Here is a 67,173-nt window from a genome sequence, read left to right as displayed (position 1 = left end):
CCCTAGAAAAACTATACAACAAATCCCTTAATACAACGTAAAATAAATAATCTAATCAACTATTTCACTTTGCACACGGTGCAGATGACTGCCTAGTCTAAAAATTGTAAATAAAGCAAACCGAAATCTGAATGTATATATGAATATATTGAAATATGTATTATACTCTTGAAATTTTATTTATATTTAGTTTTAAAATAATTAAATATCTAAAATGTTACTGATAAACCAAATATTTATATCAACATGAATTTAAGTTTTTGTATAAATTATTCTAAATAAATTTTTATAAGAAATTCGACAAAAAAAATTATAAGCCATTTAATACTTAACCTTTTTGACAAAAAAAATTACTTAACCTTTCTGTTATTTAATTTCATAATTTATGTTAACTGTTTGGTCAATTTAGTACATCAATTTATGAATGTTATCAATTAACTACAGCTCATACCGAAAATAAAGTTAATTTTCAATAATATATTAATATTTTAATAAAATAATAATAATTTTTGATGAGATATAAAATTTTAGAAAATCATAAAAATCTAGAAAAATTTAAACAAACTAATGTTTTATGCCTCTCCCCAGCATAAGTATTTTTAATTTTTTATGGTTCTCGACGATGGCCTGCAAAATGGATGTAAAAAAAAATGGTAAACCATTCTCCGGAGAGAGAATGTAAAAGTCCCGATGACCACGCACTGTGAAAATCTGGTGTGGTGCGGATTCGAACTCGGGTCCCTTGAGGATCCAAGGAATGCCTTAACCACCCGACCACAGACGCGTGGTTCAAAACTAATCATCATTTTTCAAACCTTATTTAAGAATTTTTCTTCAACAACGACATGCCGACATTCTGCTTCTCCTCTATATTTTCTTCAACAAAGACAAAGTCTTCTAAACTGACTTGTGAATGAGTTTCTTTTTGCTGTTCTTCATGTTGATCAGAGTATGATATTTCACACAATGGTCTCTCTTCAACACAAGACTCTTCTTCATCTTCCTCTCCACTAGATTCAGAACCAACGTTTACTAGATGTGATACTTATCCTTCAAAATTACCATAAACTTCTCATGCTTCACTTATCTGGCCGTTTTCTTCTTCATACCATCCTTGATGGTTGGTAGCTTTATTTGGGTGATCTTGTGGTTCTTCCTTAGGACCTTCTTAATTTTTTTTTTACATCTTTTATGTCTTTTTCGATTTGTAGTGTTTGGGTGGTTTTTAGATGTAAATTGTTTTTATTAATTTCAGACTAGACCTTATGAAAAACTGCCTAAATACCCCTTTTGAGGATCAAAACAAACATATTTTGTTTATATAGAATTGTGCACAAGAGATAAAACTGCTTACACAAAGTTCGTCTAATAATCAGATACGAGCAATAGAACAACAAATAACGTCTAACTTAGGTTCACTAGACTAAATCTACCCAAAACTAAGTTCCTTAAGGCTAAATCCAGATGCAAAGCATGTGGAGTCTAGGAAATCATGAATGAATGTGTCCCTTCTCTTCTGTCTTGACCTTTGTTTATATAGTGCTCTCTAGGTCGGCTGACTTCCCATTTTCCCATAGATTCAAACTTATCCTCTTTCGTTTTTCCTAGTTATTTCCTTATCTCTAAGATTTGTATTTGTCCTCTTCAGAAATTTTCCTTTTCTCATTATTATTTCATATTCTTCTCCAACTAAATAGTTTGTCACTTTTTTTTGGTAAACATGTTAAGATTGCATTACCAATTTTCAAGTTTGTGACAGAAATTACATAGAGATACTAGTAGCAGAAAACAAACACCAAAAAGAAACTACTACCACAACAACAAAATAAAATAAGAAAAACACGATTAAGAACTGATACCGGAAGCAAAGGAGAGAACACTAGAGATGAACTTAACAAGTTGCGGAGAGCGCACCATGCGCAAGATCAAGGACTCCATAGTAATGCACCAGCTATAATATGAGTCACGAGCCGGTATATATGGCTTTCCCAGGCACTCGCCTCCAAAATATAGCCTTACCACAAAGCCCCACCACCTGCAGAAAGCACAGACACCATCCAGAACTCGAAACTTGCAGTAGACGACAATGGGGCTGCATCGAGACGGCGAAACCGACGAACCAGAGCCTGTCGAACCACCAGCCACCAATCACTGCAAACAGCCACCTCTACTCCTCCTTCCTGAAGTTCAGAAGCACCAGGATACTCCAACAACCCAAAGTCTCCCACCGGAACCACCAACACCCCAACAACGAGCCCAATAACCACTCTTATTTGGAGAGACGAGTTGATGATAGACCCGCTACATCCACCAGACCCTGCACTATAAAAGGAAGCTAGCACCACAGGGCCAGGACCGAAGAACCATACCCTTACTGCAGAGATGCTGGCGACACACGCTATCACCGGGAATGAAGTCATAGGTAGACTACAACAACCAGAGACCAACATTGACCCGCACGAGCGACTGACTCTGAGAACCAGAGACTGACCAATTACCGAACAGGGAAGCTCAATCTAACCACTTCACCAGACTGCCACCTCTGGCTTAGATGAGAAGAAGAATTCAGCCCTCCTCATAAGCATGACAACGACACCTTCTAGTCACAAGGAGCCCCGCACCAACCTACAAGGAGAAACCACAAGCAGAGAGTCACCACCACCGCCAGGGAGCTCGCCATAGACCCAAAGTCGACTTTTGATTCAACAAATTCTCATTGGTGGTGAGAAACAGAAAAGAATCTGAAGCAGAGATCTCAAAGATGAGAGCCCTCCAACCGAGAACGAGGGAACCAATCATCAACACAAGCTATCTGACGCAGGAGGAAGCGACGGTGACCAGAGCACCACCACCGGAGCACAATCGTCCTCCACTGAAATCAGATCTGGCCGGATCTGAGCCATGCCTCAAAGTTAACCCTCGGAGAAACTACCAAGCCCCACTCTCACAGACGCACCTCACCACCGCTCCAAAACCCTAAACCACCGAGCAGCGACGCCGGAGGAGAGAAGGAGACCACAACAGAAAGTATGTCGGCGAGTCAAAGAGAGAGGAAAGGAGTTATGATAGAGAAGTGAAAGGAGAAGAGGAAGAGAGAGACAGCCGGTGACGACAGCGATGGACTCGCCGGAGGCTGTCACCGGCTGAACGGCGTCAATTAAGTTTGTCACTTGTTTGGGCTTATTTACAATTTAGATCACCGTGTGCCGTTTTGTGTTTTAGGTTTGAACCTGCCTATTTGTGTTTGAGTTGCTATTTCGTGCCATTAGTTTACGAAAAGATGAAATAATTTTTTACAACAATCTATTCAATGTTAACGATTAAACGTTTCGAGTCAACCTTTTTCCATTTTGACAGAAATGATAGATTTCCAAATACTATCTGCAAAATATTTCAAGTTACGACGACGAAATGACACATCAGCTATCACAGAGGAGAGAAGGGCGATGAGCTAAGGGGGGGGGAGCATGAGGGTGAGGAGGTAGGAGCAAGGAGTAAATCATATGGGCGAGGAGATATTAACAAGGGGAAAGGAAGAGAGATAGGGTGAGGAAGGAGAGAGAAAGGGGCGAGGAAGATCTCCTTGTTGGCTTTTCCCGTCCTCTTTCGTTTCATCTTAATAATTTCGTGTAGTTCTGTTCATTTCTCTGAAAATTATTTCGTATAACGACGTTAAGCTTTGTTTAAGTTTACAGATGTTGTCTTCGAACAAGATTGTTTCGCTTTGTTTCATGAAAGTTATTTTGTAAAACTGTTCAGTCTCGTTTTACGAAAGATGTTCCGTAAAACTTTGTCAAAGTTAGTTTTGCAGAAGTTTATTTCATAAAAACGATTTAATTTTGTTTACAAAAGATGTTCCATATAACTTTATCAAAGTCAGTTTTGCGGAAGTTTAGTGTGTAAAAAACTGTTTAGTTTCGTTTATGAAAGATATTCCAAAAAACTTAGTCGAAGTTATTTTATTCGAAAGTTTATTTTGTAATATTGTTTAGTTTTATTTTACGAAAGATATTCCGTTAAACGCGATCGATAAATAACCGTGTTCTTATTGAGCCCTTGTGAGTGAATGTTTTCCAAAGAACACTTATTTGCACGTAACTTGTTTCTTTTTTACATTTTCTAGGAAGGGCTATAAGAAGCATATTCCGATGTATCATCATTTAAATCTGTGCGGCATATGCATAACTATTTTCTTAACATTTTTGGCTCGATTACGTGAACAACATGTGTTTTGCTCTGTTTAAGTGATTTTAGCCGCTGATATCATTTTGACCGATGGAATCAAGGTTGCTGGTTGTGTAACACACTCAAACTGATCAGAAGATGGTCAAAGTGTATGGTAATGGAGCTAAGCTTGTTGGTTGTGCAACACTCTGAAACTTTGCCGGTGGATGGAGTAGATTCGATGGATAAAAACACATTTCTAATTTTTGTATTTAATGCAACATCTAGTTACAACATTTCTCCGAATACAACATTTAGGTGCTAATTTATTTGTTTTTTAAAAAAAAAATTATAAGAACATTTGAATACCACTGGTTAAAAAAGACTAAAAATGCATGTCTTATGTTATTAATAATGAGCAAATTATAATATTTGGATAAATATATATTTATAATTGTATTTGTAACAAAATAAAATACGCTTTTGTAATTTTGACGGAAAATCAAATTTTACCATTTTGACAAAAAAAATCTGATTTTGTCATTTTGGCGAGAAAATGCAATTTACAATTTTGCAGTTTTGACGAGAAATTCAATTTTGAAGACCCTATACTTGACATGGACCCTTACCGATGTATAACTTGGTACTCTTGACAATTCGAAACAATAAACTATTCAGATGAATTGACAGGGATTCACTGAAACTTATAAGACATGCGAAAAAGAATGTCAAACTTGGTTTTCAGAGAATACATCAGATCCTTCAGTGACACAATCACCTAATATTATTGGTTCATAAGCCATATGCTTACAAAACATATGTTTGGGGAGTGACACTTAAACCTCTACCTCGTATTTCAATGGGAATGATGGGTTTGGAAAGACGCGACTGGAAATATCCAATTAATGGGAACAATGAATGAAAGGAGACAAGAGTCTTCTTTACAATTTGGAGATATAAGCACTTATTTAGACAACATTTAATATGTTACGACATACTGCATGTCGTAACTTTGGAACGGAATGAAAAATTTTGATAACTATGATTACAGAACTACATGTATGGCCAAACTTCTCGATAGAGCTCAAGAGATATTGACAGTATATAACATAGTTTCACTCATTCAAGCTTTCCTATATTTTTTTAGATCAAAATTTAATGGATGATTCTTTAGCTGCTAGGATTACAAAATCTTTATATTGGTTTTTATGCTAATTGTTATATTCTGGTCAGGAAGCTATATCATTGTTTGATATAAAAAAAAGATCCTTACAGCATATTTTACTTTGGTTTATCTTTTTTTTTGTTCACAGTTTCTTCCAAGTGGATATGATCAAAATAGCTTCAAGTTTATTTTTGTGGCTTAGTAGAGAGTCAAGTAGCAAAGAAATATTGTTAGAAGACGTGAAGTAAGCAACGAGAACTAAAATAAGGTCATTGTGACAACAACTACTTTGCATGAGTTTACATCTGGAATTGACGCATTGGAATCCAGTTTAATATTATTTTTCAAAACTTAAGTTTCAAATATTAAAATGAAACTTCACTTAAACAGCAGACAAATTAGATAATATTATCGGAAGTATATAAAACTTTTTTTATTACTAGTATGTTTAGTTTTTTTATACCCAACGCCTTTCTAACTACGTTATGACAAATATCATTATTTTTAGTGCCATTAGAAAAAAAATCCGGCGCCACGTAGAAAATCGCTGCTGCATATTAATTAACTCAATCGTAAAATGACACGGTGGTATTGACGGCTGAAGTAATATAATTGCGGCTGATTTATGAACAACGGGCTGACAATGATGAAACATATTTTGGTAAGCCTAATGCTAAGCATATTTGACTGATCTGTGGAATGAAACCAAACCGAGTTATAGGTGGAGTATATAGGTCAACTAGGAGTTTTCCTGCGTCATGCACCGAAATAATAATTTTAAATATAATATTATTTATTTCAAAAATAATTTAATTTACACTTGGACATCATTATTTTTATATTTGAACTTCATCGATTTGAGAAGAAAAAATAATATACATATTTTTGTAGTCTTATTTATTTTGTTTTGGTTTAACTGTTTTAATTTAATTTTATTTAAATTTTAATAAAGTTAAAACTGTATTTTATGAAAAAAACAAATTTCACTATATCTCTTATCACCTAGTTAAAAAAAAAAAAAAAAAAAAATATATATATATATATATATATATATATATATATAAATTTAATAAATTTTGGATTTTTGTTCGTTCTTGTTAAAATATGTTAAATTGAGAAAATTCAGTTTTTAATAAACCTAATGAACTGATAAATAATTTTTTAATCATTTGACTATCATAATATATATTCTAATATATGGTAAAATGTATATATTTATACAGAATATGATACATAAGTTAATGTAAAAATATAAATTCGTAAGTATATTTATCTTGTTTTATTAATTATATATATATATATTAATTTAATAGTGATATATGAGTTATTAGTTATTAATATATTTAATATTTTTTTTGAAAATAAATATTTACATAGAAAGTTTACATTAATATGATACATGAATCAAAAGTCGTTATCATATTCTAAAAAATTTACAAAAAGAAAATAATTTAAAAAAAAATTGTACATGTTGTAATTAATAAGATTAGTATCTCATATGTTTTCAAAAACACGTCTATCTTTTTTGTAGAAATTCAATGTGGTGATAATTACACATATACAGATCACTTTACAAGTAAAGTTTAGGAGATTCTCTCACAAAAACATTAAAATAATGTATTTTCATAAAAATAGTATGCTAAAAGCTTGATTAATGAGAAGTTCTTAGAGTGGAGTTCTTAGTAAAATATAAGAACCAGTTTTTACCTTTTTTATCCTAAAAACCCTCGTTAAGAAGACCAGGACAGGTTTTATGAAAGACAGAAAAAATGTTTGACCATTTCCGACATTAGTAGAGTTTGAATGTAAAACAAAATCATGAAGAGAAAGATTTGACCATTTCCGACGTTACAAAACCAGTACATAATTTCCAAGCAAAAAACAAATATTTGATAAACCAAAACAAGGGATAATCTATCTCATCGGTGTAACTGTTACTAGATCAAGTATCATCCGCAACTCACGGGATAATGCTTTTGCAGAAATGCGTATAGGGAAAACCAATGAACCTCTTCTACGAAGTGGAGAGAACAGAAGTTTCCTCCTACCCACGCCCATCATCATCTTCACTATCGTCGCTGTCATCGCTGTAAATGTAATATATGTGAGTCCATCCGAACTTTATCCACAACAAGAAAGGTCCAGGCATCAAAGGCATGCAAGCATTAATTATGGTTTTAAAAAAAAATCTACGTTTATAGATTTCATCATTCTATGAAGGACTGAAGGATAAGCCATATCCTGAATCGTTTATGGCAGAAGTACCTTTGTTCAGGCAACTTGGATAACCGTCGGGCATCCAATCCTGTGATATATTTTTGAGCTGCTTGAACATTTTCTGCGCCTGGAGAGGTCAACAAAAGTAAATTAGTAACAGAAACATGCATATGCACTCAAACTGTGTCGGCATAAATGGTTGGAACTCAAAACTGAGAAGTGTCCAGAGATATGTTATCCAGATTCAATACCCTTTGTTAACTGGAACACGTGCATAGCACATCTTTCGGCAGCAAGTCTCACTGGTGTGCTTCCATCCTTCAAACATTCAGCAAGCGGAGGGCCTATAACACTGACATTGGCAATAGTTGCTGCCGGGTTATTCTGTAAAAAAAAAGACACGTCTTACGTTACCGCCTTACGTATCACTAACAAAGGAATCAACTCAAAACGACTACTAGAATCTTATTACTTACTTTTGCAAAAGCTTTAAGTGAAGAGAGAGCTCTTCTTCGGACCTCGCTCGAATCATCATGCAAAGCTGAGACTATCGATGAAAGGATATCGATAACCACTCTTCCAGTGCTGGAAGGCTCCATTGCAAGTTGGTGTAGCAAAAGCCTTCCCAAGGCCTTTGTCGAGGTTTCACGTAATGGAAACTATTTAAAAGAAGATGTCAGAAAAAGTTATACAGATAACCAGGGAAAACTCATGTCTCGCAAAGGGTACCTTCTCGTCTTTCAAAGAGATCTTAAGAGAATTTAACACTGCGGAAAAGAGTGAAGATGTCATAATGGTCGAAGGGTTGTGCTTCAGCAAGGATGCAATACAGAGAACTGAGCCATGCCTAGAGCTCCATTTTGGTGAAGTAGATAAAGAAATGATTTCCTGAAGCAGAACACTGACTTGTGCAGCTTCTAGGTACTGCAAAAATACAACAGTAAGAAGCTTAGGCTTCATCAAAAGTACAATTATCACATAACTACAGCAAAAATACAATAGTAAGAAGCTTGGGCTTCATCAAAGCATAGTACAATTATCACATAACTAAAAACAAAAAGTTCCGTTGGCATGTATGAACCCCCTACCTGTGATAAGACACCCAGCATGCTTGTGGCAAAAATTCGAACTTGGTCATCATCATTGTGCATTAGTTCCTTAATGAGATCAAAAATGCGTATTCTAACAGCAGGCCCAATGCTCTTCCCAGCATGTTTTATTACACCTCTCATAGCAGATAGAATGGCCTCACGAACCCCAGAATCTGCAGCCTGATACACATAACAGATTTCAGAAACTACCAACTAGATCTATAAATTACTGAAATTATGCATCTGTTGCTAAGAGATGCAAAAATTACCACGAAACTAGTCGTCAAGTCACCAACTAATGGGTCAATCCTCGTGCTTAATGCACTAAGCTTCCCCAAGGCAAGCGCAGCACTAGAACGGATGGTCCTGCAGTGTGAAAGTAGACGAGAATACGATGATGAGAAATGAACAATACAACTCCATTTTCTAGAGAACACATTCCACAGACCGGACTAAATCTGAACTGTTACCGAGATAGCTGTTTCCTCTCACTACATATTTATAAACTTAAACTTTCACTCAAGTTGAGATAGACTAACCTTGTAGAGTCTTGTAGACACTTGACAAATGTTGTTTGAAGTTGAGGGAGGAACGGCTTAAGCGCCATCCCACCCCTTTGTATTAGAATGATTAATGTAGCCAAGATAGCGCTCTTGACCTGCCATGGAAACCGATCTCCTATGATCCGAATAAGAGGCCTGAAATAACAATAAATGTAAATCTTAGTTCAACAGATGTAAATCTTAGTTCAACAGACAGTTCCATACCTTGTAACATTTTAATGGTATTTTTTCAGTGAAACTTTGAACATAATTAATCCAAATAAAAGCTTTAATACCAAAGCAAAGTAAGAAATACTGCTTTTCGATTTGTAGCAGAAGAAGTAGCGAAACAAAGGAATTAAGATTCACACACTGCATACCCTGTTATCGGTATGACGAACTCCTTCAATGCTTCCTCGCTAGTAACTTCAATAAGTTCACCAAGACCAAGTGCAGCTTGCTCTCTTAACTCGGCTGATCCACTAATTAGACCCTGGAAGTCATAGCAAAAGGATTATACTAAGAGTATTATCTCGACTTCGGTAAGAAAAATTCCAAATGCGAGATAAGCTCAAGCCACCCAAAAACCAATGCTTATACACAATATAAAGATCTGATTTAAGTTGCCTAGGCACTAGAAAAGCTTATTTACAGAATACCTGTAAAAATACTGGAAGTAATGGCTTAAGGGATTTAGGAAGGCATAAACCCGAAATAACAACATATCCTCCCTGCAATTCAAGTAACACAGAAAACATCACTCATATGTAATATAATCGCTTATTAATAATCTCTGTTATAGTGACATTCTTTGAAATATAGCACAAAGCTGACCTTCCGCTTTCTGCGCTCTTTGTCCCTAGCTGTAGATACAGCATCACGTACAAGTTTTATATATGAAGGAAGTACTTCCTTTGGAACTGAACCAATAACCCTAGCCAAGGCTTCCCAGGAAACCTGTTTAAAGGAGAGCAAGTTAGACAAGACATGCTCACTTTAACTCTTTCCGTTTATGGAAAACTAGCCTACCGCAACAGTTGTTGAATCAGAATCACTGAGCATAACAATCAAGGTAGATATCATGTTTGGAGCTTCATCAACCAAGTAAAGCTTGCTACTCTTGAAGAAGTAACCAATCAGATAGGAGGAACTTCTTCTTATTGATGCCTGAAAACAAACAATTTTAACACCTTAATTACTTGCATGCCAAAGTAATATACTTAATTAAAAGAGCTAACAAACAAACCTGACTATCAGACACTCCTTTGAGAAGTTCTGATAATAGAGTTTCCACTCCTTCTTCGTCGATCACAAGAACCACCCTCTGTGCTGCCTCTTGTGCCAATTCTTGTACTTCCTGCGACAAGAAATATGACCATAAGCTCAAATAAAAAGATAAGAATTGCACTCATACAAATTTGAGTGGTGACAATCTTATTCTTTACCTTATTTTCATCTCCCATTGCAGAGAGCAAAGCAGGAAGTATGGTCCCGAGATGAGTGTTAAAACCAGCACCCGCAACTTCGGCTAAGGCTCCAATAGCATGTGCATTTAAGGCACTAGACATAGCATTTTTTAATGTTTGAGACAGCAAAAGAGTAACTCATTATGCTTGATGATGAATATTTACAGAAGTAGACAAAAAGGAACACATACGAGAGAGGTAGATGAACAAGCTTGGGCAAGATATGTGGAAGAACAGCAGCTGTCCTAACACTGATATTCCAAAAGTCAATTCAGCAAACCAGAAAACTTTGAACGGGAAACGGGAACAAGAGCCCGAGGAGCAAGTAAAAGAAAACCTTATTATTTGTTTAAGCCCGTCCAGGGCAGTATTAGACATTTCATCATCTTCTAATGCTTCCAGAAGAGTTGGGATAATCTCATCCATTGCTTGCAATCCAGCGCTCTACATTTCAAAGTAGACAAAAAATAAATATAATATAAATGGAAGAACAATCTTATAAGCAACATAATTCAGTACAGGTACCTTGTACAGAGTGCTGAATGCTAGTCCAGCAGATTCACGAACCTCAAGAGAACTGCAGACGAAAGTTATAGATATTCAGAATGTTAAATCTTTCAATAGAATAAAGAAACATACTGAATCAGAAGCTGATGCATTCATTCAATTCATCAAACCACTCTTTCTAGGTGTGCTTTAGGAAGAATAAAACAAACCTATCACAAAGTGCTGTCCGAATCGTGGGGATGAGCTGATCCATGAAACTCAGCAACTGACTTCTCCCAGCACTTGCCATCACTTCATTCAGGCCAATGCATACTCCCTGTCAATCATGTATTACAATATCAAGCCAACGTGTTAAGAGATGAATGACATGTGCCTGATATGTCTGCAAATGCTTAGCATCAGTTAGTCAATCTTAAAACATTTAAACATCACATGGACATAAAATCATGAATCAGGTCTCAAATTCATTGAACATAAATAAACCAGTAGTACCTAATTTAAGAGATTAAACAAATAAATGTCAGTGACTAGACATAGCAACGATGTCAGCTCTACTATGATAAAAATAAAACGGACAAAATCACTTCATGGTTAGCAAGATCATAACTATAATATCTAAAATAGTTCATTGAGAAAAAAAAGAACAAAAAGTTTATTGGTTCGGCATTAAGCTTACTTGTCGTTTGTCAACATCCGGATCTTTCAGCCCTTTGGCTAAGATTGGAATGATAAGAGGAAGCACCCTTTCACCAAGCTTCCTGACAAGCTCTCCAAGTGATCTTCCTGCTACCTACACAGTATAATAGACTTAGACAACCACAGTTTAAAAATACAGGGAAAGAGAGAGAAAAAAAAGTAGGATCCAAACCTGCCGCCTCTCAGAGGATGGTGATGCTAAAGACGATATTAATGTACTCATCAAGATTGGCATTATTTCCTTCAATGTTTTTGGTGTATTTGCGACGATGGTTTTCCATACATGTAGTGCCGCCTGGAAAAAGCAGACATTTTAGTTTTCATCTCACAAGTGAAGTACATACATTTAAAAAAACACGTAGATGAACAAGTAATAACATTACCTGACGAACAGACAAACTAACATCAGTCCGGACCATATATAAGGCAGCAAGAACTTCATTGCGCTTGTCCATTCCTAAAATATCAATAATTGCTCGACCCTGCGCTTCAGTACTTGCACCTTCATCATCACTTCCACCCTCCAGTAGAGCTTTACCCGAAGTACCAGCAACCTAGCATCAAAGCTCCAAATATCAGTACTGCTGAAGATAATTGTAAATTATTTCACTCTCTTTGAACTTGTACATTACACACAGAAAACAAGGCACTGCAACATCTATAACAGGCTATGAGGATAACAACGGTTACCAAGTAAGTACTGGGCTACAGGTTGTGGATGGTATTAAACAACAAGAAAAACACAAGAGAAAATATATGAACCTTGAACAATAGATCCCCAAGCAGTTCAACGGAACTTTGACGGATTCGCCAATTGTCATTAAAAATACCATCCTCTACAGCTGGAAGAAGAAGAGGCAGAGACCTGTATAACAAATGATGCAAATTCAGACTCGAGATGTTGAATAATAAAAAAAGCTTCTCTATATACCAACAATCAATTAAAATAGAATTTATCAACTGAATCTTTCATGGGCTACTCCAGTTTATAATTTCCAACTGATCCAAGAGGAAAAATAGAGTAACAAAATTAACAGAACTAATCAAATGAGTAGAAAATATAATCAATCAAGGATCATGGTAAGTCAACATTACATAATCTAGTTAACCATGCAACCAAGAGATAAAAAAGAAACAGATGGTGAAAATTCGTACGTTATTGCATGGTGCTCCACCAGTACATGGCCAGCCCCCAGGGCTGCATCACGAACAGATTCATTCTCATCGGCAAGACCTAAAGTATTAGGGCACCATCAGTTTTCATAAGTCAAACCCTAGTCTAGAAGTTAAAAGTCTGCTAAAAGTGATAGGTTCACCATCCAGAATGGCTGGTAACACAAGCTGCAAGTAGTTTTGGAATTGAGCACCCAAGGACCTTGGTAAGAACTGCAATTAACAAGCGAAAGCTTTTAGAAAAATCCTACGAGAGTGAAGTTTGAGGAATATCTGTGACAGAGTTCACCTTGAAAAGCGTAAGGTAACCATCCCGGACTGATGCTTTTTGATGAGAACAATGACGAATGAGATCAGGAAGTACATTTTCAAAGTACTCTGTCCCAAGAGCTGCTAAAACCTGAAGAGAAACATAAAGAAAATGAATGATAACATATGCAGCTATAATTAGTCAGAAACAATTGTTAGCAGAAGCTGAGATCACCGATTTTGCAACCTGATCTATTTCCAAATATGCTATACACCATATCAGTTTCGGATGTACTTAATAACGACATTATACGTCGGTACCATATTGATCGAAGACAAGCATAAATATATACAGAGACGTCTCCATAAAATTGAATAATAAAATTCTAATTCTCATGTACTGGAAAAGTGCTAAAGCTAACAGATAATGTAGTGAATTTACACGACATCAAACTAGGTGTTTTGACGTAAGGAAACAAAGCAACCAAAAACACATCTTACTCTACATACCTCACTTAAACCCTGAGCAGCTCCAGATCTTTCAACATTGCTTGTATCAGATTTTAGAGTCTCGAATAGCCATGGAACAAGATCTGGGAAATTGTCCTCTCCCATTCCTCTGATAAGTGACCCTACAGCCCTTGCTGCCACAGAACGTACCTCGGGAATTGGATCCACAAGAACCTGACAACTCCAGTGTTCAAACGAATATAAAAACGTATGTAAGAGAGAACTCATTATTTTGGTAAGAACGGAAAATTACCTTTTTAACCTCGGGAAGCAGCAATCCTATGTAAGGAATCATATCCTTTGGCTCTGTCACCAAAGAACACATATTACCAACAATTTGGGAAGCTTTCTTTTTCGTTTCAGAACTCCTTTCTCTTAATCCTCTATGGACTATTGGTACCAATAGTGCAAGTGAAGGGGCATCAACAGAATTTACGAATGTTGTCTGGAACAAGAGAAGAGAGAGTGAGAAGAAAAAAGCAAAAGAAGAGAAATACAATCACAAGAGAAATATAGAATCCTTACTTGAAGAAGGATGTCGAGAGAATGTCGTGTGTACTCATTCGGATCTGTTAAGGCCAATAGAAGAGTGGGGACAAGAGAGGATATCTCTGGGTTCTTTATGACGCTTCCAACCTAAGAATAATTGTTGACAAGACTCCAGTCAGTAAAGTCTACGAAATATGGAATATGTTCTGTTATATCAGTCCAACCTGCTGAAGTGCCAGCTGCCCAGCTGACTGAACTTTTGGATGTGTATCCGTCAAAACCTGTACAATTTTATGTCATGGAATCAGATAATATCAAATAACCTACGGAACAAAATTCTCTCCCAGGATGAAATCTAAATGCATAACGAAAAGCCCCAAATTGGTCAGAGGAAACCAAAAGTAAGGGTATCAATTAAGAAGCAACTGAAAACTACATGCATTACACACCTCTGTAAGTTTTGGCACAACCCTAGGAAGGCATTGAGACAGTTGCTGAGGATTACAAAATGCCATAGCTCCGAGGAGCTGTACACTGCTTTGCTTTGTTCTCCATGCTTTATCTTCAAGACCCTATCAAAAACAACGAAATAAGCAGAAACGTACACTTCATGCAAGACCAAAGAATAAATGCAACGAGTAATAGCAGCTTTACTAACCAAACCTTATTACTAAGGTGCAACACTAAAACAGAATAGAACTATAAGAAAAGTGAGTGATAATCAAAATGCAATCATACAAGCATCAGTAAATTTTCCATCTATTTAATTCCACCAAAAGCATAAAAACGAAAAAGAAAATAGCACTATCACATACTTTATACAATAAAAACGATGATCATAAGCAGAGCACATGTCAAAAAACAAAACCTTAGTTATATAACACTAAACTTAAAGATCTTTAGAATACTATAAACTATCACCTTGAGTAGAGAAGGAAGGACAAGTTTCACACCATATGCGGATAGATGAGACATCATAGCTCGAGCTGCGCATTCTGCTGCTTCACGAACAGCCCCAACTTGGTCAGAGAACGACACCAGAAGCAAGGGTAACATCTTGATCACATACCTTAATCAAAAGAATCAAATATGAGATTATTAGCAAGTTGCAACATTAGCTTTTAACATGTTGATCACTAGAGATTTTACTTACGGTTCAAATAATTTTCCAAGCTTCTCGCAGAGACATTCAAATGCAAGCAGTGCTCCTTCACGCCGTTTTGCAAGATTTCTGCAGCCAAAACACAAAGGGCTTAGCGGATGTGAAGAAAGGTTTGCATATTATCCCTACATATAATAATAAAAAAAAATATAGCACTACAAGAAAAACGACAGCAGTTAAATACGCCACTACGGTGGAATATTGACCTACAAGGGATGCTTTTCGTGTATATATAATCTGATTATCTATGTGATGTATTACATAAGATAACCAAAAAATGCAGCAGTTACTAGATATTATACAAAATATATGATAACTACATATGGAACAAAAATACAGCATTAAAAAAAAACAAAAACAAAAAAGCACAGTTAAATAACCCACTACAATGGTTCATGCAAATTTCCTATGATGTATTCCTACTGATAATAACCAGTGGAGCTAATTCATGAGAAGGGACTTTTGACTCTGACAGCTAAAAGACCAAAGCAAAATAAGAAAAACGTGAATAGATTCACAGCCAAAATGAACGACAAAAGAAGCACATAAACAATAAATTTAAAATACCATCTGTAAATATGAAATAAAAAAGGATGCAAATAGGATGCAGACAGAAGCACCTGTCGATAAGAGCTTCTTGCAAAGTGACTACAAGACCATATTGCTTCAAGCTAGAAATTCCAAAGCCCATAACAACTCCCGCAAGACCAAAAGCCGCTCCTCTTCGCTCACCATATTTATCACTCTTCATTAGCTTATCCAAGAGCCTCGAAAAAAGGGCAGGGGAATCCTCCTAACAAAAAATGAGAGATACACGATGACAGGCCATAAAATTTCTTCAAGCCAACTAATAAGAAACAACGTAATCGCAAAAACATACTTTCTTTGATTGCACAAGTGGAGAAAGGCATGTTGAGACTGCACGCTGAACAGATTCTGAAGGTGTATCTAACACCTCCAACAGCTTTTCCACGACAGTAAGGACTTTAGGATCATCCTGTAATCATTAGTGAGCATATAAGATAGAGAAGAAAATCATGTGCATTATGACAAGATTTACACGAACGGTAGAGTTATCACTTTTGCTAAGTGCTTTGCTAATGCTCCAGTGAATATAACAACACCCTCACGAACCAGATCATACGCCTCTTCATCTGATGCCTGCATGATAAGAGATTAGATGACGCTCAGAAGCTATTTGTAATCATCATGAAACAAACGATGTACCAGCTTTAAGTTGCTTGTAGAACAGACCTTCTTATTTAAATAATTCTCGAAGATGGGGAACAACAATGAAACGTTTTCTTTGCCATGCTTATCTATAATCATAATACCAGCATTGATCATCCTTCCACGAACATCGGGGTTGGGATCAGCCTGCATTTGGGGAAAAAATACAAAGTTCTTATAACGCTTTGAATAGAAGTCAAAAGCTAGCTATAGTTTCAAAAACAACGTAAGTAGTGAGTTATTTCAATTCAGAAGCATTTATCTGACAGGGTGAGAAGAAAATACCAGAGCCCGGGATATCAAAAAGGTCATAACAGCAGGAAGGTCCTTTGTTGTCAAGACATCGGCAGCAGATTGCAGTGCTAAGGCAATTCCTTGCCTGCCTATCCAACCAGCATGGATGACATCCTCACCAGACGTAGTCGCATCACGAATGTACAGGGAAAATAAAGTAGAAAGTGATAGCTGCAAAAATAATTAATTTTTAAAAACCTTTCTTATTGTCACATGAAGTAATGATTCAAGAAATGTTGTAACCTGGATTGACGTAGGACTTTCATGCAGTGCAGCAGCCAATGCTTCTGCTGCAGCTAATCGGACATTTAGATTTATATGAGAAAGTGCCTTAAAGATGCCTGAATAATCGGTGCCCAAGTCATAACCATAACGGGCCCAAATATCATCTGCTGTTTCAGCCACTGACTGCAAGCATTAAGATCACAGAGTATCAGATGGTGCAACGACACAATCATCTGAGTAAGAATTTTGTTAGCTCCAGCCAAGAACATCAGCTTAGTTGTTAAGACACAAACAAACATTCATATAGATATACGTACAATAGAAAACGAACTTAGTAATAACCAACAGCAAACATAACTAGATATTATATCAAATTATGAATGGTTAACCTTTTCAGGATCATGTACAGCTATCCATATGTTTGTGGCTATATCAACATTTTGGGGAAGGGAGTATTTGGAAACAGCTGGAATGCACTTTACTGCGTTTAAGCAGGCCATTCTGACATGAACATCTTTTGAATATACTCCATAGAGCGCCTGTAAACATGAAATGAAATATAAGTTATAACTCTACAGAACCAGAAATATAACACTATATAACACAGGAAAATAAATACATTTGCGACATCATCTGCTTGCAATCCAAGACATAATTCATTCAGTGCAGGCCCAATTGATGCTTGATACGCAGGAACAACACCTAGCACATGATATAGAACCTGAAAATATTGATCAGATGTTAAGTACTTCAAAAAAAAGTAAAGCTGGCTACATTCAAGACATCACTTGTCACAATAACATGAAAAGATATGAGAACAATTAAATATTCAATAAAAGCTATAATAGTGTAAAAACAGATAGGGCTCAAGTCACTAAACTGATATCATCCGGAGTCTTGGAAGTGGCAGCATTGGATCTAGATGCATGTACAGAATGCGAAGCACATCATCGTGAAGCGTTGTCCGCTTTGATGACAGTAAAATTCGCTCCAGTATCTGACAAGACAAAAAGCCGAGCTCATTCAGTGACAAGAAATACAAGTTAATATAGAATGTCAACAGAGATGATAAGAAACAAACCGGGAAGATGAACGTGAAGGTATCTACAGGAAGTGGGCTTGATTTACAAGATACGGACAACCCGTTTACAATCCTCTCAAAAAGACCCTCATATGTTTTCCCAGCCTTGTCAACTGATGGTCGAAAATCAGATGAAGCATCAACTTCATCAATGGCGATCAAACGCAGAGCAGTTGCAATTTCTAGAGCCCAATTACACAGTGGCTGAACTGTACACCTTGCCAGCTTCACCATGTTCTCAAAGGCAGCATCACCTACAATATGGGATCGAAGCAAAGGATCCAAAAACCTGGCCTGAGAAAGAAAAGTTTAAGAGCTTAATCTTAAAATTATGGAAGCGGCATTAGCAGAGGAATGAAATTTAATTGTTTCCAAAATTGTTTCTTCGCTTTGTGGCACTAAGATATGTACTACAACTCTTATGGAACTAAGCACCGAAGCTTTTACATACCAAAGACGGTAACTGACTGTGACAAAACACAGGATTAGCAAGACCCATCTCCCCAAGAGCATGAAGAACCAGCGAAAGATTTTTTTGTATCATGTGAACCTTTTCCCGTATGGAGGCCTCCTCTTTGAGCATCAGTTCACGTGCCTCTTCCTTTGGCGTTTTTCCTTTGTCTGCAAATATTATTTCACTTAAGAATATATGCTGGGGGGCTAATACTAAATAGAATGTTTCAACTATATGTGTACCAGCTTTCTTTGTCAACTTCGTATTGTCCCTTCTACCCGAATTTGCAGCATCCCTACTAGCCAATCCTTTCTTCAGAGACTGATTAGAAATCTACAACAAGTAACAAGAAGGAGATATTACTAGATACAATATGCTAAATGTAGAACGATGTATGAAGTATAAAACACATAACATAGCGTAAACGAATGTAAGTACCGTCTCCGGCTTTGTGTGCTTGGCACCAATCGTTTCAGCAACATAAACACCTTGCTCACTTGAAAGCATTCCCTCAGGGGTCTGGAAGATCTGAATAAAAGCATAAAAATATAAGTAATAACTACTCAAAAGTTGCAGCTGAAAAGTGTAGTACCCATCGCACTCTGTATGAAATGTTACAGTTAGACTTTAGAACTCGGCAAGTGTCTACGAAGAGAGGAAAGAAGTGCTAACTCCATAATGTACTATATAAAGACATACAGCAAAAATGAGAAGACGTACCTTAATGTCAGTCATCGAAAGCATATCATGAGAGAGCCGATCTGGAAGTTCTTGCATATGCTAGACAGATAAATAAAAAAATATCAGCAAACAAACTAAACTTTAGAAATTCGTTCATTAGAAAACAAATTTGATTAAATGCAATACCATCTTAAACACTGTAAATGTGTCCTCTGGGGCCAGAGACATCATTGTGGACAAGGCATATACTGCCGCTTGCTGCTCAGAAGTTCTCGGACTCATTAGTCCCATTGGTCCAAGCAGACGCTGAAACATTTATTAAAATCAATAGTCGATTAATAATGATAAGCAACAAACGAAAACCACAAATCTTGGTGACGTAGAAGTCACTGACAGTCGTGAGATCACCTTGCAAACACTTTGTCCATTGGTAGACAAAAAAGTAGCAACATCAAGACCACAAGTCTTGAGACACTTTTGCAATCTCTGTGTATAACCAAAGGTGAAATCACTATTAAATAGTGCAAATAAAAAAAAAATGATTGTATTAACAAAACAAAATTAGTAATGTCAAAATTACCTTCCAAACAGCATCTCTTTTTCCAGTACCAACTATGATTGGATGATGTGAGCAAAATATGGCACGCTCAATCCATGAGCTGGGAGGTCCAGCAACTGCAGCCGATGAAATAACAATCAAAGCCTTCACTAACACCTCTACAGAAGGGACGAGGGGAGCTTGATGATCCACGGAATTATCTCTGTCACTACAGACGTGTCAAGTTAGTATCTAGAATGAATAAGTCGATATTGGATTTTTGGTCACAACCATTAAAAATGTGAAATGAGTTGTACCTGGTTCTAGAAGAAACGATTTTTTCCTGAGTAAGTGAAAGGAAACCCGAGAAATCGTCTAAAAGGGTCGTGGCAAGCTGTGGAGTTGTGTGAAAGATCTTGGTAACACAATTGTAAGCTGATCTACGGACATTCCAGCTTGAATGGCAGAGTAGAAATAGAAGCAACTGCATAGAAAATGACACCTTAAGTCAAGAACAAGAAGAGAAGGTTACCAAACATGATCTCGCTTAGGTTACCTGTGACAGTGGTTTCACTGAAAATGCTTCCAAGACCCTAAAATTAAGCAGGAGATATGTTTACGACTTATACAAACAGGCAAACAACGAATCTCCAGCATTAGGCAGCACATTTACCTGGAGGAATGTTCCACGAGTAGCACCTCAAGAAGCTCGACACATAAAACACAATCATCACTTGATAGTTTTGAGGCCTTTTAGTTGTTACATACAAACGAAGAAAAAAGTAAAGTAAAAGTGAGTACCTTGCCATGGCAAGAGCAGATCACAGAATAAGTACCAGAAGTAAATTTATACAGAAAATATTACCATGTTAATTTGCACAAGCGAGGGCTCATGTTGGGATATCAAAGTCCATAACTTCTCCTTCACCATCGTATCCTCTGGAGATAACACGAGGAAAATAAAACGATTAAGCAGAAAGTGACACTGGACCTTCAGATTCTACTGATTAAGAGTAAAGTGACACGTAAGCTCCTAATTTATACCTGCTTTAATGTCACAAGCAGCAATCTTGGAAACGATCAGCAGAGCATACATTCCATCCAGACGTTGTACAGCCTTTGTAAAACCGGTCTTTACAAGTTGAATTAAAGGGGACAGCAAGTCTGATATCTGTAGTATATAGTAAATAGAGTATTTAGTCAAAGAGAGGGTTGAGATTATAAAAGCCAGAAAGGATGCTTGCAAGGAGACCTGGGATATTGTATCAGGGTTTCTGCATATGATCCGTAGACAGCGGAGATGCCCTCGCCTTAGAGCTTCTTTCTCCTTAAGACCGGCGGCGATGAAAGAAACAAAGTTTGGTTGGACTGCATCAGAAGATCGAGACACCCAGGAATCTAAGGCAGACAAAATTGAAAGTTTTACGTCTTCATTTCCTACAGATAATAACAAGTAATCAGTTAGAAGGCGACAATAAAGTTAGAGAGTTAAACTAAATCCGGAAAAGTTTTGTTCACTTAAAAGTTTTGGATATGAATCATCCAAAAGTTACCTTCGTCCTTGTAGCAGGCTATGAGAAAGCTGCATACTGTCCTAGACAAAGAACCAATATACTTTCCTTCAGGAGCAGTTGCCAGTTCTTGCACTGCAGTCAGCATCCCAATTCTTTGATGTGGAGATTGAAGTCTTCCTTCAGAACCTTCAAGACAGAATCCCGCATTTAATCATATAATATCAGTTAGGATAATAGTCAGCATGCCTATTCGCTATCTATGAGGAATTCAATGAATAACAAGGCTTAAAGACCAACCTCCAATTACAGCTTTAACGGACGCGAACATTGCTTCTATAGTATCAGGATTACTTGATTTTTCACTTAAGCACCTAACCATTGATAAGGCACCAAGACGCCTGTCTTCATCCATATGCCGCGCTTGTGGTAAGATAACTGGTAGCAGTTCCAGGGCATACTTACTTAAATCGATGTTTACACTTGCTAATAGAAGTCCAACTGATTCCAGGACAATTTCGGGGTTGCGTTTCAACATTTTAAGTGCTGCTGGAAGGATGACAGTTTGGAATTCCTCATGTGACAAGCGCAGAAGTAGAGGTTGAAAACATTTACATATGTTTTGTTTCAGCTTTTCTCTAGAATTCAGGACATCTTTAACATAGATATCAACAAATATCGCCTGCAGACCAATGAAAAACAGAAGAGTTAAGGGAAAAAAATCATTAGAAAATCAAGTTTTGTTTAAGAAACAAAGCGAAATGGAAAATTAAATTGTAACTATCTTACCTTCGACTGTTCAAACAGAGCAGGAGACGGACAGGTGAACTCGATCAGTAGTCCTAACAGCTCAGGGGTATCCTTATATGGAATCCGAGAATTTTTAAGTTCGTCCATATATGCATTGTAGACAGCTTGTGACTACAAAAAAAAAAAAAAAAAAAAAAACCGAAAATTCTTCATATATACACAGTTCATGCAACTGATTATTTAATTCAATTTGGCGAAAAAGGCTGACAGTCAAAGGCAGACCTGAGAGAACAAATGGAACATAAATCTCTTACAAGCCCTCCGCATACGGAAAGAGCTCTCCATAACGACCCCAAGTAATGAAGGCTGTGCTGATGCTACCCTAACAAAACCATTCCTGGAAACGGTAGCAAACTGACTTTTCCCCAGAAGAAGACATGACCACGCTAGTAGTCGGTAACAGACGATACTGAAACAAGATTTCAACTCCTTCTCCATAACTTGTACAAGTAGAGCGGCGAAAGCTTTCATAAAGGTAACATTTGCCAAGCCCTTTACAACCAAATCATCTACAGCTTTCCGTGAGGCACGGTCATCATATATAGCCAATGTTTGGAATATTATGTCAACCAAAACAGTTGCAATATCAGACGACATATCTGCAGAGTAAATAATTCAGATCAAATCAGAAACGGGCAATATAAATTGGAAAATGGCTTGAGCTGTGGCACATCAACTAGATCAGGATCAAGATCTTTTCCTCAATATACAATATGAGAAGAAATCAAGTTCAATGATATGAACATGCTTCAAATAACTATTACTCAATGGTCAAAACACGGAACCAATGATAAGATGTTAAATAAATGCTCACCGAAATTCTGGAGAAACTGAGGGATTTCATGACGGAAGATCCGGACCCGGACTAAAGTGGAGCTTGTAGAGACTGAGCCAGCAATGGAGAGAAGACACTCCAAAGGAGTAGCCATTGACTGGAGGAGACAGGTTGGTAGGTCAGACAAACGAACAGAAAGAAAGGTAAGGCTTCTACTCTGTCGCTCCCTCGCGACGCTAACTAGGGTTTTTAGGCAGATGTTGCTAAGCCGCTCGTTTTGACATGAACCTGAAACTACGCTTGTGGGCTTCGATTTGATCTTTCGTTATTCATTCGGCCTTTTCTCAAGTCCATGGATTTGAGTTAAAATCAGATATCTCCTCTTGTGTATTCTTATTTTTGTTCAGTTTTAGGTGAGATCGATAATTTTTTATATATAACTTAAAAATTGAATGTTTATTTTGAAGTTGTTTAATTGTTTTGTATTGACCATTGTGTGTGTTGTTATTTCATTTTTTACCTTATACTGTAAATTATGGTGGAGCTTGGTTGTTTTGTCACGTATTGGAGGAATGCGTGCATTTGTTTCTGTTTGTCGTGCGGTGATGATGTTTTCAGTTGATAGGTTTAATGTGGTGTGATGGGAATGAATGTTTATATAACTTTGTATATGATTTGGTATTTATTGTTTAGCAAAGAACTTATCGATATAGGTTTGTGAAATTTGGCTATGTGAGAGTGATTGTGTATATTCAATGCGTCGTTATGGGGTTCTGTTTGGGTAGTTACTGAGTTGCGTGAGAGTTTGTGGGATGTAGCCGGCTTGTTTAACCATGGATGTCTTCCATCAACACATGTGTTGTGATATTTGTTGGAGAGGAAAAATTTAGTTATGATCTAAGTTGCTTGCTTAGCAAGATAGCTCACCTTTGGGATGGTTGGGGATTGATGGTGAAAGATCCTTTCAAAGCTCGAGCATTGAGTCCAGCATAAGGCATTGTTTTCCTGACATCACTTTGTCGAGGTTTCTTCTTTGCCATTTGGTAATGATCAGAGGAGTTCCTATGTAGCAAAGTAGAGAGCCAAGTATTTAAGAAAATTAACATTTAGGAGTTTCAATCGTTTAGTTGTGAGAGAGTAGGTTTTGAGAATATCTTCAAGCCTCTGTTGTTATTTGAAACATTTTCTCTTATTTGAAACTTTTTTTGTATGGCGATTAATAGAGGGTGTGTTTATGGAAAATAATGACAGACCGTTTTCTTTGTATATAGTACTTGAACAAAACACCTACAAACAATTGTTTTAATGTATGAATATATATAATAGTGATGGAATAACTTTGTTAGAGGATTAAAGTATTTATTAACCGGTTGTATGTGAAAATATTTTTGTACATAGCTATGAAGTGCATATCATTAAAAAATATATAAAAACAGTTTTTAAAACAGTTTTTCGCGCTAACTAAGATGAAATTTATTTAAAATCTACTGAAATTTCTATTTAGCATATACAACTCTTCAGCGTTGTGGAAATATAATGTTTTGCACATAAACTTCTTCTGAGAACTACATAAAACCACTTCTGTAAAAGGTGATTTTGTTGTAGTGATATCACTCAATGTAAAAAAGTTAGTTATCGACTACTGTGTTATATTCTGAACTTATAAGTTCAATTAAAATTGTTTTCACATTGGGTCTTTTGATTTTAGTATAACAGATTAATCATTTAGCATATAAACGGCTCTGCAAAATTGTGAAAACAAAACTGTGAACAATAATATAGAAATTTCATTCTATATAATTCAGTTTGGCAGATTTTTACTCATAAATGAACTTATCCTTATGATTTTATCTATTAAGAAGCTTATCTCATTGAGTGGGCCAGAAAAGACAGAGATGTGGGATGTCCATAACTTTCAGTAACCAAAATCTTTCTTATTTTCATCAACCTCAAACTCTTTGTTTTGTTGCTACACGTTTAGTTTTGAAATTTGCATTTGAAACCATTCCAAGTGATTCCATGACAAAACTACATACATGGTTACCCTAAACTCTTAAGGTAACAAAACCAGGAACAAAAAAAAGCAGAGTAGTTGCGTCAGCAACAGCTAGAAAGGTCAAAGCATTTGCAGAGCAGACCAAACGGTGGACTAAATCCAGCTTTTAAAGTTGCAGCAAATCTCTATGTTCGATGGCAATTGAAAGGTTAGCCTCCTCGTCCTTTTAGCTGAGTCCTTTTGCAATAATACATCATAACTGAACGAAGCCAATTGTGACAAATTAGCAAAATAATATTAACAATCTCATATAGTTTGACGATAATTTCTTCCAAGAAAATAATATAATTTCCTCAACGTTACTTATTTATATATTTATCTATACTAAGCTTTCCTAAGTACCCCCAACAACTTCAACTAATGTAAATAGAGAGAAACAATTGGAGATGGTTTTAGAGAGAGTGATGAGTTCTGTAAAAATAACACCCTTATTTATAGTTGTAGATTTGATGTGTAACGTTGGAGGAGTGTGAGGGGAAGTATTGTAAAAGTAAGCCTTTTTAGTTTACTTTTCTGAAGAAAGTCAAGAACTAACTAAGAATCAAAGGAAGAAAAATAACTGGAGTTATGAATATATACACTTGGACTGCTACAACAATAGAGGTCATGATCTCTAAGAACTTGTTTTTCTGTTTCAGGGGAGGAAATTATAATTGTTAATTTCAGTAGCATTACATGACCATACTTCTTCAACAGTTTCCATAGAGACTGATGTGGTAATTCTCCTCGCTGGTCCCGATGATCAGTAAGCCATGAGGAGAAAGTGGATGCCGGCAACCTACGGCGGTGATAAAGATAGAGAGAGGAAGAGAAGCTTTAGATGCCAAATCAAATTCATACTTGTAACACATTTCACTTTTGTAACTTCATAAGCGATGATGAAAGAACGCTCTTGTCTTTTTATGAGCAAACCTTATCACTAAAATGATATTTAGTTTACTGTTTCAGAGCAAACATATTTTATTTTCGTATCACAGAAATGATAAAGGTTTTAAGTTTCTTATGCTAAACTATAACAGCTCAAATTACAACAAACATAAACCGGTACACCCTAACCGAGCCATGGCTAAAATCACAATAACCAAAAGACCTCTCACTAAAAGCTTATACAGCATAGTGAGCTGTCCCACAAAGAGACATTAAATCCTAAAAGCATTTCAGATTCTTAATGAAATTTACAGTAATCTGCGGTCCAATCCTTCCTTCTAGTGGATTAAATGAGATTGTTAATTAGGCTGATTAAATAATAGCCTCATACGTTACAGGAGCGGCATTCAACGTTGATCGTTACGAAAGAACATTTGTTCAATTCATGTGAAGGCCAAGAAAATATTATATTATTCGAAATTAAAAAAAACCTATAACGTAGGCACGTGAGATGTTGCATCTTTGAATCTCTTATGCTCAGCTGAATTAGTTTTGAACTTTTGGTATTTAAATATGTCAGGCACCTGAAGTTATATAACAACAGTGGAAGCTTCGTTGGGTTTTTTTCCATATGATTCACTGTCCAAGTTCCAACTTAACTAACAGATATAATGGGACTCCTGTTAACAAATATCTCATCATCAAAGAACAGTCATTCTAATACCATAAGCACTTTGCAGTGTCGAACACAAGCGTGGCACCATAGGTATAGAGTACAATTTAAAAAAAAAACAAATGAAAATTAAGTTACAAACAGATCTTGTTAACAATAACTAGATCTCGATCCGCGCAGCTGCGCGGATTTTTGTTTTCATTTATTTTTTATAAAATATTTTGTTTTCAATTCTAAATTGTTATATATTATAATATATATGTGTCTTTCAATTTTTAAAACATAATAAGTTTACGCTATATTTTTTCATTGGATATCAAACTTTCACATGTATTTGTATCTTCTTCTATATATATATATTTTCGGATTATTATTTCATTATTAAAATCGTAACTATATATATAAAGATTAGTAAAATATTGTTTTATTGTCATATTCAAAGATATTGTAACATTTCACAAATTTAGAAAGTTTTATAAAAATTAAACTTTTCGCTTCATAGATTTATATTATCGAGTAAATAATCAAACATTTAGTGTTTATTTAATTTTTAAAATAAACTATATAGTTTAAAATTTGTTTTCATTGGTTTAAGGTAGTAAAGATTAATCATTGTTAGATAATATGATTTTTGTTATTTAACAAAAAAAATCTTTATAATTTTAAAAGTTAATATCGATAAATATTTAAATATTTAACATATGGAGGCATAGTATTACAATATTAAATTATATCTATTTAATTTATACTATCTGTAAATCCAATGGATCATCTATTGTTTAAATCTAATTATTGATAGCCCAATAAAAATTTCTGGTATGCTCAAAATTTAAAAGATAAGATTAGAGATTAAAGGTAACATGACTTTCTAGGAATAAGTCTATTAGGTCTATTTTTTAAAAAAAAATCACACATAAATCAAGGTTGTGATTCCTGTTTTAATATATAAGATAATTAAATGTTATTATTATTAAGTATATTATAAATGGTTATATGCAACTATAATTATATATTGATGGAATAAATATATTTTCGAAATTATCCATATCTAATAACACTTTGATGAAAAAAAAGAGAATTAAATATTTTATTAGGATATTGTTATGAAAATACAAAAAATAAATAATGTAAGCAACTTTCTAGGAATGATCCATTTAAAATATCACATATTAAAGAAGTCATGACTTCTCTTTTAATAGTATAGATACTTAGAACAATCATGGACATCCATGACAAAGCCAAGAATAAGAAAATGTTGAGCTGGCAAAATAAAGAAACATAGAATCTTGAAAATATTTTGGCAGCTTAAAATTTGGTGAAGACACAAAACTTGTAAATGGTGATGCAAACTAAGGAGACTAAAGCAATGTAAAATAAAAATGGAGCTACAAAGAAGCAGTCAAAGGCTTCTCTACGGCAGATCTACTGTGTCTTGTAGACTTCATCATAGTTTCATGGAACTAAATAGTTCTAGAACATCTGGATATAGTTTGGGCACAGAGCGAGTGAATCATATGTCTCATTATGCCTTGTAGACTTCATCATCGATTCAAATACACAGAGAAAGACTGAGATAAATGAAAAATAATTGGTGTTACAAAAATAAGTTCTACAAAAAAAAAGAGAAATAATTACATTATTATTGGTAGAAGAGTCAGAAAAGCTTCTTAAACCACCGTCTCTAGCAAGTCGTCATCAGATTTTCCACTAAAATTTTGTACGTGCTATGAGGTTTCAACCGATTTTGCTTTCCTTGCGCACTCAAAATCTTGTATGCATCTTTATGCCCTATTGGAGACACTGTATATGGGTGTGAATTTAATCATGGGTAGTAAAACCTGAACATGATCACTATATCAATTACCTTATCTTCCAGTAGCAGAGAATCACCTCCTTTCTTCACATTACGCTCCTATGAGAAACGGAGAAGTGGGATGACAACAGCCTGGCTAAAATAGAATACAAGATATGAATTAGCATATATATGTATTTTATTAGCAGTTTATAGGAGCTGGCCGTGGTAATTAGCAGAGTCTGTTCTTCTTGATTTGGTTGATTCTGTGCTGTTCATCGCTGGAGATTGGAGATTTATAGTCCGAGCTTCCGTCGGTTACTATGGGAGTGATGAGGTTGATTGAATGCTTGAGAGATGAAATAATGGGGCAATCACGTTAAAGATCAGATTAAAATATGTTTTAATGCTATCAAGAGACGTTACGGTGATTTGTTCAGCGAGCAGAGCTATGAATGTCGAAGATAGGAAGACGACCCAACCCTACTTGCTGGGCCTGAACATAACCTTTAGCAAAAAGCCAATCTCCAAAAATCTACAATTTTTAAAGAAATGACCAAAGAAAAGCCTAGCACACCAAAGGAATAAATCAAACGAAAACACAGAATTATTCACATGCCACATGTCTAAAAATACCCCTCCTTCCTTGCTGAGGTTGATGCATGAGAAGAGAAACAATCCAACTTTATATATATATATATTTATTGTAGGTAAAGCTTATATAAATAAAATAAAAAAGAAAATGGACAAAGATGGAAAGAAAGAGAAATTTGTACATAGTAGGACACTGAACCAGACGACTTCCGAGTCACCGAATTATTGGGTCGATCGTGGGTGAACCGTGGATTTATAAATTTATTTATTTATTATGTACTAATATATTAGCTATAAAAATACAGTAGATATTTTATGGTTTAAAAATATTTAGAAAATACTTAACTTTAGTTTCTTTTTTTATTTTCATTTGACATACAAAATATCTAAAAATAGTTTAGATTTTTTAACATTTTTTGTAGCAAGCTAAGAGTTATGACATCTAACAAAAAATATCAAAACTTAAAATCCATAAATATTTAAATGTCTATTGTGAATAATATAATTAAACTTTAAATGCAAAATATTTAAATGTCTAATGTGAATAATAAAATTAAACACCATTGTGATAAATTGTCGATAGCAAAAATAAATTAACATCAAATCACATCAACTAATTTTGGTTTTCTCTATCATAGGTCACTTCATTTTCTGCAGGTGGTATAGTGAAATCTTTATGAAAATCACAATAAAATAGTGTAACTGGCATTAAATATGATAAAAATCAGAAAGTTCAATCAAAATTTTAAAAATTACCATCAAGATTTTATTGGTTTGTCACTTCATCATTTTGGGCATTCTTCGACAAGAGCATTCTCTAATTCATTATACTCAAGCTCGTCAGATTCTTCTTCTTCAACAATCCAAAACTTTGTTTTGTCAATAAATTCATAATCTACAGGATCATATGATCTTTTTCTTTTTGACCTGTAAGTTAAAATGTAATCCCCGGGTCATTACAGTATTTACCAAATGATTTTTTAAAATTTGTTTATATGTCATCTTTACAAAGACTCTCACAAAATAAAATGATGACAACGCTCATGCCTAAATGTGACTTGGCAAAATCAAAACTTCCAACACTAAAATTACCTTTCTGTATCTAGCTATGTCTACAGGTAACAACATGCAGCCGTCCAAATATGTGTGATCACTCAAAAAGGGTACTTCATTAGAATTTTTTTTTACCTTGGTAGAGTTAAGTTCCATTGTTTTGCCTTGCTAAAACTCGACATTTTAGTCTTCAAAACTCAAGATCCATCTTTGCTTGAGCTTTTTGTTAAGTTTGACCATACTTTTGTTTCTCTTGAAGGATTTCTACACATGGCAGCATGAGTCATCTTCAAGACATAAGACTGTAATGTTTTTGTATGTTGGTGTAAGTTATTTTTTTGTATTAATTTTTTTTTGTTTTTTTCTTTTTCGTACCTCCAAAATCTAAACTGTTTGATAAAATATGCTTCAGGACTCCAACAAAATTGATGATTTTAGTAAGACGAAAGTAATGAACAGTATGAGTATCACACTACGATGACATTTAAAGTAAGAGAAAAACCTTCAGCCAAACTTCTTGATGAGCAAGTTAAATCCAAATTTATGGTCTGAATGGAGAATAATAAGTTATATCATGAAGGTGTAAAGCTAAAATCTTCAGATTGCTGCGACATGAATAATTTTGTGTGCGATCTGAAAATGTTTTTATTGATTTCTTTATTCAGTTCTTTGAGTTGTATTTTTATCGATGCGAGATAATTGTTTGCACTGTTGTTTGTTTATACCAAGCTAAGTGGTTTGAAAGAATTACATTTTAGATTATTAGAAGCTTGAATGGGATAGATGATTGTATGTTAGGATGAGACGATGTGTTGTATGCGAGTGTGAGTGTTCGTGAAGTGTGGCACGGTGAAGAGGAAGGAGCGTAAAATTGTGTTGGGATGTTTGATTGGCCGGTTGGGCGTGTGTGTGTGCCGGTTGGGAGTGTGTAACTGTCGTGGGGCAGAGTGTGGTGCTAAGCGTACGGGCATCGGCCTTGGGGGACGACAGTAGCCGTTGTTTGTCCGGTGGTAGGCTTCGAGTGAGGGACAGCAACGGAAGTGAGGAAATGATGTGTTAAGTGTGTAAATGTGATGTGTTTGATTGTATGTATGTGTAGTGTAGCTGATTGTTTATCGAGTCTTGTTGAATGTTCGAGTGGCTAGTCAGTCCTCGTTCCACATTGAGCCATATTAGGTGCCATGCAGAGAGGCTTGTTTAGAAGCCATCTTACTAAGTAATCCACTAATCATGCCCTCCTCTCTCTTTCCATTTCCCTCCTCTTTCTTACAGAATTGTGATTAGAAGTGATGATATCGGTTACGTTAGTGGATTTGAGCAGAAAAAACGCGTTTGGAAATTTTTTGACCATCAACGGAACACGGTGGCTTGTCTTTTGGCGTAGACATGTGTCTCTAAGACCGCACTATTAACCCTGATCGGTTATGGAAGAGGCGGTTCTTACACACATGTCTATAACTCCGCGTCCTGAACCTTAGGTCGGATTTGGAGGAGCAAGTCGTTACAGATTGTATATAGTATATACAACCAAAATTGAAATATTGTGAAGTGAAAACTAGTTTACGTTGTGTTTGGCAATAAATCTTATATATTAAAACAAAAGTCACAACTTTGATTCATGTATGATTTTTTAAAAATTGGACCTAATAGATCTATTCCTATAAAATCATGTTAAATTTAATATATAATCTTATCATTTAAATTTTGGACCTACCAGAAATTTTTATTCGAGTATCAATAATTGGATTTAAACAATAGATGATCCATTGGATTTATAGATAGTATAAATTAAATAGATATAATTTAATATTGGAAAATTGTCAAAAATACATTTTTCAAAGTACCACTTTTCATGTTTACACTAACCATTTTTACCCTCATCTTTAATGAAGGGTAAAAGACATTTATAACCTTTTGATTAACTTTGGCAAAAAAAAACATATGGTTAACTAATCTAAACTTAAAACATCAACTCTAAACCCTAAACCATGAAACATCAACTCTAAACCTTAAACCCTGAAACATCAACTCTAAATCCTAAACCCTGAACCTTCAAATCTAAACCCTAAAACATCAACTCTAAACCCTAAACGTAAACCTTAAACCCTAAATTTAAACTTAAAACATCAACTTTAAACCCTAAATCATCAACTCTAAACCCTAAACCATGAAACATCAACTCTAAACCCTAAAACATCAACTCTAAACCCTAAACCCTAAACCTTCAAATCTAAACCCTAAAACATCAACTCTAAACCCTAAACCCTATATTTTTCTGAAATTTGAACCCTAAACCCTGAAACCCTAAACCTTCAAATCTAAACCCTAAAACATCAACTCTAAACCCTAAACGTAAACCCTAAGACCCTAAACCTTCAAATCTAAACCCTAAAACATCAACTCTAGGGTTTTAGTATTTAGGGTTTAGGATTTAGGGTTTAGGGTTTCGGTTTTAGGGTTTATAGTTGAAGGTTTAGGGTGTAGAGTTGATGTTTTAGGGTTTAGGGTTAATTTTTTAGGGTTTAGGGTTTAGAGTTTACTTTTTAGGGTTTAGGGTTTAGTGTTGATAGTTTAGGGTTTAGTGTTGATGGTTTAGGGTTTAGAGTTGAAGGTTTAGGGGTTAGAGTTGATGTTTTAGGGTTTAGAGTTGAAGGTTTAGGGTTTAGGGTTTAGAGTTGATGTTTCGGGGTTTAGGGTTTAGAGTTGATGTTTAAGGATTTAGGGTTCGTATTTCAAAAAAAAATAGGGTTTAGGATTGATGGTTTAGGGTTTTGGGTTCGTATTTCAAAAAAAAAATAGAGTTTATGATTGATGATTTAGGGTTTAGAGTTGAGTTTTAGGGTTTAGTGTTTGAATTTCGAAATAGTATAATTCGAAAAAAAAATATTTTTTTATTTTTTTATATTTTTATTTATTTAAATATTTATTTAAATATTTATTTATTATATATATAAAGAATAAGGACATAATATTCTTTTGCCACTTAATGAAGAAGACATTTTTGAAAATATACCACTAAAAAGTGGTAGCATAAAAATGGTAAACATGTAAATTTCCTTTTAATGTTGTAATACTTATACCTGTATGTGCTAAATATTTAAATATTTGTCGATGTGCGGATCGACGTCTAGTTTGAAGTTATTTTGCAATAAACCCTAAATTTATCTCGTACCATGTCGGCCACGTCTATAAGTTTTTTTTATAAGAAGATAAGTTTCAAATCTTCGTTTTTACGCAAATGATGCATTAGATTTAACTTCCTTTTTTTTTGTAGCTCCAAAGACAAAACGAATATTCAGTGTATGAATGGAGACAGCGTTTTTCTAAATGCGGGACGGGATTACAGTGGACGACCCTACAATGTGTTACCACCAATCAATAACAATAGTAAGGTGTTTTTCAGTTTGCGTTTTTCAAAAAAAACGTCTTTAGTCACCAATCAGAAATGAAGTTTTGTTAAGTGCGTTTTTCTAAAACTAAGTATGAATAGTAGTATTTGCGTTTTTCAAAGCTGCTAATTAGTCATAGACCGCACTTATTTGTTCAAGCACCAATAATACATCGGTTTTCAAATTCCGCACGGTTACTGTTTTCAGTTATTTTATCAACTAAATTTTATTAATTAAGTTGTTAAAATTAATACATATACAATACAAATGAAAATAATAAATAATAAATAACATCATTAAAATGATTAGAAGACAACTATAGATCAAGTAAATTAAAATAGTACAATTCTTTTTTTTTTTATAACAGTAGTGTGATCCCAAAAACTTTCTAGATCTAAGGACTAATCACTACGAGATCCGCAGGATCTGCATTTTCTTACCACTTAAAGCACCCCGGGTGGCCAAGGGGAATCGAACACAGGGCGGTACTCACAGCAGTGAGCCCTACAACTAGGCCAAGACCACTTGGTTAAAATAGTACAATTCTTTCGAATAAACTTTTTAAGTTTTTATCACAAAAAGCTTATAAAAAAGAAGATGACAAAATGATTTTTTTAAAGAGTCAGAAACCCTATACCTTAGATATATAAATAAAAATAAAAAATAAATATTTTTTTATATTTTCAAATTTGTATATGTTTCCAAATTCGAATGTTTTTATATTTTTTAAATTAAGATTAATAAGACATTTATTAGGATTATATATTAAATAAAAAAATTTATAATAAAAATATCTTAAGCAATTAATTTTACATTATTTTTTATATCAAAACAGCACTATATTTTTAATCAAAACCACACTACTTTTTTATCAAAACCGCACTACCTTTTTTACCAAAACCGGACTTATCCCGCAAACCGCACGAACCGCAGTTGGACTATATCGCGCTTAAATTCCGTCCTGCTAATATAATCAATTCCACGGTCACCATTCGGATCCTCAGTTTCTTTATTTTCTTACTTGAAAATAAACAAAAGCAAAGTTGCCATTACACTTGAAAGCTTCTGAAACTAATATTAAAAGACGCATGCCAGTACTCACAGCAGTGAGCCCTACAACTAGGCCAAGACCACTTGGTTAAAATAGTACAATTCTTTCGAATAAACTTTTTAAGTTTTTATCACAAAAAGCTTATAAAAAAGAAGATGACAAAATGATTTTTTTAAAGAGTCAGAAACCCTATACCTTAGATATATAAATAAAAATAAAAAATAAATATTTTTTTATATTTTCAAATTTGTATATGTTTCCAAATTCGAATGTTTTTATATTTTTTAAATTAAGATTAATAAGAAATTTATTAGGATTATATATTAAATAAAAAAAATTATAATAAAAATATCTTAAGCAATTAATTTTACATTATTTTTTATATCAAAACCGCACTATATTTTTAATCAAAACCACACTACTTTTTTATCAAAACCGCACTACCTTTTTTACCAAAACCGGACTTATCCTGCAAACCGCACGAACCGCAGTTGGACTATATCGCGTTTAAATTCCGTCCTGCTAATATAATCAATTCCATGGTCACCATTCGGATCCTCAGTTTCTTTATTTTCTTACTTGAAAATAAACAAAAGCAAAGTTGCCATTACACTTGAAAGCTTCTGAAACTAATATTAAAAGACGCATGCCAGTACGATTTAGAGATTATTTTAATGCGGGAAAAACGAATTTCAAACTTCAAAGCTTCTAATGATCAAAAAAACTAATCATGGTTTGACCATTTCGTTTAAATATTGTTTTCCTGGGAAGGGAAAAAGGTGTGTACCTCTAATTTTTCTTTCTTTCTCTCTTTTTAATTTTCTCTCCCTTCAACAAAGTCGCGTTTTTGGACTAAAATCTTCAGAGGTATGCGTCTTTGTTTTAGATCCATGGTTTCTTCTTTCCAGTATTCTAGTTATGCTCATATGAATTGAGTTTTTTTTTTTTTATAGTCTTATGGTATAATAACATCTTGTTTGATGTCTTGTAAGGATAATTTAGTGGATGAATGAATCGTCGAGGAGATGATGAGGAAGACTACTGTTTTTGCCATGTGTATTCTCCTTCCTCTAACCCTTTGGATATCTGAGACAAGAGGGTTGAATTTAGAAGGTCAATATCTTCTTGACATCAAGAGCAAGTTTGTGGATGATTCGCAGAATTTGAAAAACTGGAATTCAAATGATTCTGTGCCTTGTGGATGGACCGGTGTGAGGTGCAGCAACTACTCCAATCAAGAGGTTTTGTCACTGAATCTTTCCTCCATGGCTCTCTCCGGTAATCTATCACCAAGCATAGGCAGATTGGTTCATCTGAAGGATCTGGATCTATCATATAATGGGTTATCAGGGAATATTCCTAAAGAAATTGGGAACTGTTTAAGCTTGGTGAATCTTAGATTAAACAATAACATGTTTGGAGGGGAGGTACCAGTGGAAATAGGAAAGCTTTCGTCTTTGGAGAAGCTGATCATATACAACAACCGATTCACAGGGTCTCTCCCTATGGAGATTGGGAACCTCTTGTCTCTCACTCAACTTGTGACTTACAGCAACAACATCAGTGGATCATTGCCTCGTTCCATCGGCAAGCTGAAGAAACTAACAAGCTTCCGAGCTGGTCAGAACATGATTTCTGGAAGTTTGCCTTCAGAGATTGGTGGATGTGAGAGCTTGGTCATGCTTGGTCTTGCACAGAACCAGCTGAGTGGTGAAATACCGAAAGAGATTGGTATGCTCAAGAAACTCTCACAGGTGATTCTTTGGGAAAACCAGTTGTCAGGGTTGATCCCAAATGAAATTACAAACTGCACAAGTTTGCAAACTCTTGCTCTCTACAAGAACCAGCTTGTCGGTCCTATTCCAAAAGGACTCGGGAATCTTGCGTCTTTGGAGTATTTATACCTTTACAGAAACATGTTGAATGGAACGATACCGAGAGAGATTGGGAATCTCTCAAGTGCAGTTGAGATAGATTTCTCAGAGAACGGTTTGACAGGAGAGATACCGTTGGAGTTTGGGAACATACAAGGGCTTGAGCTTCTTTATCTTTTTGAGAACCAGCTCGTAGGTACAATCCCTGTGGAGCTTACTAGTTTGAAGAATCTAACAAAGCTTGATCTCTCCATCAATGCATTGACTGGTCCTATTCCTTTGGGGTTTCAGTATTTAAGAAAGCTGTTCATGCTGCAGCTGTTTCAGAACTCTCTTAGTGGGATCATACCGCCAAAACTCGGCGTGTACAGCAATCTCTGGGTTCTTGATCTGTCTGATAATCATCTCAGAGGAAGAATCCCAAGCTACCTATGCCTTCATTCCAATATGATCATCTTGAACTTGGGAGCAAACAACCTCTCTGGCAACATCCCCACTAGCATCACCACTTGCAAAACTCTGGTTCAACTCCGTCTAGCTGGTAACAGCCTCGTGGGCCGGTTCCCGTCGAACTTGTGTAAACTGGTTAATCTCACAGCCATTGAGTTGGGACAAAACAAATTCCGTGGTTCAATCCCCCGAGAAGTCGGAAACTGCAGAGCCTTGCAAAGGCTGCAGCTAGCAGACAATGCCTTTACTGGGGAGCTCCCTAGAGAGATTGGCACACTTAGAGAGCTTGGGACCTTGAATCTCTCATCTAATAAGCTTACTGGAGAGATCCCTTCTGAAATCTTTAAATGCAAGATGCTTCAGCGACTTGACATGTGCTGCAACAATTTCTCCGGAACATTGGCAAGCGACGTAGGCTCTCTTTATCAGCTTGAGCTTCTGAAGCTCTCGAATAACAAACTTTCGGGTGCTATACCTTTGGCTCTAGGGAATTTGTCTCGTTTAACCGAGCTGCAAATGGGCGGGAATCTGTTCTATGGTAGCATTCCAAGAGAGTTTGGAAGTCTGACAGGTTTGCAGATAGCACTGAACCTCAGTTTCAACAAGCTTACCGGAGAGATACCTTCCCAGCTCAGTAATGTTGTTATGCTTGAGTTACTCCTCCTCAACAACAACGATTTGTCTGGTGAAATACCAAGCTCTTTTGCTAATCTCTCCAGCTTGTTTGGTTACAATTTCTCATACAACAACTTGACTGGCCCTATCCCGCTTCTCCGTAACATGTCCATTTCTAGCTTCATTGGCAATAAAGGTCTTTGTGGCCCGCCGCTCGACCAGTGTATCCAAACACAGCCTTCTTCTCCTTCTCAGTCAACCGCCAAGCGGAGAGGGATCCGTACCAGCAAAATCATAGCCATCACTGCAGCTGCAATTGGTGGTGTCTCTCTTGCACTTATCGTTCTCATCGTCTACCTCATCAGACGCCCGATGACGACGACTGTGGCTACTTCTATTCAAGAAGACGGGAAATCGTCTGAAACCTCTCTGGACATTTACTTCCCACCAAAGGAAGGATTCACTTTTCAAGATTTAGTTGCAGCCACGGATAATTTTGATGAGAGCTTCGTAATTGGAAGAGGAGCTTGTGGAACTGTCTACAAGGCGGTTCTTCCCGCAGGTTACACCCTTGCTGTCAAGAAGCTAGCATCGAACCACGAAGGCGGCTGTGTCGATAATAGCTTTAGAGCAGAGATTTTAACTCTTGGGAATATCAGGCACCGTAACATTGTCAAGCTACATGGATTCTGCAATCACCAAGGATCAAATCTGCTTCTGTATGAGTACATGCCCAGAGGAAGCCTTGGAGAAATACTACACGATCCTTCGGGAAATTTGGATTGGTCTAAAAGATTTAAAATCGCTCTTGGTGCAGCTCAGGGTCTTGCTTATTTACACCATGATTGCAAGCCCAGAATCTTTCACCGTGACATAAAATCAAATAATATCCTGCTTGATGACAACTTTGAAGCTCATGTTGGTGATTTTGGACTCGCTAAAGTGATTGATATGCCCCATTCAAAATCCATGTCAGCCATTGCTGGATCCTATGGCTACATTGCCCCAGGTAACGTTACTGCTTTTAATTTTACAATTTGATTTCACTGTTAATACTTGAACTGAACCCAGAAAAAAAAAGGAAACTGCACCGGAGTCTTATTATCCATCCAGACCAAATTTACTCGAATCGAATTCCATGTTTTCTGCAACTTAACCAAATCAATTATTCAAGTTCATCGAGGATCTATATTTTAGTGAAACTATATTAAATGCATTTATACAACATTATTAATTAAAAGTAATTCTTTTTTGTTGTTGACAGAAAATAGTTTTATTTAAGTTATAGTTTTTAAATCTGAGACCGAACTAACCCGGACCAAAATTGACATTTTTTGCAAATCTAAAAATCTGAAATCTGAATTACCCAAATATATTATTCTAATTGACAGGGACTTAATGGAAACTTTTAACTTTGTAGAATATGCATATACCATGAAAGTTACCGAGAAGTCTGACATCTATAGCTACGGGGTGGTTCTACTGGAGCTGCTAACCGGAAAAGCACCGGTTCAGCCGATAGACCAAGGTGGGGATGTGGTGAGTTGGGTAAGGAGTTACATAAGAAGAGATGCATTGTCCTCTGGAGTTCTTGATGCTCGGTTAAAGCTAGAAGACGAGAGAATCGTCTCTCATATGCTCAATGTGTTGAAGATAGCATTGCTTTGCACGAGTGTGTCTCCCGTCGCGAGGCCATCGATGCGACAAGTTGTTCTCATGCTTATTGAGTCAGATAGACAGGAAGGAGACGAACACACGGATACAGATTGACACAGATTACTACATCATGATGCAATACTGCCAATACATTGTTATTGTAACTTCTTTTCACCTGAGGTATTTTTTCTATGTAATCATGCCGGATAACTATTGTAAAGATATACCCCTTCGTGGATTCTAGGATTCCACCATTACCTATGTATTTTACATGGAATTCATATATATATATAGTTTTGGCTGGTATCAAATGACCAAAGATTTGACAGATAATGCAATCCAATATGCTATCTCTACAAATTTCTTGATAGCATTTTTTGGAGATAGCACCTATTGATGGACCGATTTCTTTTGATCTCTATCCAAACTTTACGGTTTTTCTAAATGACAAAAATATTTTAAATCTTTGGTGTTACAACTAAAACGCATAAGTATGAAATGATTGAAGGATCAATCCAATTGCTTTTATCTTTTGAGTTTGTTACAAAGCTATGCAAATGCTTTTTCTTCAGAGGTAAAAGTTTCCGGTAAAAAAGGAGAGACCTGTTACTTCAAACTGATCTTTCAAGATCCAACTCCGTTATTCTAAGATCCATCCAATGGAAAGATATAAATCTTTGAAACAAATGGGTCCTCGAAGGAACTGTCCAACCAAAACTACATGCACCCCAAGAATATGTAGAACCAAATACGTACGTTTAAAACATATTAAACAATTTCATGATGGAAAGATAAAACTGTCATTTGTTTGAAATAGCCAAGACAGGATTGATGAATATTTGTTTGGATCTTCTAACCCAGAAACTATTCATTTAGGAAGAGTCTCACAATTAGGTCAAGATTTTCCTAGAGAAGAAAAGAGTATGAAGTTTCGTCCTCGATTTTCAAATCTCGGATATTTCAAATTCTATTTTAAGAAATGTTAATTTTCAATCACAAATTCCAAACCGGTTTACTTTGTAGAAAACAATCTTTCACAAAATGAATTTATTACAAAATCCGAGCCAATGAGTCCAACCTTTTCAGCTATCAGAGACAACATGTTAAATGAATTAAATGTCTTAAAAAAAGAATTTTCGATTGACAAAAAAATTTTGAGAGGTGATTTCTATTCTAAAAATAACAGTAAAAAAAGACTGGTTCTTCAAAAACTTTTTAAAAGATAGAAATAACATTCAAGATAAATTTTACAATTATCTTCAAAAACATAAGGTACAAATTTTATTCTATAACTGGCTTGAAGATTATGCTTCTGCTGGAAATAAAATAAATTTATCTTTGTCTAAAACATCGAATCCAATTACCAATCGCTATATGAGGGAATTTTGTATTTATCCCACCACTTATTTCTGAAATTTCTTCGGATAACAGAAATTGGATCTGAAGTAAATTTGAGGGTCCATGAAAATACCCAAGAAAAATGAAATTTTGGGTGCAAGAGGGCTAGTGGGAGAAATTTTTTTCTTCATCAGACGGAATGAAATTTGTCTTGAAGATTTGGAATGATTTTTGGACACTGGATTTAAAAATTTATGTGAGAGAACCAAAGTAGTTCTACCATGGTATGAACCAAATTAGTTCCACCATGGTATGAAGTATGAACCAATAAGGATATTTGTAGGTTACATGTCAAATAAAATCAACCATGTGTGTTTGTGTTTAGGAGATTGAATTAAAAAAGAATTATACCATGCTTGACAATAATCCCAATAGTTAAATGAGACATTGTAATAAGGGGAATTTTTAAGATTTTTTGGAAAATCTAAGATCAATCAACTTGGTGCAACGATTTTATGGATTTTGAAGGTGGAATAAGCAGCATCAGTGGCTTTTTGTTTAGATAAAAGTGTTTGTATGAAAAAAAATAAAGCGAATGGGCATCTAATTAATAATTAAAAAATCAACTAATTTATTTCCCTATATCGTATATAGCAAATCGCGAAGTTAGTTTGTGTTCAACAATATTGGCTGATGAGCAAGTAGTCAAAATATCCGGTGAATTTCGGGAAAATAAAGTTTTTTTTATAAAATTATGACCATATTATAAAAATTTCTTATAACAAAAATAGATATTCATATTAAGGCTTGCTAAAATTTCAATACAATGTAAATCAACTTATTTTATAAACATGATAAAGTGATTCTTGATAAATATTTTCTAAGTTCTATATATATTGTCGTACTTTTGTATACAAATTTTTTATATAATATGAGACATAGGAAACAAATGTTTTGGTATGAAGATAATATTATTGTGCGATACTATGTTAATTTTTTGTTATGGTTTCGTTATATTTTAGGGTTTAAAGTTTGTATAGTTTATGATTCTGCTTTTATGTTATAGGGTTTGAATAGATAGGATTTATGTTTTCTTTTTACGACAATTATTGTTATAAGGGCTAAAAATTTATAATTATGATATATTGTTTCGATGAGTGTTGTGATTGGTCATAAAATGCGATGATTCTGGTTGAATAGCTGGCAAAAATAATTAAAAATATTTCAAAAAGTAAATGGCATGGTTTTGTAAATAATTTAAAAAAGCTACAATTATATTATGAGTTTTGATTTAATAGTATTAGATTATGATATCTAGGAGAGAGCTATGAATAGATTTGTTAGACCACTTCCATTGGTGGTCCCAACAAAGAGTTCTTAAGGGAAAAAAAAATGCTTAAATACAAGAGAATCGGTGTCAAAAAAGAAGTTTTAAGAAATGCTAAAAACCCCTAACGTGTTCCTATTGTATTGGATATGCCTTAAAAACAAAAGGAAAAAAAATCCATTTATTTTTCTGTCGGTTTCTTTCATCTTCTTCCTTCTTCTCTTTGCATGTTACAAAATCTATCGATCACTCCAGCATCTGCTCCAAATCTGTCAATGAAATCACCTTGGAGGTTCACTCTTTGCATGATGGGATTTCTCGATCTCGAGAAGCACTTCGCCTTCTACGGTGCTTACCACAGCAACCCAATCAACATCGTAATCCACATCTGCTTGGATAAGAAATCTGGGTTCGTTGCGGCTCTCATGTGTTTCGCTTGCTGGGTCGGTTCCAGTGTCTTCGCTGATCGATTAGGACCTTCTCTTGCCGTAAAGGTTTGATCTTTTTCTCTTTTGTCTGAATCTAAAAAAGTTTTCTTTTTGGAGGAGGAGTGTATTTATGAGAGCATGTGCTTGCATCCATGTGTGTGTGTGTGCGCGCGCTTCATGCATTTATTCCAGCTAGCTCCACCTTTCGAGTTTGCATTGTTGGTTCCAAGACTTGTAATTGGTATTAGTGTTATGATCACGTTTGTGAAGAGGTTCAAGTGTTTTGGATCATTTGATTAAGTTTGTTATGGATTCTTCCCTCGTTGAAATCCATATGTTATGTAGACACTAACAATTTTCAGTTTTTTTCTCAGGTTGGGTTAGCATTTTATTGATGTAGTGAAGAGAGTGGATTTGAGGAAACCCACATTGTGGAATCAGTTTCATGGGATGATCTTGAGAGAAACGCTGCTAGTAAAACCGGTGGTTCTTCTGAAAGACATCACTCCTGGAGATCTCACCAGCACGACTCTTCTAGAAAAGGTATCCGCATAAAGTTTCATTATTTAACTAAGTTTTTTGAGTTACTTATATAGTAATGTAGATGGGTGAAACTTTTGATAATTGCATTGTAATGTTATCTGTTTTTGCCATCATGATAAAGTAACTGATGTTACCTGATTGCTTAGATGACAAATCACCTGGAGACTTGTACGAACTGTGGAGGCAAGAACAGAATATCATAGCTGCAAGACTAGACGAGGAGCTTAAATCCAGGTGGGAGCTTGATGAGCTGATTGAAGAACAGCTGAGCAGATACCAGTCGCATTACTTCAAGACCATGGTTTCAACCTCCTTGAAGGATGTCTCTAACCTTCTCATGCCCACCTGGATACCGCCTCATGAGCTGGCTGCTGTGTCCTGGCTTGGAGACTGGCGTCCCACTTCCATTCTTGACCTTCCACAGAAATAAGATACCGCCTCATGAGCTGTCTGCTGTGTCCTGGCTTGGATACCGCCTCATGAGCTGGCTGCTGTGTCCTGGCTTGGATACCGCCTCATGAGCTGACTCAGGTTTTGCTTTTCTCTCCATCACAAAAATAAGGAATGTTAGTGATGAACTAAAAGACAAAGGGGATGTTATTTTCTTTATAGTCCGGTTGAGTTAAGTGAAAGATTTGAATAGCAGAAACTGGTGATGTGCAGGTATAAAGTGGTTGAACTGGTGATGAAGAAGCTGCTGAATCAAACAGATACAGCAGAGTTTGTGGTCGCATTTGCAGGGATTCAAGACGCCATCCACCAGTTCTTGGAAATTCTGTCTTCTTAGCAACTCATATTGTCCATGTACAACAGTATGAAACCTGAAACTAACAGTTTCGCTGACCATGTCTTGATATAGTCATTGGTATTAACTCTTTATAAGCTATGCAATATTGATCGATGTTATGAACAAACCATTTATATTTTTCATTTCCGAGTGTATTGTGTTTCTTTTTACCTTTTCAACAAACCATTTCTTTTTTCCTCTTCCGAGTCTATCTTAAGACAAAAGGAGTATATTATTGTGTTTCTATTATCATTGCAACAAACCATTTCACCAAAAATTTCCTAAAATATTGTGTTTCTTTTACCATTTCACCAAAAACATTTATTCTAAATGGCTTCTTCCTCTTCTGATAATCTTGAAGAATTGATGGATGAAAGATTCGACCAAATTTTTGATCATCAGATATGCCTCAAATCTCGGGAATATGACGAGCATTCGAAATCGAGTCTGTGAAAACAAAATACATCGAAAATCGGTTTTTTCTCGTTTACGATTACTAATTGTATTTTCAATATGTTGTAATGTCTTCGTTTTAAAAAAAATATATTCTTTCATGTTATGAAATCCAATCATTCTACTTAAAAAAAAAAATTTAAGAACCTCAATAAGGTTCTACCATTGGACGAGAAAAAATTAAATTAGATTAACAAAGGTTCTAAACCTTTTTTTTTTTTTTGGAACACCACTTTCATTAAAAACTTAAAGTCTCGGACTACAAGAGTTCATAAAACTACAAACATAAAACCATACAACACAAACGATAGATTTAGAGAAACCTCTAAGATAAAGAGACAGCGAATTCATAGCAAAGCTTGAATGCGTCAAATTCACGGCAGAGCCGAAAGGTTGAAATTTAGTCACATTGAAAAGTGACGTTGATATCCAATCCGCACCTCGGAATATCGTCGAAACGAAATCCGCTGCATCTTCAGGCCCCGAACGGACCGCTCCACAAGATAGGAAGACAGTTATAGACTTGGAAATACACCTTCGCACATGGGCAGAAGGGGAAACACTTCTTCGAGAGAAGGCAGGTGATGATGATGATGATGGTGATGAGTATGGTGATGAAGATGACAACGAGTCCAGTGAACCCACCGGTAAAAAGACAACTAGTATTCTCTTCAGGAAAGAGAGGTATGACATTGTAAGCATATTGGTTTCGGTAAACAACCCGATGAACCCATCGGAATTCTTTAGCAAACTGGCCAAGTAGACCAGCCTACCCCATAAACAAATGGGATTTGAAACTATGCTGTGAGACCGAATGAAATTTAGAAGGCTCACCAGGCCCAATCTACAAGCAAATAGGCCCATCTCACAGGCTTGAGCGATGCTGTTCCGTTGACGTTGACAGGAACTCAGGTCGCCGAAAAGGAAGCAGCAACTGTTGAGCGGAACAGATGAGGGGGTGATTGTTGGTGCTGATCTCCGGTCTTTTGAAATCAATCTAAGTCGCCGCGGAGAGGCTCGTCGGAGCAGATCTCCTCCTCGATGAGACAACAAACAAGCAGACACCATAACTAGCGGGGACGGCAGTAGATCTGAACGGTGCTTCATAGATCTAGGGTTTTGAGATGTGACTACCTCGAAGGTTAAGGCTTTTCCGGCTGTTAAACCAGAGTTGCAGTTGCAGAGCATTGGTGAGTCACGGTGGTTGTGGCTGACAGTAACAGAGGAATAGTGGGGAACCCCCCCCCCCCCCCCCCCCCAAAAAATAAAGAATCCGGTGGAAAGCGATCCGAAAGGCTTAACCACGTCGTCCCTGCTCACCTTGAGAGACGGTCTCAACGGAGAACCGTCGACGGCGTGAGAGACGATGAGAGCACGAACAGGAGCGATGAAGATGACGGTGAAACGGGAGCTGATTCTCACAGATCTGAGCCCAACAAGACACAGAACGGTAAGCGTGATGCGGTGAGCCAAAGAGGAAACCGAGAACATACATCGGGAGCCCCCGGAAAACGAAACAGTCACAATGTTCTCCGACCAAGACAAAGAGACGGACGAAACCAGAGAGCTTGAACAGATAGAAGATAAGAGGAGAGAGAGACGTAGAGTTTGAGAAGGCCGACGTCGGCGAGCCATGACTCCACCGGCGTCGGAGAGGGGACGAGCAAACGACGCCTCGATAACTGGGACTAGGAGAGTCTTCAGTGCTAAACTTGTGTATTTGGTAACAAACAACAGTTAGAGCATCTCCAACCCAACTGCATAATTTACTGCAAAATGGAGTAAATTATGCAGTAAATTATGCAGTTGGGTTGGAGATGCTCTTATAAAGTTCTAAACCTTTCAAATCGCTATATTTATTACTAATTTATTGATAACTAGAGGGGTGTCCGCGCTTCGCGCGGAATATTGTTTTATTATTGCTAAGAACATGATTTTTGTTTTGGATAATGTAATTATGTTATCGTTTTTATTTGTTAAGATCATTATTTGATGTTTTTAGTTTGTTATGTAGTAGGTGATAAGTTAATATATTTTGCGTTTGTTTATTTTTTGAATAATGTGTTGTTGTGTGTATAGTACTTGTTAGTAGTCAAATGAGCATCTAACGTAAACTAATATTGAATTTCAATAACTTTGCATCTACGCATTTGTTGATTATAAGATTAACGGTTTCATCGTCAAAATTGTATTATATTTTTTTCATATTTTTGAAAATTATAATTTTTAAGATGTTTTTTGCCCTCTCCCCATATTTTAAACTTGAGCCCTCACCGTCTATGTATTTCGTTACATTTTTGGTGTGCGGTGCTTCTCACCATCACCGGAAAGAGACTCACATTTTTCTCTTGTTCTTCTTGCCTTCTTCACCTATGAGATTATATGGTATTTGTTGCAGATCGGGTTTATGAGTTTTCAGTTGTTCGGTTGCTTCCCACGGCATTGTAGGCTGTTCCAGTCAATATTGATTGCTCCTCTTCTTCCTTAGATTTCAGCTGATGTTAGGAACTGCATCTCCTTGGTTGGGTCAGAGTTTATTCGTCTTTGATTTTGTATTCCTCGTCGTTGGCTTACCGTCAATAGTCTCTGCTCGTTTTGGTTTTCAAGATCTAGTTTTTGGTGTTATGACTTCTATGCTCTATTTCATAGCTCGAGGACGGCTCCATAGTTTTCTGATTTCGCTCTGTCTCCCTTTCCCTCTCTATTCTTGCATCTCTTTGCAGCTTTCATCGCATCTCTGGTGGCTCTCCCTTTCACCATATTTGCCACTCGAGATTTGGATAATGTTTTCGTTCGTGTATGCTATGTGGGCTTGGAAGGTTATTTCTGGTCTCAAGTTTAGTCTCTGTTTTTTTGGTGGTTGTCTTCCATTCTCCCTCTCTCAAGTTGTTTCTTTTCTTTCCATGTTTTCTTTGGTATAGGTGTGCGGAGTTAGTCTCTTGGAGCTTTGGTCCCTTCTATCCAGAGCTTTGTGGTTTTTCAGTTGCATGCCGTCTTGTATGTTTTTGTTTAGTCTGTGAGGTGTTTCTTACTTTTTAGCTACTCGTTGTGATTTCGGTGTTTTAGGCATATATTTTCCTGCTTTTTGGTGGTTTTGGCCTTTCGATTATTATTCTCCCTTTGGCCCGCTTTCTTAGTTTATGTGTTGGTTGTCTAGTTTCTTATTCTTAATTTGATTATCTTATGATACTAATAGTGAAATAAATATACTTTGTAAATGAAATGATAAAAATTAGTAAAAATAATAAAATGATGAAAAGTCTTGCTATTTTTAGGTGTGAATAAATTAAATATTTAAAATAAATTTATATTATTTTATTTATTTCTTGAATTTTAGAGACCAATAAATGTGAGAAGGATTAGATAATACACAATTAGAAATTGATGGAGAAAATTGCAATAATTTAAAAGAAGAAGAATTTAAATACAAAAAAAAAACATGAGGACACATGTCAACAAACCCCCCTTCCACATGTCATAAGATGGGAAAAAGCCAACTTTATATATATAGATGGGTTCTTATCGATGTACATGCTCTATTTATTACTGGCTTGGATAGAGTGTTGAATTCCGAAACTAACCTGGTCAGCTGCCTACTCTTAGAAACTCCACTAGGCCTGTTTTAGTAATTACCGCTCTCCTGAAAGCGCGCGCAATTTTGCCCATTTAACAGCATCATATTCCTCTCTCTCTCTCTCTCTCTCTCTCTCTCTCTCTCAGCTTCTTGGTTTTTCTTGCGAGAAACAAGTTCCGTTTCTTGAGATCTCATGTTAGACCCAGCCAAGAGAAAAGTCGTTTCTTTTTCATTCTTATCTCTGCCTCTCTCTCCTGTTTTTCTATATATAAAAGCCTTCCTTCCTTTCCCAAAAGGACAACATTTCTTCTCTCTATCTCTCTCTTTCTCTTGCACGAAAGAGAGAGAGCAAAAAATACAAAACGAGAAACAAAAAGGAAAAAACAAGGAGAATTCCATCTATCCCTGTTAATTTCAGAAGGCAAAATGTTTGATGGTCTGTTTAAACCCAAATTCTATACGAAATGGTAAGTCTTTTCTTTTCTTGTGTTCCCTTTTTCATCTTTTCGTACGTGTTGATCCTTTTCATCAATCAATTTAAATACCTCAGCAAGTACTTGGTCAAGATAACGAAAACAAGAGTGGAGACGGTGAAGAGAAAGAAAAACTCTGTTTGCAAATATTTGAAGAAGGACATTGTCGATCTTCTCAACAACAGCCTCGATTACAATGCATACGGCAGGGTAACTTTCTTTTTGATTAGTTTATCTATTGTTTTCCTGATTAACCAACAAGTAATCATGTATCCCCTGTATCGTTTAATGGGTTGCGTAAGAATCTGATTGGTTCTCCGAACGTGCCAGCACCGAAGAAAAAAACTACGTATCTTAAAAATTGAACAATTTAAAAGAAAAAAAGGGGTCAACTATGTTTTCATAAATTCCTTCTATTCTGGTATACACAGGTGGATGCAATGGAAAAAAAAAAAAGAAACAAATTTAATTTTAATGCTGTCACCAGCTGGTTATAATAACACAGTGAATTGTTTCTCAAGCAACCCAGGAGAAATCATCTTTTTTTTTGTTGTTGTTGTTGTGGCGTGCATAATCAATTGTTTGTCAAATGAGCGGAGAGATAGATATGAATTTGATGACAAATGTGTATGACAGGCAGAAGGGCTTATTGAGGAGAAAAGGAGGTTGTCCTGTTATGAGTTGTTGGAGCAATTCTGCGTCTGTGTTGCATCCAACGTATCGCTCTTACAAAAATCCAGGTAAAGTTAATCAAAGCACCTTCTCTTGCCTTTACTTTCTTTTGGAATTGGGATTCATCATCCATGTTAAAAAAAAAAAAATGTATTGGTGTTACAGTAAATGCCCTGAGGAGTGTTGCGAGGCCATCTCATCCCTTGTATATGCGGCCGCTAGAGTCTCTGAAGTGCCTGAGCTTCGCGATCTCAGGTCTTTGTTTGCTGACAGATACGGGACTAACTCACTTGAACAGTTTGTGAACCCTGAGGTATATTAACTATACATTCTCTACGCTGCCAAAACACTAGTTTGTGGCTTAGTGACTTTTATCGTAATCTGCTTTGCAGTTTGTGGAGAGATTCAAAGCGGAGCCCCCCTCTAAGGAAATGAAGGTAAAGCTGCTCCAGGAGATTGCCATAGAGTACTCCATCAAATGGGACGCCAAGTCTTTAGAACAGAGGCTCTACACACCACCTCCTGATGAAGAGCCTCAAAAAACAAAAACAAAGCAAAATACTCCTGGAAAGACGAGGGAAAACAGAAGAAGCCTTTCGTTTCATGGCAGAAAAGACTCTTTGGATAGCAAGTCCATGAGTAGAAGAAGCGAAGACGACTCCATGGGTACAAGCGAGAGTTGTGTCTCTGGCCCTGATGAGGAGGAGGAGGATGATCCAGAAAACAAACCTTTCTACTACAGATTCATCATGCCTGCGTCTTACAACAATAAACCCAAAATCGAGAAGCAGGAAAGCCTTCCAGAGAAAATGACCAAGTCTGATCTCTTGCCCGACGACACTGGTGAGTAAAACAATATATATAATAGGGGATAAGAGAATAGTTACCTATTTTGCAAGAAAAACACTATATAACATAATTGATAGTAATAATTTAATTGTTGGTATCTCAAAAACAGACTCTCCTATTGCGGGGAGACCAAAGCCGAGATCAGTGAGAAGAAGATTGGCGAACCCGCCTCCCCCAGAAGCGCTTGGTGAAGATTCGGTGAGCAGTGGTAGTAGTAAGAACATGAGGTCAGAGTCGATGGAGAAAGCTAGCGGAGAGGGGTTAAGGAGGATGAGTCGTCGAACAGCATCGTGGCAGGCTAATCCCTCCAACAACGTCCCAAATTTTGATGAGGTCGCGGCTCGCGTAGATGCTCTCACACGAAACTGATCTTCTTCTTCTTCAGTAATTGGTAGTGATGCATGCATGCGTGATGCGTCCATTGTGATTAGAGATATTGAAATTGTCGTCTGTGAATGAAATTCTTTGTTAACCTACAAGACAAGCCGCCATGTTAATCCCAAAGTGTGTGAAGTGCGATGATGCAAAACCTTAGCTTTTTTTTCTTCTTGGTATTTGAACCTTTTCGTTTACAAACTTGTAAAACCTTATACATATTTTTATTAGTGAATTTGTTATTGCTGTTATTTATCTCTCGAGGTCATCAAAGTATACCGGGAACTACTCTTTCTGCATATTATTATCTAATGACTCTTTGGCCCCAAGGTATATTCACTCATACACACTTTCAGAGTGATGCTATAGGTGCATGAAAATAGGCTCTGTTTTTTTAACATGTTCTATAATCTTCGTTGTTCAGCAAAGTTATGGAAGTTTTTACCAAGGCAGCTGAGTACATGGAGATTCCAGTTCGTAGAACTGATGATGAACCTCTGCAGAAGCTCTTTATGTCTGTTAGGAATGAGCTAAATTTGGACCTGAAGAACATGAAGCAAGAGCAAGCCAAGTTTTGGAAGCAGCATCCTGCCATAGTGGAGGTGATATTTTAAATTAGCCAACTGTAACGCTAACATTGATTAACGGAAATACTAACTTTTTTTCCATTTATGTGTACAGACGGAGCTGTTGAGACAGGCCCAGTTAACTCGTGAATCAGCGATGTTGTCTCCAGCACTGCACGGTGATTTCAGACGTGTTCTAGAATATAAGAGAAAATGAAGAATATGATGAACAAGAGAGAGAGTAATGTTTGAATTTGAGAGAGAGAGAGAAAGAGAGAAAGAAAGAGAATGAGAAAAATATTTTTCTTGTGGATCTGAGTACAAGCATTTAAAGGCAAGTTGACTCGCCTCATACACAATATAATACAATATTCATTGTTTTAAAAATATCTTCAAGAGTTTCTTTTCTCTTCTTCTTCTCTTCAATAAGATACCTTATAAAGCCTTATAAAACTTTATAAGTCTTTAACTAACTTCTCAAGTCTGACAGCTTGTTTCTGCTTCATGTCAACACTCCCCCTCAAGCTTGACCATATGGAACAAGTCAAGCTTGGAAGCCATGAAGTATTTCCTCATTAAAACTTCAACTAGGTAAAACCCTTTGGGAGAAAACCCAAGTCAAGGAAAAAGAATAGAACACTTCATGAAGAAGATATCAGTGGCATGAGAGGTCTATGAGTTCCAATTTTGGATGAATGAACTCACAGACTTTAGTGCTTGCTGCCTTAGTGAAGATATCATCTAACTAATCTTCACTTCTAGTATAGCAGGATAAAATGATCTTCTGCTCCACAGCTTGTCTCACCTTGTGACAATCAACTTCAATGTGTTTAGTCCTTTCATGGAATACTGAGTTTGATGCTATGTGGATAGCTGCCTGGTTATCACAATGCATTGTGATTGGTGTTGTTGTTTCTATACCCAAGTCTCTTAGCAGGTTCCTGATCCAAATGAGTTCACTAGCTAGCTCCTCATTGCCCTATACTCTGCCTCTGCACTTGAACATGATACCACATTTTGCTTCTTGCTCTTCCATGTGACTAGGTTGCCTCCGATGAAAGTACAATAGCCTGTTGTTGACCTCCTGTCTACTCTATCACCAGCCCAATCTGCATCACAATATCCCACTATCTCTGTACTCTTATTGCAACTCATCCAAACACCTTGACCAGGAGCCTCTCTTAGATATCTCATGATCCTTTCCACCATATTCCAATGATGAACCTTTGGTGCTTGCATATGTTGACTGGCTTGATTCACAGCAAAACAGATGTCTGGTCTTGTAATGGTGAGATAGATTAGCTTCCCAACCATCCTTCTATAGAGCTTGAAATCGCCAAATGGAGTATCCTCAAACTCCCCCTCACGCAAGACTTTGTACACTTCTTCAAGTGGTGACTTAGCTACTCTTCCTCTAAGCTTTCCTGCCTCATTTAAAAGATCAAGTGTGTACTTTCTTTGAGATAAGAAAAGCCCCTCTTTAGAACGGCATATTTATATCCCTAGAAAGTACTTTAGCTCACCTAAATCTTTAATATCAAAGCTAGATTTAAGGAATGCTTTTGTAGAGATGATACCTTCCTTGTTGCTTCTTGTGATGATGATATCATCCACATAGATCAATATCACCACAATTCCTTGCTTGCTTGTGAGAGTGAATAGAGTGTGATCAGGTTCTGACTTTACAAACCCTCTTCTATTGAGAGTTGTACTCAACTTGTGATACCAGGCTCTTGGTGACTGTTTTAATCCATAGATTGCCTTCTTCAACCTTAGAACATTTCATGCCTTGACCATGTCTTCCATACCAGGAGGTGGTTTCATGTACACCTCATCCTCCAGCTCTCCTTGTAGAAAAGCATTCTTGACATCCATCTGCCATAAGTCCCATTCCAAGTTCACGGCCAGAGAGAGTAGGATCCTTATAGTATGCAGTTTGGCCACTGGTGCAAAGGTGTCTAAGTAGTCTTCTCTATAGACCTGAGTGTACCCTCTTGCAACCAACCTTGTCTTCTTCCTTTCTTGTTTTCCATTAGCAAGGTATTTGATGGTGAAGAGTAGCATGCTGGTCACATCTTTCTTGCCTTTAGGTAGCTCCGATTCAAACCATGTATCATTCCTTTCCATAGCACCCATCTCATCTCCCACTGATTCTCTCCATTCATCATCTTCCATTGCTTCTTCATAGGTCTTTGGGATGAAGTTTTGGTCGAGATTGGTTAAGAAAACTTGGTGTTGTGGAGGAAAGGTTGCCATTGAGCAGGTTGCTTGTATGGGATGTGCGACCGTATTGCTGTTAAAGTACACCCTCGTGTCGATCCAATGAGATGGTGTTCTCACTTTTGTGCTTCTTCTTAATGGCTGTATTTGTTGGTCTTCTGCCACTGGGTCTTGTACCACTGGCTCCCCATGCTCTTCTTGGGGTTGTTCCTCACTAGCCTGATCTTCTTGATGTTGTTCCTCACTAGTCTGATATGTATCCTTTTTGATTGGTCCATCTTGATCATGGGATGTCCCCGAGTCATTTTCTCTGCCCCCCCTCAGGATCAAGCTGGGCTTGCTCAGAATTTGGTGATGCTGCTTCATTGTGAACATCATCTATTGGGGATGGAGAGGTTCTAAGGACCTCACTACTCATAGGCTGAGTGATTCCTAAGCTCTCCATAATGGTTCTCAGGTTGTTAGCGCTATCTGATGGACCATGTGAGATATCTCTAAGGTTTTCCCAGTCCTTCTCATCATAATACCCCTTTGATTCCACAAACTTTACATCCCTTGACACCATCGCCCTTCTTGAATCTGGTAGATAACACTTGTATCCCTTCTGCGTGTGTGAGTATCCAATGAACATAGCCTTGATACTCTTAGGTTCAAGCTTGTTTCTTTGTTGACCTGGTATCAACACATAACACACACACCCAAACACATGCAAATGATCTATAGGAGGTGTCGTTTTGTTCAATACCTGAAATGGTGAGATATCATTGAGTACTCTGGTTGGGATTCTGTTGATAAGATAGCATGCAGAAACCACATCATCTCCCCAAAATCTCTTTGGAACATTGGTGTGGAACATCATACTCCTTGCAACTTCCATGAGATGGCGATTCTTTCTTTCAGCCACACCATTTTGTTGTGGTGTGTACGGACAGCTTGTTTGATGGATTATTCCTTGCTTGGCTAGATGATTTTTAAAGGCAAGGCTTGTGTACTCTCCACCATTGTCAAACCTAAAAATTTTAATCTTAGAGTTGAAATGGTTAGTGATATAGTTCTGAAAGTTTATAAAGGCTTCTAAGACCCTATCTTTACTTGAAATCAATGTGAGCCATGTATACTTTGATTTTTCATCTATGAATGTGACAAAGTATTTATGGTTTTCTTTAGATCCACATGGAGCAGTCCAGACATCAGAGTGAATTAAATCAAAGCAATTCTCATAGATAGTGATAGATTTAGGAAAAACAGATTTGCAATGTTTACCAAGAATACAAGCCTCACAATTTTCATTCTTAAACGATAGATTAGGTAACATCAATCCAAGTGCTCTAGAATGAGGGTGGCCTAATCTAGCATGCCATAACTCATCACTTGCTAAAACAGAAGTACATTTAAAAGCATAAGGTAAATCCGATATAAGCTTGGTGTCTTTAAGCACATAGAGCTCTCCATTGCTTACACCTTTTCCCAACATCTTACTGGTCTCAATATCCTGAAAGCACACCTCATTAGGACTAAAAATCACATTACAATTAAGATCATTAGTAGCTCTTTTCACAGATAACAAATTTGATGTGAAACTAGGCATATAAAGCGTTTCAGAGTCTTTATCAAACAGTTTCAGGTTTCCTACTCCAGTAATAGGTGTACTATCTCCATTTTCAATTAGAACACTCCCTAGAGCCGGTTTGACATTGCTAATGAGATTTACATCCCTAATCATATGATGTGAAGCTCCTGAGTCAATTATCAAGGGTCTAGTGGTTTCAGATGCATTTATAATAGAGTTTAAAGCATAACTACTAAGGTTACCAGAGTTGGCATTGAGGGCCTTTATAAGAGCCTCAAGGTCAGACTTGCAGATGAAAGTATCCTCATTGGATGACTGAGAAGTGGCTTAAGACCCTGATCCAACCACACGAGTAGTTGCTGTCATGGCTCTCCCATCTTCTCCCATGCGCATAGTAGGATAGTTTGGCTGAGAACCTTCTTGAGCTCTAGCTTCATGAGTTCGGCCTTGATTGTATTTGTTGGATGAAGCTGGCCTGAGGTGAGGATGGAGAATCCAGCAGTTGGTTTTGGAGTGACCAATCTTCTTACAATGTTCACAAGTTACTTGTTTATCTCCTCCACCACCTCTTGGCTTGAAGTGGGCTTTGTTGGCTGCAGCATTCTCCACCTTGTTGGCCATAGATAGCTCTCCTTTTCCACCAAGCAAACCATCTGAGCCGAGTTCCTTTTGGAGTTGAGCACACACATCATCATAGCTTGGGAGCTCCTTAGCTCTCAAAATGTGCTTAAGGACATCATTGAAGCTCGGGTTGAGTGTGAGAAACAGTCCAAATACTTTGTCTTGCTCACGCCTTTCTTCAATGATGTTGCGGTCGTTTGTGCTTGGCCGGAGCATGTCAAGCTCAGACCACAACTGGCTATACTTCCCAAGATGCTTGGTGAAGTCCATTTCCTCTTGTTGCAAGTTATTTATGGCTCTCTTCACCTCAAAGATCCTGGTCAAGTTTGAAGTGTTGCCATAAATCTTGTGAAGAGTTTCCCACAATTGCTTTGCGGTCTCACAATGAGAGTAAGCCTCCATTATTGGAGTATCAAGCGAGCCTTGCAAGGAAGACAACACCATGAGATCTTCCTGACCCCACACTACAAGAAAACAGCGGTATTCTGACGGACATTCCGACGGAAAATGAAATCATCGGAATATAACGAGGAATTTCCGAGGAAATTCCGAGGAAACACAAAATTGGGTTTCCTCGGAATTTCCTCGGAATATACCGACGGAATTCCGAGGAAATATCAATCCGTCGTAATATTCTGAGGAAATTCCGAGGAAAAATGTGTTCCTCGGAAAAAACCGATGAATTCCGAGGAAATATTATAGCCGTTGGAGAGCCGTTGGGGGATTTTACAAAATTCCGAGGAAATTCCGACGAACTAGCCTTTTCCGTCAGAATTCCGTCGGAATTTCCTCGGTCTGCCGGCAGGATTTAAACTATAAATACAAGCACTCCTCTTCCTCTTCATTCACTCCATATCTTCATCCTCCCTCTTACTCTATTTACACACGAATTTGATTCATAAAAAATATATCTTCTTCAAATTATTTTCGTTCTTGGATCGATCGACCTCATTTGGATCCGAACACGAGATTGCTTACGGAAGAATACCAACAAGGTATAACCGAATTCATGGGGTTAGTTCACCGAGAACCGGAAGCAAAAACAGGTATGTTAAGATGTCCTTGCTCTAATTGTAAAAATAGAAAGGTTATTAAAGAGTGAGATGTTTGGACTCATCTATATTTGAGTGGGTTTACACGAAGTTACAAAATTTGGTATCATCATGGGGAAACTGATTATGAACATGGTAGTACTAGCGAACCTCAGCCAGCGGTTAGATTAGAAGAACCAATTAGAACGGATGTAGATTATGGTGTAGGTACTGAGCAGATGGTAAATGATCATTTTAGAGGGGAAGATTTACCCAATGCACAAGCTAGGAGATTTTATGATATGTTGGATGCTGGAAAGTAACCATTGTACGAAGGTTGCAGAGATGGTCATTCAACTTTATCATCTGCTACAAGATTAATGGGCATTAAAACAGATTATAATTTGGCTGAAGACTATGTGGATGCGATTGCTGATTTTGTAAAAGGTATTCTACCCGAGGATAATGTAGCTCCTGGTTCATACTACGAGGTTCAGAAACTCGTAGCTGGTCTTGGTTTATCGTATCAGGTAATAGATGTATGCAGCGACAACTGCATGATTTATTGGAGGGCGGATGAACAGCGGGTTACATGCAAATTTTGTGGAAAGCCTCGTTATAAAGATACGAGTGGAAGAGTTCCAGTGCCATATAAAAGGATGTGGTATTTACTTTTGACGGAAAGGTTGCAGAGGTTGTATCTATTTGAACGCACAGCGCAACCAATGAGATGGCATGCGGAGCACTCAACAGATGGTGAGATCAGACATCCTTCAGATGCAAAAGCGTGGAAGCATTTCTAATCAAAGTATCCCGACTTTGCGTATGAGAGAAGAAATGTCTACCTTAGATTATGTACTGATGGTTTCAGTCCGTTTGGCAAGAGTGGAAGACAGTATTCTCTATGGCCCGTCATTCTTACACCATACAACCTACCCCCAAACTTGTGCTTGCGACGAGAGTTTTTGTTTCTCTCGATTCTCGTTCCCGGACCAGAGCATCCTAAGAGATCACTTGATGTGTTTCTTCAGCCACTAATATATGAGTTGCAACAACTATGGGCTCAAGGTGCTGAAACATACGATGTTTCGTGTAAAGAAAACTTTCAAATGCGGGCAGTACTAATGTGGACAATAAGTGATTTTCCAGCATATGGTATGTTGTCTGGATGGACAACACATGGAAGGCTATCATGTCCATATTGTCAAGATAACACTGATGCTTTCCAACTAAAACACGAAAGGAAAACGTGTTGGTTTGACTGTCACAGAAGATTCCTACCACCTGATCATCCATATCGTAGGATTAGGAATTTGTTTACGAAGAACAAGAGGGTGTTTGACAGTCCACCTCCGGAAATTTGTGGGAAAGATTTAAAGACACAACTAAGAGATTTTGGTGCAGAAAGGACGCCAGACGTCGGTGGACATGAGCGTTTTCCGGTAGATGCTGTTGGAGAACTACATAACTGGCACAAAAAAGTATTTTCTGGGATCTGCCATACTGGGAGGATCATCTGCTAAGGCATAATTTAGATGTCATGCATATTGAGAAGAACTTTTTTGACAATCTCATGAACACGATCCTTAATGTTCAAGGTAAAACAAAGGATAATTTGAAGTCAAGACTGGATTTAGTCGATATATGTGCTCGTTCAGAACTTCATGTTGATGAGAATGGTAGGGCTCCTTTTCCCATATACCGACTTGATGCAGAGGGAAAAGATGCGTTCTTTGATTGGATTTCAAACGATGTGAAATTTCCAGACGGTTACGCATCAAATTTGTGTAACTCTATCGACAGAAAGGAAGGAAAGTTTACTGGCTTGAAAAGCCACGATTGCCATGTAATGATGCAGCGCCTCCTTCCGTTCGCCTTCAAGGAACTATTAGCACGAAATGTTCATGAAGCAATTGCAGGGATAAGTGGTTTCTTCCGCGATTTATGCACGAGATCAGTGACTCTTGAAGGTATTGAAAATTTGAAAACTAACATAGCCGTGATTCAGTGCAACCTTGAGAAGATATTTCCTCCCTCATTTTTTGATGTTATGGAGCATCTTGTTATTCACCTGGCAAGAGAATTGGAACTTGGTGGTCCTGTGCAGTATAGATGGATGTATCTGTATGAGCGGTATATGTTCCATTTGAAGAAGATGGTGAAATATTAAAGTAGGGTGGAAGGTTCTATAGTCGCACAGATGATCAATGAAGAAACTTCAAACTTTGCCGAGTACTACTTTCCAGCAGAAGTTCAGACCAAAAACAGAAGACCTGCTCGGCATGATGATAGAGGCGAACGGGCAACATATCATGTTACGGTTCCAGACATTTTCACAGACGTTGGACGACTTAGCGGAAAACCAAAGGACTGTCGACTTACTGAGCAGGAGCGCAGTCATTTGCAAACATATTTGCTCACCAACTGCGAAGACGTTCTTCAATATGAGAGGTAAATAAATGAGCTTACAAATTTTTATTTTAACAAGTTAAAATTTAAATCTTAATTAATTACATTATTGTCATCATATACAAGATTTTCATGGCAGAAAAGCGGTTCGAGTATAGATACGCCACAAAGGACGAACTAGAAGAAATGAAGCAGAGAGAATTTACTGGATGGATGTTTACTTATGTGAGTGCTTTAAACAAATTAAAATATATTTTATCACATATTTATACTAATTCACATTTATTGATATAACATATATATATGTGCTATTAATAGGTGTCTGCTGGTTTGGCCAGAGGTGAAACATTTGACGATTGGATAAGTGAGATGGTCGTTGGACCAAACTTTGTTGTGAAGTCATATCCGAGATTTTGTATTCGAGGATATGCATTCACAACTCAGAAGAGGAGACGTTCGAGTACGACTTATGATGCTGGTGTTTGTTCTGCATCAGGAGATGATGTATACTACAGACACATACATGAGATTTTGGAAATCAAGTATTTGGGCATGGTTGGATTGCGCTGTACTGTTTTCTATTGTGATTGGCACGACAACACTCCAGATCGAGGTGTGAGAACATATGCATTTGGTGTTACATCAGTAAATTCGAGGCGAAAGCTGCAATATTATGATCCTTTCATTCTTGCTTCTCAGGCCGATCAGGTAATTAAATGTTAATTATTCAGAATGATTCATCATCATGTGTATTAATTTATAATTTTTCTAAATGTTACAGGTTTGTTATATCAAGTACCCCCGGGTAAGGAACAGAGATGATCCATGGGTTACTGTTACAAGACTCAACCCGAAAGGCCGAGTTCAGGGAAGTTCTGAGCTGGAAGACCCACTACAACCAAGCACATCCGACAACTTAAGTGCAGCAGAAGATTTAGCTGGAGTTGGCCTTGTAGTCGATTTAACCGACTTCGGAGAGGAAGCCGTCGTTCACGTACAGGATGAACCAGTGATTGGAGAGTTTCACCAAGATCCAGATTCAGATTCATCTGGTGATGATGACTCGGAAACAGACTACCATTGATTTTTTTTTTTTTTTTTAAGAAATACCGAGGAAATTCTGAGGAACACTTGATATAACCTCTTTCCTCGGATATTAGTTATTTGGTTTATCTAGCAAGGCAAAGCTGAATACGAATTAAAAACTACTCAAAACACAACCAAATAAAACGAAGAAACCATGTAAAAGAAATACGAACTCATAATTAAGAAAAAAAAATAAAAAAAATAAAAAAAAACTAAGTTCAAAATTAACAGAAAATAAGACCATAAAACGTTAGAATAGAAAAGAAAATAAAATAGCGCGGTCGGAAATCAAATGGCAATACTGGCCGGTGATAGCTCCTACTCCTCGTCTCCTGCTCCAGATGTTCCTGCATCTTTGGGTCTCTTGGACCTCTTTCTTACCCTGTGTGTACCACTCGAACCCGAACTAGAGCTGGATGGAGAGTTGTCCCGATGAACTACATCATCCTTTTGGCAACGACACGACCTGATACGTGAAATGGCAGCCCAGATCTTGTGTAGCATGTCGTTATTTGTCTTTATGCTCTGATCTCTCCAATGTTGTTGCTGGCGCGAAGTGGCGTTCGGTGGAAGCTCTTGCAGCTTGTACTGGCTGGAGTCTGATGGGAGTAGCTGATGGGGTTGTGAATCATCTGGAATGGCTTGTGCAGCCTCATCTTCTCCTTCTTCATCAACCACGGCCTTGCCTTTGGTCTGATATTTTGGCGTGAAGAAGGATGGCTTGTCTACTAGTGCGGTAGCAGGGGGTAGGAACTCAACTGGGATAGTCAAATCGATCGATCACATTGTTACGCTTTGGTCCATCTTAGTGATCGATCGATGCGTTTTTGGATATATATACATCGATCGATCCGTTTATAAAAAAACGTACGAGATTTTCCGAGGACATTTCTAGGAACGCTTGAGATTCTCGATCGATCGATGGGATAATCTAATCGATCGATCACATTGTTACGCTTTGGTCCATCTTAGTGATCGATCGATGCGTTTTTGGATATATATACATCGATCGATCCGTTTATAAAAAAAAAATTGACGTATTGAAACCCCAAACACTAGTTCCTCGGAATTCCCTCGGAATAATCTGAGGAAATTCCGAGGAAATATGGTTTTTAAACCGAAAACAACGTTTTGCGGTTTGAATAACATCTATATAACCCTTATTAAGTGTCTTACGTTCATTATGAAGTCAAAAATTTGTTCCTTACCGTATAATTAACATTTTTCCGATTGTATGAACGAAATCCCACAACATAAGAGAAACACTTATACCTTTTAATGAACGGTAAAGGGAATACTTTCAATTAGTTTTGAAATTTGTTATTTCATGGTTTATGCTCATCTATACAAAGAATCCTCAATGGTATGCATTACAATTGTATAAGAAATGAAATACGGCAAAAAAAATTGATGTTTGGAAACCCCAAACACTAGTTCCTCGGTATTTCCTCGGAATATTCCGAGGAAATTCCGACGGATATTTTACTATCCGTCGGAATTTCCTCGGAATATTTTCATTTTACCGGGCAAATATTTCGCGAAAATTGAAATTAGAATTCCGACGGATAATGTCCGTCGGACCCTAGGTTTTATAACCACGAGCCCCTTCTTCTTCCCCATTTCTCTCTTCTTCCTCTGCGCGACTCCTCTCTTCTCTCCGGCGATTTCCCCCTGAAATCCGACGATATCTCCGGCGATCTCCCCCCTTCTCTTACACAAATCATGTAAGGACCCTATCCCACTCTCTTAGGTTCTATTTGTTAGGTTTTTGTGTAGTTTTGATAGATTTTTGTTAGGGTGATTGGTTAGGATTGTGATTTGGTTGTATAATAGGTTTAGAATTGTGATTTGGTTGAATAATTTGTTTTGTTGAATTGATTTAGAATTTTTTATAATTTTTTTTATTTTTTTGTATTTATAAAATCGATTTTTGTATTTTACAAAACGATTTTTGTATTTTACAAAACGATTTTTCTATATATATTCGATTTTTTGGATTTTACAAAATCTTTTTTGTATATAAATTTGATTTTTAGGACTTTACAAAACATTTTTAATATCTATAAAACTTTTTTTGTGATTAAAAACTATTGTTTGGGATTTAAAAGTATTTTTAATATATATATATATTATTAAAACTATTTTTTGTAATTATTAAACTATTTTTTATTTATTAAAATTATTTTTTGTTTATTAGAACTATTTTTATATATTTATTAAATATTTTTAATATCTATAAATCTTTTTTTGTGATTAAATTATTTGGGTTTAAAAAAAAAAATTAATTTATATATTTCTGTATTTATTAAATATATTTTTTTAATTTACAGGTCTCATGATGATCAGACCCGGCCTCGACAGCGTCGTGGTCGTGGTGGTACATGGAGCCAGTCTCGGGATTCCAGCCATTTTCAGGATTCCCCTTCGCCCCACAGCTCCAACCATACATCTCCCTCTGCTGCACCCGCTCCTGCTCCTCTCGCTCCCGCTGCTGCATCCGCTCCTGCTCCTCCGGTCCTCCGGGAGTGATGAGTGTTGCGGAGTTGGTTCAACAGCCCGATCGTGACCATCTTCTGTATCTCACTCCGTATCCACATGGGCGGGGTCAAACATGGTAATTAAACATTTTTTTTTCTTTAAATTTGGATTCATTATTAACCGTTTGTTCTTTTTATTAGGTTCAACCGATCCGGGAACGGGATCAGCGCATGGATCAACCGTATGATGTACTCGGCCCTCGACAGGGGACATCCGACTTTCACTCACTTCCCTACCGACAAGCAGGTTCTGTGGTTTCGTCAGTTTGCGGTAAGTATTCTATTTTTTTACTTATATTTTTAATCTTTAATATAAATTTTCTACTAATTGTGTTTTTTTTCAGCAAGAGTTCAACTGGAATTCCGATGAGATGCTCTTTATCTATCACCACTTCGTCCATAAAGTTATGGACAACTATGGGAAGCAGATCCACGAGTGGAAGAAGAAGTGGGAAATCAATAAGGTTCGATTTAATTTATTAAACAATTTTTTAATTTATTAAACTATTTTCTTTTTTTTTTATTTATTAAAAGGTCCCAAAGTCGATGAACGACACGGTCTGGAAGGAGTTGTGTCCGCATTGGGATAAGGTAGAGACGAAAGAAACTTCTTCCACCAACTCCACCAACCGCATGAGCGACCGTAAAGGGAAGGGCATCTACAAGCATAACTTGGGTGCTCAATCTATTGTCACTCTGGGAGATCGCATGGTAAGTTCAACCGCTTTTTCTTCAATTATTTGAGTTTCAGAATTTTAATTTATTGTGCATTTCTTCTAATTTCTAATGTTTTTTTTAATTTATGTTTTTTTTCAAGGCGGAAGAAAATGATGGCGAGCCGGTTGATGATCTCGCCCTAATGAGGAGGGCGTATACCAACAAAAAGACCGGCCAGATTGATGACGGTCTTGTGAGGGACGTGGTCGACCTGGTCCAAACTCAGGTGGTAGACGAAGTGTCTCAGCTTCAAACCGAGGATGACGCTTCGATGGCTTCGACCAACTTGTCCCGGTTTCGAATCAACGAAATCGTTGAATCCGTAAGTTCTTTTTTTTTAAAATTCAATTCATTTATTTCTTGGTTTAAATTTGTAAATTTGGCTATTTTCTATTCAGTCAGTTCCAAAGAAGAAGGGACGTTTGGTCGGTTTGAGTCATCGCACCCTGTCGGTTCCTCCTTCTTCTGCACCACCGCCCTTTGTTGATCCAGAAGTACTTACGGCTCAGTTGAAGGACAAGGATGATCGCATATCTTTGTTGGAGACCCAGATGGCGGCTCAACAGGCGGGCTATGAGGCACAGAGGAGGCTGAACCAGCAAATGATGGAGATGATGCAGAGGATGTACCCGAACGAGGTGTTCCCGGACGTGCCAGACCCGTAGTTTTTTTTTTTCCAAAAACTCGGAATGTTTTATTTTTATTTGTGAAACTTTGAATATTAATTAATATGGTTTCAATTTTAATTTTAATTTTATATTTTCGAATTTAAATTTCAAAAATTTTATTTTTTAAAAAAAATTAATATTTTTTACATTCCGAGGAAATTAATTATATTTTTTTACTCGATCGATCGATGCGTTTTTGGACATAAATCCATCGATCGATCTGTTTATAAAAAAACGTTCGGAATATACCGAGGGACATCTTCCTCGGAATATACCGAGGGACACCTTTCCTCAGAATATACCGAGGGACTGGTTCCTCGGAATATACCGAGGGACATGTTCCTCGGTATATCCGAGGAACATGTCCCTCGGTATATACCGATCAATCGATGGATATATGTCCAAAAGCGCATCGATCGATGAGCTTCCGAGGAAATATCCCGACGAAGTTCTCCCTCGGTATATTCCGAGGAGATTTCCGACAAACTAGTGATCCTCGGAATTTCCTCGGAAATTTGTTTCCTCGGAATTCCGTTGGAAAATTCCGAGGGATTTCCGAGGAAAGAAGAAATTCCGAGGAATTATTTCCGAAGACTTGTTTCGTCGGTATGTCGTCGGAATAACGTTATTCTGACGAAATTCCGACGATTTTTTCCCTCAATATCCTTGTTGTTTTCTTGTAGTGTCATTTGCCTTCATTCACCACTACATTCTCCTTGTCGTCAGCTCCTTGGGTGATCTTTCTTGGTGTCTCACTCGTGGTGATGTGCTCCCATAGACCTCATCCTCCAAGAGCAGTTTTGGCCAATCTAGACCAGGTAATGTAGTTACCTCCTTTTAGAGTAACCGGAATCATAACAGGCTTGTATTGCTCCATCACTTCTTTTTGAGTTTGGTTTGAGTTAAGTAATTGTGGAACCAGAACCAGAGAAATGAGCACTAGCAAAAGTAGATCTATTATCCAGTGTACAGACAGATTCTTGCAAGAACAGAGAAATTAGATGGTTGGAATGGAAGAGAGAAGTAAAGTAAGAGTGTTTGCGGAAGCGAGTAAGAGGTAAGGAGCTTAGTGCTCTGATACCATGAGAGAAAATGAAGAACATGATGAACAAGAGAGAGAGTAATGTTTGAATTTGAGAGAGAGAGAGAAAGAGAGAAAGTGAGAGAGAATGAGGAAAATATTTTCCTTGATTTTAATTGTGGATCTGAGTACAAACATTTAAAGGCAAGTTGCCTCATACACAATATAATACAATATTCATTGTTTTAAAAATATCTTCAAGAGTCTTCTTTTCTCTTCTTCTTCTCTTCAATAGGATACCTTATAAAGCCTTATAAAACCTTATAAGTTTCTAACTAATTTCTGGCAGCTTGTTTCTGCTTCATGTCAACAAAATATTCATTTCCCCACTAGATGTACTTCTTATGGAAAGTCAAGAAGTGAGCTTAAGGTTGCTGTTGTGGAAGATTAGCTAAAATTTGAACATCACAGGCTGTTCCCCTTAGTGCAAGGAAGTCTTCTGGAGTCTCGTCAGAAGGAATTGCGCCTTTCTTGCGGCTCGCTCATTTCAGTGACACAGTCGTTAAGAAGATAGCACGGAAGGTATATTAATACTATCAAATTTGTCAAGTGCAGTCATATTTTCGTCTTGTTAAGCGTGTAGTTGTTTGTCCAATTTCCAGAAGGTTAAATCATTCCAAGAGCTATAAGAAATGAGCTTGGCGGACCGTTCTGAATTACTAACCCAGGTAGCAACTGATGTTGAGGACATTGAGAAGGTACTAGAGATGATGTCGTCTCTGACAATAGACATATAACATGTGAGACAGAAAGCGAAGAGGGTATCCAAGAGGGTGACATTGTTACCCTTCAAGCTTGGGTCACTATGAAACGACCCAATGGGGCTCATAGGCGCTCTTCCACACGCACCCTACTTCCCGTTCCACAAGGAGGAAAACTATTGGGTTCTCCTAGCGGATTCATTTTCGAACAACGTGTGGTTCTCTCAGAAGGTGGAGCCATAACGGCTGCATCAAAAACCATCAGTGACAGGATGGAAGGTTCGGGAGCAGGGGTGAAGGAAACAAGCGATTGAGAAAGTTAAAAGTGGGTCAGGACTGGTAATGGGTAAACTCCAAGCACCCTCAGAGGGTACGTAAAACTTGACTTGCTACTGCATGTGCGACTCATGGATCGGGTGTGACAAAAAGACATCACTGAAGGTCAAAGTCTTGAAAAGAACCAGGGCTGGGACAAGGGGATTGGTTTCAAATGAGGGTGCAAACGCAGAAGAAGGTATGGAGGAGGAAGAGGAGGAGTACGATGATTATGAGAGTGAGTATAGCGAAGATGTGGATGAGAAAAGAGGGCCGAAGAAGGCCAATGGGACAGTTATGCAGGCTTGTTCTTCAAGGAAGACAGAACTAATGGAACTAAGTGACGAGGAGATATGAAATAGTTGATCTAGAATGTGACAACTGTCAGAAGCAGAAATAGCGGAAGTTTCCAGTGATAACAAGGAAGCAGATACATATGCATTCAATCCCACAACCCTCACGTGTTTCTCTTTTTGTGTATGAAGATATTTGGAAGTCATGCAGTGCAGCTAGTGATCTTAACTCTAGGTCCAAGAAAATCTTAACACAGAAGAATAAAACAAGTTCATTGGATACATGCAAGCATTGACTTTAAAGGCTGAGAAGAAAGACACGAATGTTAAAAAGAAATTAAAATGGTTTGATGTAAAGAAGAAAAGAAAAGAAGGGAAGTTGTACAAGCTAGTTTCGAGAGGCATAGCTCCTCTTACTAAGCCTCTCCCTGGCGGCGCGAGTAGTGAGCGACATCTCAAGGCTTTTCCTGGTGACCCTCTTCTCCTTGTCACGGAGAGAGATGATGAGATCGACGAATGCGCTGAGTATGAACTTGTGTGATTTCTTGTGGTTGAGATCGAGATAGCAGAAGAGTAGCTCTTCCATCAAGTCCCAGTCCACCTCGCCCCCTCCTAGCTTGGACTCCATCATCTCCACCATCGACCTCCTGAAATCCTCCTGAGGCTCTTCAGTGCATCTCAGCACCGCGATGCAGTTCTCAGGCAGCACCAAGCTTGATGAGTTGGACCTCAACGACCGTCTCTCCTCCTCCTCCTCCGGCGTTGTGTACATGCTGGGCGTACCTTCCGATGATCCAGGTGGTGGAGATAGTCTCTCTGTTCTCCTCCGCGGATCTGGCAGTTTGGGGGAGTCGTAGACCGCCTGTCCCCATGTCCTCTCGAATCTGTGACGATAGTAGTCGTCTTCATCAGTGTCGGATGAGTCATCCGAGGACTGATCCCTTTTCTCCTTCTTTTTGGTCATCCTCCGATGGTGGTCCTCCTCCCCCTCTTCGCCGCCATCTCTGATGCAGAGGGATTTGAAGTTTTCCTCGAGAAAACGGTCGATATCGGACAAGGTGGCGGCCTGACCGGGATCCTGGTGGTGGTCGTCGTCGTTGACTCTGCAGGCCTTGCTGGGACGTCTTACATTCATTAAGGAGGAGAGCTTTTTGTGAAGCTTATAGCTAAGCACCCACTTCTTGGATGATGACAATGATTTCGACGACGACAACTGCAGCTTTCCTGCCTCCCTTTTGATCTTTGACAGGTAACCATGCACCGATTGCTGCACTGGGTTTGGCATTTTTTTTTCCTCTGCGGAAAAATATGATGTTGATGATGATGATGATGATGATGATGAATAACACTATTTGTGGAAGCAAACCAATGAAAGATTTTTTACCATCTTGGGAGATTTAGTTTGAGGACTTCCCCATATACACAAGACGGATGACGGA

The 67,173-nt window shown here is 37.1% G+C and overlaps 6 protein-coding genes and 2 long non-coding RNA genes across 9 annotated transcripts in view; 4 read left to right on the top strand and 4 right to left on the bottom strand.

Annotated features, from left to right (window-relative positions):
* Window positions 1-7,088: 7,088 nt before the first annotated feature.
* Window positions 7,089-23,306, bottom strand: LOC106388188 (protein ILITYHIA). 2 transcript variants are annotated; one of them, XM_048748124.1, is made up of 60 exons: window positions 23,070-23,306; window positions 22,478-22,854; window positions 22,235-22,366; window positions 21,746-22,127; window positions 21,488-21,634; window positions 21,187-21,371; window positions 20,979-21,105; window positions 20,800-20,873; window positions 20,608-20,684; window positions 20,491-20,527; window positions 20,252-20,418; window positions 19,977-20,163; window positions 19,805-19,882; window positions 19,583-19,702; window positions 19,436-19,495; window positions 19,154-19,243; window positions 18,958-19,048; window positions 18,713-18,882; window positions 18,262-18,555; window positions 18,061-18,177; window positions 17,800-17,901; window positions 17,570-17,719; window positions 17,199-17,363; window positions 16,947-17,126; window positions 16,659-16,808; window positions 16,512-16,592; window positions 16,312-16,428; window positions 16,052-16,224; window positions 15,423-15,500; window positions 15,191-15,338; window positions 14,719-14,841; window positions 14,494-14,550; window positions 14,306-14,416; window positions 14,034-14,225; window positions 13,781-13,954; window positions 13,311-13,421; window positions 13,165-13,234; window positions 13,004-13,082; window positions 12,611-12,713; window positions 12,232-12,402; window positions 12,021-12,143; window positions 11,829-11,942; window positions 11,362-11,468; window positions 11,171-11,222; window positions 10,983-11,089; window positions 10,837-10,896; window positions 10,625-10,739; window positions 10,426-10,536; window positions 10,209-10,346; window positions 10,014-10,136; window positions 9,839-9,910; window positions 9,560-9,672; window positions 9,177-9,335; window positions 8,907-9,003; window positions 8,635-8,817; window positions 8,276-8,470; window positions 8,023-8,205; window positions 7,798-7,930; window positions 7,595-7,673; window positions 7,089-7,416 (listed from the first exon to the last, which is right to left on the bottom strand). In XM_048748124.1, exons 1-60 carry the CDS (start codon window positions 23,182-23,184, stop codon window positions 7,374-7,376), a joined length of 7,869 nt encoding a protein of 2,622 aa, XP_048604081.1. In that variant the 5' UTR covers window positions 23,185-23,306; the 3' UTR covers window positions 7,089-7,373. The 2 variants fall into 2 exon arrangements, with proteins under 2 accessions (XP_048604081.1, XP_048604082.1); XM_048748125.1 differs by having other exon boundaries at window positions 16,686-16,808.
* A 111-nt stretch (window positions 23,307-23,417) lies between these two features.
* On the top strand, window positions 23,418-26,085 carry LOC125581918. Its single transcript, XR_007319683.1, has 2 exons — window positions 23,418-25,234; window positions 25,725-26,085. It is a non-coding gene; the product is annotated as an uncharacterized LOC125581918 (long non-coding RNA).
* Window positions 26,086-28,129: 2,044 nt separating this feature from the next.
* Window positions 28,130-29,310, bottom strand: LOC125582047. The gene is made up of 2 exons (XR_007319882.1): window positions 28,491-29,310; window positions 28,130-28,426 (listed from the first exon to the last, which is right to left on the bottom strand). It is a non-coding gene; the product is annotated as an uncharacterized LOC125582047 (long non-coding RNA).
* Window positions 29,311-35,392: 6,082 nt separating this feature from the next.
* On the top strand, window positions 35,393-39,406 carry LOC106388187 (probable leucine-rich repeat receptor-like protein kinase At5g63930). The gene is given in 3 exon segments (XM_022699019.2): window positions 35,393-38,453; window positions 38,865-39,206; window positions 39,209-39,406. Coding segments are annotated over 3 exon segments (3,291 nt in total). The 5' UTR covers window positions 35,393-35,530; the 3' UTR covers window positions 39,235-39,406.
* Window positions 39,407-42,073: 2,667 nt separating this feature from the next.
* LOC106383959 lies at window positions 42,074-43,678 on the top strand. The gene is made up of 5 exons (XM_048748967.1): window positions 42,074-42,259; window positions 42,386-42,465; window positions 42,594-42,736; window positions 42,883-43,267; window positions 43,400-43,678. Exons 1-4 carry the CDS (start codon window positions 42,074-42,076, stop codon window positions 43,164-43,166), a joined length of 693 nt encoding a protein of 230 aa, XP_048604924.1. The 3' UTR covers window positions 43,167-43,267; window positions 43,400-43,678.
* Window positions 43,679-47,766: 4,088 nt separating this feature from the next.
* Window positions 47,767-50,231, top strand: LOC106388185. The gene is made up of 6 exons (XM_013828200.3): window positions 47,767-48,017; window positions 48,101-48,233; window positions 48,660-48,763; window positions 48,861-49,008; window positions 49,088-49,538; window positions 49,654-50,231. The coding sequence occupies exons 1-6, from the start codon at window positions 47,977-47,979 to the stop codon at window positions 49,911-49,913; spliced, it is 1,137 nt and encodes a 378-aa protein (XP_013683654.2). The 5' UTR covers window positions 47,767-47,976; the 3' UTR covers window positions 49,914-50,231.
* A 1,217-nt stretch (window positions 50,232-51,448) lies between these two features.
* Window positions 51,449-52,741, bottom strand: LOC125582330 (uncharacterized mitochondrial protein AtMg00810-like). Its single transcript, XM_048748966.1, has 4 exons — window positions 52,491-52,741; window positions 52,009-52,181; window positions 51,754-51,909; window positions 51,449-51,594 (listed from the first exon to the last, which is right to left on the bottom strand). The coding sequence occupies exons 1-4, from the start codon at window positions 52,739-52,741 to the stop codon at window positions 51,449-51,451; spliced, it is 726 nt and encodes a 241-aa protein (XP_048604923.1).
* Window positions 52,742-65,990: 13,249 nt separating this feature from the next.
* LOC106351030 (transcription repressor OFP14-like) overlaps window positions 65,991-67,173 on the bottom strand; it is a 2,223-nt gene continuing 1,040 nt past the window's right edge. The window contains exon 1 of the mRNA XM_022711591.2: window positions 65,991-67,173. This exon is cut by the window's right edge and continues 1,040 nt beyond it. Coding sequence (XP_022567312.1) covers window positions 66,123-67,019 — 897 coding nt within the window. The 5' untranslated portion in view covers window positions 67,020-67,173 and the 3' untranslated portion in view covers window positions 65,991-66,122.

The sequence above is a fragment of the Brassica napus genome, chromosome C2 (genome assembly GCF_020379485.1).
Source record: "Brassica napus cultivar Da-Ae chromosome C2, Da-Ae, whole genome shotgun sequence".
NCBI lineage: Eukaryota > Viridiplantae > Streptophyta > Magnoliopsida > Brassicales > Brassicaceae > Brassica > Brassica napus.
This window is presented reverse-complemented; position numbering and strand designations above follow the sequence as displayed.

Bases quoted from the DNA above. Each gene is read 5' to 3' on its own strand.
- LOC106383959 (XM_048748967.1), top strand. From the start codon at position 42,074: ATGGGATTTCTCGATCTCGAGAAGCACTTCGCCTTCTACGGTGCTTAC. The intron at 42,260-42,385 runs GTTTGATCTTTT...CATTTATTCCAG, and splicing joins GACCTTCTCTTGCCGTAAAG to CTAGCTCCACCTTTCGAGTT. The intron at 42,737-42,882 runs GTATCCGCATAA...CTGATTGCTTAG, and splicing joins GCACGACTCTTCTAGAAAAG to ATGACAAATCACCTGGAGAC.
- LOC106388185 (XM_013828200.3), top strand. From the start codon at position 47,977: ATGTTTGATGGTCTGTTTAAACCCAAATTCTATACGAAATG. The intron at 48,764-48,860 runs GTAAAGTTAATC...TTGGTGTTACAG, and splicing joins TCGCTCTTACAAAAATCCAG to TAAATGCCCTGAGGAGTGTT. The intron at 49,539-49,653 runs GTGAGTAAAACA...TCTCAAAAACAG, and splicing joins TCTCTTGCCCGACGACACTG to ACTCTCCTATTGCGGGGAGA.
- LOC106388188 (XM_048748124.1), bottom strand. From the start codon at position 23,184: ATGGCTACTCCTTTGGAGTGTCTTCTCTCCATTGCTGGCTCAGTCTCT. The intron at 11,223-11,361 runs GTTTGTTTTATT...TTTCGTCTGCAG, and splicing joins CGGACAGCACTTTGTGATAG to TTCTCTTGAGGTTCGTGAAT. The intron at 10,137-10,208 runs GTAGGCTAGTTT...TCCTTTAAACAG, and splicing joins CTGATTCAACAACTGTTGCG to GTTTCCTGGGAAGCCTTGGC.
- LOC125582330 (XM_048748966.1), bottom strand. From the start codon at position 52,741: ATGGCAACCTTTCCTCCACAACACCAAGTTTTCTTAACCAATCTCGAC. The intron at 52,182-52,490 runs GTTGGTTGCAAG...AACTCTCAATAG, and splicing joins CAAGAAAGGAAGAAGACAAG to AAGAGGGTTTGTAAAGTCAG. The intron at 51,595-51,753 runs GTTTTGCTGTGA...ATTGTGATGCAG, and splicing joins CATTACAAGACCAGACATCT to ATTGGGCTGGTGATAGAGTA.